General features: G+C 46.1%; 3 protein-coding genes, 1 long non-coding RNA gene and 1 pseudogene across 6 annotated transcripts in view; 2 read left to right on the top strand and 3 right to left on the bottom strand.

The window, feature by feature from the left end:
• Positions 1–6,617, top strand: part of IL1A (interleukin 1 alpha) — an 11,121-nt gene extending 4,504 nt beyond the window's left edge. The window contains exons 5-7 of one of the 2 annotated variants that reach the window (XM_027129064.1): positions 1,599–1,772; positions 3,807–3,928; positions 6,214–6,617. In XM_027129064.1, the coding sequence (XP_026984865.1) occupies positions 1,599–1,772; positions 3,807–3,928; positions 6,214–6,396 (479 nt within the window). In that variant the 3' untranslated portion in view covers positions 6,397–6,617. Of the gene's footprint in view, positions 1–1,598; positions 1,773–3,806; positions 3,929–5,885; positions 6,063–6,213 lie in introns of those variants that run through there. The other variant, XM_027129065.1, reaches the window with a different exon arrangement.
• Positions 6,618–12,664: 6,047 nt separating this feature from the next.
• CKAP2L (cytoskeleton associated protein 2L) lies at positions 12,665–43,362 on the top strand. 2 transcript variants are annotated; one of them, XM_027129061.1, is made up of 9 exons: positions 12,665–12,733; positions 14,615–14,681; positions 16,147–16,198; positions 22,759–24,005; positions 27,859–28,066; positions 33,330–33,485; positions 38,771–38,834; positions 40,560–40,749; positions 42,175–43,362. In XM_027129061.1, exons 1-9 carry the CDS (start codon positions 12,703–12,705, stop codon positions 42,398–42,400), a joined length of 2,241 nt encoding a protein of 746 aa, XP_026984862.1. In that variant the 5' UTR covers positions 12,665–12,702; the 3' UTR covers positions 42,401–43,362. The 2 variants fall into 2 exon arrangements, with proteins under 2 accessions (XP_026984862.1, XP_026984863.1); XM_027129062.1 differs by lacking the exon at positions 16,147–16,198 and having other exon boundaries at positions 12,693–12,733.
• Positions 43,363–43,476: 114 nt separating this feature from the next.
• Positions 43,477–46,496, bottom strand: LOC113632127 (uncharacterized). Its single transcript, XR_003437698.1, has 3 exons — positions 45,736–46,496; positions 45,445–45,651; positions 43,477–44,907 (listed from the first exon to the last, which is right to left on the bottom strand). It is a non-coding gene; the product is annotated as an uncharacterized LOC113632127 (long non-coding RNA).
• A 1,031-nt stretch (positions 46,497–47,527) lies between these two features.
• On the bottom strand, positions 47,528–62,092 carry NT5DC4 (5'-nucleotidase domain containing 4). The gene is given in 19 exon segments (XM_027128633.1): positions 47,528–47,593; positions 48,061–48,232; positions 49,624–49,701; positions 52,194–52,254; positions 52,619–52,670; positions 53,316–53,486; positions 53,608–53,674; positions 53,921–54,049; positions 54,804–54,836; positions 55,136–55,216; positions 55,466–55,537; positions 55,666–55,709; positions 55,712–55,746; positions 56,078–56,135; positions 56,246–56,337; positions 56,543–56,639; positions 56,721–56,840; positions 56,922–57,009; positions 62,003–62,092. Coding segments are annotated over 18 exon segments (1,425 nt in total). The 3' UTR covers positions 47,528–47,593; positions 48,061–48,175.
• A 263-nt stretch (positions 62,093–62,355) lies between these two features.
• On the bottom strand, positions 62,356–67,995 carry LOC113631950 (60S ribosomal protein L10-like; annotated as a pseudogene).
• Between the last annotated feature and the right edge of the window lie 2,515 nt (positions 67,996–70,510).

The raw sequence follows: 70,510 nt of genomic DNA, 5'->3' as shown, positions 1-70,510 counted from the left end.
ACTAAATATTAACACATGTTCACCTAGAAAATTGGAAAATACAAGAATGAAAATTAAAACCACGCATACGCATACTACCCCTCAGGGCTTACCACTGCCAGCACTATGTTACCTTCCTTAAAGTCTTTCCTATGTGCCTGCACACACAGGAATATACATGTTAAACATTATTAGGTCAATTACATACAATTTAATATCCAACTTTTTTCATTTGTCAATAAATAAAAGACATTTTAGAGCTCCAGTTTCTTACCATTATAAGTAATGTGACAATGAAGAGCCATATCAATAAATCTTCATTTCTATCATTTATTTACTTAGAATAAAATATTCCTGGAAGTAGAATTATTCAGAGCCATGAGGATTTGTGAAGCTATTGACATATACCCCTGTTCAGAAAGGTAGTAGATAGAAAAAACAAAATAAAAAAAATTTTTTTCAAAAAATAAAAAGAAAGGTGGCACACTATGAAGAACAGTATGGAGGTTTCTTAAAAAACTAAAAATAGAACTACCATATGACCCAGCAATCCCACTACTGGGCATATACCCTGAGAAAACCATAATTCAAAAAGAGTCACGTACCACAATGTTCATTGCAGCTCTATTTATAATAGCCAGGACATGGAAGCAACCTAAGTGTCCATCAACAGATGAATGGATAAAGAAGATGTGGCACATACATACAATGGAATATTACTCAGCCATAAAAAGAAACGAAATTGAGTTATTTGTAGTGAGGTGGATGGACCTAGAGTCTGTCATACAGAGTGAAGTAAGTCAGAAAGAGAAAGACAAATACTGTATGCTAACACATATATGTGGAATCTAAAAAAAAAAAAAAAAGGTTCTGAAGAACCTGGGGCAAGACAGGAATAAAGACGCAGACGTAGAGAATGGACTTGAGGACACAGGGAGGGGGAAAGGTAAGATGGGACGAAGAGAGAGAGAGGCATGGACATATATACACTACCAAATGTGAAATAGATAGCTAGTGGGAAGCAGCCGCATAGCACAGGGAGATCAGCTCGGTGCTTTGTGACCACCTAGAGGGCTGAGATAGGGAGAGTGGGAGGGAGATGCAAGAGAGAGGAGATATGGGGATAAATGTATATGTATAGCTGATTCACTTTGTTATAAAGCAGAAACTGACACACCGTTGTACAGCAATTATACTCCAATAAAGATTTAAAAAAAAAAAAAGGTGGCAGACATTTAGACCTGCACCTCAGTGACATATAAAATTCCTAGTGGATTCATTTTTTTCTCAGAGTGCATTGATTTGAAAATATAGGTGGAGAATATACAAGGAGTCTTCCTGGTTACTTACAAACCTCCAAACAACCAAAAAAGTTGTACAGGTAATCTTTAAAAAAAAAAAACTATTGCCTGAAGAATCTAAGTTTAAAAAGAAACAAATTAGTAACCACAGGGATAATCCTAGAACCAATTCTGCTGACAGGGTGATTTCACTTCTCTCTCAGTTTCCTCACCTAGACTGGGATATTCTTCATGTCCCTTCAATAGCTTGTATTAGAGCATGTATATCATCTATGTTTGTACTTGAACATTAATCTGAGCTCGTGATAACGGTTTTAGAAATCATCAAGCCCAGATCAGCACATTACAGCTTCCAGAGCAACATGAAATACAACTTTATCAAGCTCATCCAACAGCAATACATCCTGAATGACGCCCTCCATCAAAGTATAGTTCTACATCCGTCAGGTCAATACCTCATGGCTGCTGCATTAAATAATCTGGATGAGGCAGGTAAATGGACAACTCTGTCATCTTCCCCCACCCTTTTTGTTTCTGTATTTCTTTTAAGCTTTCTGCTTTTAAAGAATAAACCTCTCTAGATTCCTGGCTTTGCATGATTTATCTAGAATAGGATGAAGCACATCACCCCTCGTAAAAATTCTGGGCAAGGACAGGAACTTCAGCCAAATCTGGAAGCTTTAACAAGAGAGAAGTGTCTTAGCTATGAAAGCTCTAAGCGCAGTTTAAAGCTTTCTGAGATACTGTCTCCTTTGGTTCTCTGAGATAGTCTTATCCTTGATTTTAAAGGTAAGTAAACAGAGCCTCAGAAATATTCAGTGACTTATGCAAATTTACTCAGAAGCCAATGAGGAGCCTGCTGATCAAACTTCCAAATAACACCAAACTAGGAAGAATCTTTTTTTATATATATATAAATTTATTTGTTTATTTTTTCGCTGTGTTGGGACTTCGTTGCTGCACACGGGCTTTCTCTAGCTGCGACGAGCAGGGGACTTCTTTTCCTTGTGGTGCTCGGGCTTCTCATTGTTGCGGCTTCTCTTGTTGTGGATCACGGGCTCTAGGCGTGAGGGCTTCAGTAGTTGCAGCACGTGAGCTCAGTAGTTGTGGTGCACAGGCTTAGTTGTTTCGCGGCATGTGGGATCTTCCTGGACAAGGGCTCGAACCCGTGTCCCCTGCACTGGCAGGTGGATTCTTAACCATTGCGCTACCAGGGGAGCCCAAGAATCATTATCTCTGATAACATAATTGTGAGGCAAAGTAGCCAATAAGCTGCAAATATGTTTTGAAGAATGAAATTTAGGATGCAAGAAATTTTGTCACAATGATCCAATTTCCATGGTGTACATATTTTAGCTTAAGGACATGTCATCAGTAAACAAAATTATCTTCAGAGGTCCAAAGAGGCTACTTTGTGATAAACAAGCAGGGCTCTTTCTGATTGGATATATTTCAGCTAACATGCTTTCCACTCTAAGACATTTACAAATTATTTTGTGTTCTACTTTCCTACTTAATATTATTTCACACAATTTCCCCACATATTGACAGAGTATATGTATTTGCCATTTTTAATGGCACTAGAATATTCAATCATGTTGCTATGCTGGTGCCTTGGGTTTGCTCTAAATAATTCAGTTGCAAATGTCTTTGTTTAAATTATTTCTTTCTCTATGAGCTTATTTCTTGGAACGTATCCCAGATGCTGGATTTCTAGGCATAAATAATTTTACAGCTCTTATTGAGCATTGTTCTCTAAGGAAAACTGAACTACTTTTCACTATCCTTAGCAACATATGAGTGTATCAGCTTCTAAACCCCTCCATTTTACTCATGACTTCACAAATTCCAGGGTCTTATCCCACTAATATAATTATAAGAGATTCAATAAATATGCAGCCCCCAAGCATTCATTCAACATAGAAAATTCTAAAGCCATTAACCAAGTATTTACCTGCCTAGTGAATAAGGCAGACATTGTGAAGGATACAAAGATGTATAAATTCCATTCCTGACGTTCGGGTACTTACACCATAGTTGGGGACATAACTGCACACACACAGAGAGCATCTTTTATATATATATATATATATTTATTTATTTCTTATTTATTTATTTTTGGCTGCATTGGGTCTTCGTTGCTATGTGCGGGCTTTCTCTATTTGCGGTGAATGGGGGCTACTCTTCGTTGCAGTGCACGGGCTTCTCATTGCGGTGGCTTCTCTTGCTGCAGAGCACGGGCTCTAGGCATGTGGGCTTCAGTAGTTGCAGCACGTGAGCTCAGTAGTTGTGGCTCGTGGGCTCTAGAGCACAGGCTCAGTAGTTGTGACGCACAGACTGAATTGCTCTGTGGCATGTGGGCTCCTCCTGGACCAGGGCTCGAACCCGTGCCCCCTGCATTGGTAGACGGATTCCCAGCCACTGTGCCACCAGGGAAGCCCACACACAGCATCTTCATAAACACTTGATTTTACACAAATACAGTGGATTTACTTTTTTTTTTTTTTTGGCTTTTCTCTTTGCCAGTGGAATTTGACATAGCTGCTTATACATCAGGAGATGATACTCAACTTCCTGTGACTCTAAGAATCTCAAAAACTCAACTGTTTGTTTGTGCTCAAAACGAAGGCGAACCCGTATTGCTAAAGGTCAGTTGTTCTCAGTCTCCAATTTACCTTCATTTACAACCCATGCATTTGTAGATGATCCCAAGAGGCAGACACCCCTAGCAGGATGGCACAGTCCTCTTTTCTTCTTCTTTCTTTTTTTTTTTTTTTTTGCGGTACACGGGCTTCTCACTGTTGTGGCCCCTCCCGTTGCGGAGCACAGGCTCCAGACGCGCAGGCTCAGCGGCCATGGCTCACGGGCCCAGCCGCTCCGCGGCATGTGGGATCTTCCCGGACCGGGGCACGAACCCGTGTCCCCTGCATCGGCAGGCGGACTCTCAACCACTGCGCCACCAGGGAAGCCCCCGTCCTACTTCTTACCCACTATATTCAGAGGCAGTTCTAGGCAGGATCTGTGGAGGTGGAGGTGGCAAAATGACATAAAAGGCAAACTGCCTTCTTCTTCTTTCTCTTTTCCCTGCCTGGTCCTATTCACCTCCCATCCCTGGGCATCTGTTTATTCCATCCCTCTTTGAGCTCTACTGACATCTACTATCTGACCTACATGACAGTAGGCTTTAGTACCAGGGGGCCTGCCTCCAAGAGTGTCAAATAAGCCACTGAGATCACAGAGGAGTAATCACCCGCCAGTGGGTACAAAGCAAAAGCTGGGGGCCAAGGCTCAAACCCTGGCCTTCTGACTGCAGTGCCTCTCTCTCTTCATTGGTGCCAGTTTTCTCTCTCAGCCCAGCCTCATCTCTACTACCACATTCCCCTCCAAACATACAGACACACACACATGCCCACTAGAGCCAAATGTTTTCTCCACTGATTAGTGGGTGACTCTTATTCAGTAAATGTGTAAAGTCCAACCCCTGCTCCCACCCTAACTAGGATTTCCGTGGATGCATGTGTCTCTCTTCCTGGATCAAGTCAGATGAAAGTGATGTCTATAGAGTAGGGCAGTAGCTTCATTTGTGAATTCATTCAACAAACGTTGTTTATTGAGAGCCTTCTATTTTTCAAGCAGTGTCAACATCTCAGTAGACAGTGGTGAGCCAAAGCCTTATAGAACTCACTCTTCTGAAGGGCACAGACAATAGACGAGCCAAACAACCAGCAAAAAGTGCAAGATGCTGTAAAGCCAATGAACAGGGCGCTGAGATAGAGAAAATGAGAGCATGCTTTTTACACAGAGCTCCCTAGAGATGAGAGCTGCTGCCAGGAGGGAGCATGCCATGGGGGGTGGGGGGCATTCCAAACAGAGGGATCTGAGTGCACCCAGCCCTAGAGCTTTACAAGGCCAGCTTCAAAGATCAGAAGGGACACCCAAGGAGCTGGGACACCCTGAAAAAAAGGAAAGATAAATAGAGGAAAGGACTTCAAACAGGGAAGTATCCTGACTTTACTTATATTTTCTAACTCAGAGAATAGATCAGAAAGGAGGCAATAGAGAAAATCTGATTAAGATGTGGTAGTAACAGTCGGGGTGGGTGGGGGCGGGAGTTGTGAGACAGGTGGAAAGAAGGAGACAGAATCTGGTTATATTTTGGAGATAGAACCAACAAGAGGAAGAGGGGGAAACTGGGAGAGAAATAGGTTTGAGAAATAAAATCCTTGTTGACATTGAAAAACCCAAGGAAACCTCAAAAGGATATTTAGTTCTTTTCTATTAAAAGAATAGAGAAGAAGCATCTTAAGTTTTTTTCATACTTGCAAGAGGAACAAGAGGAGTGTCGTCTAAAGGGATCACAATTTTCAAAAAATTGTATTGAAAGGATTCAGCTTCTAATATGTCTGGAAAGTTTTGTGTATGTGTGTGTGTGAGATTTGGGTTTCTTTAGTCTTCAGTTGTTGACTTAAATACAGAGATAAACATGTCTAAATTCTAAGTTATTTTCCCAAAGTATGTTTTGTACATTTAGAGGTCAAAAGGTTTCCAGGTCTTAGCGTCCTTAGTGCTCATATCTGATGCAAAATGTTCTATTCCCATGTTCAGGCAGGACAAGAAGAATGTTCCGCCCTACCTGTCAGGATATAGTGAGACACTAGTGTCTTTGGCGATCTTCATGATGACATTGGATTTCTCTCCAGTTAACTGAGGAAACCAATTATTATGAATAGATGGGGCCATACATCTAACAGGCATGTAATAAATGCTTTCTGAATGAAAAAATGAATGAAGAACCTATATCATCATGTTACCTACTCATAGTCCTAAAGTACTGTGTATCTCATGAAGACCAAACGCCAAGGAATTGAGCATCAGTTCTTTTTTTACCATCTTCCTCTTCTCTTTTAATAGATCTTTGTTTTCCTTATCCTAGGAGATGCCTGAGACACCCCAAACCATCAAAGATGAGACCGATCTCCTCTTCCTCTGGAGCAACCATGGCAGTATGCAACACTTCAAATCAGTTGCCCATCCCAAGCTGTATTTTGCCACAAAGGGAGAAAAACTGGTGCACCTGGCAAGGGGCCCGCCCTCTATCATTGACTTTCAGCTTTGACTGTGGAGTCTACTTACTTGTGAAGTGTTGACAATCTGTATGTACCATGTACATGAAGGAGTCAAATCCTGCACTCTTAGTCACTCTCTGAGCATGTGCTGAGACTTTGTAACTCTAAATGAATATTTACTCTCTTTCTAAGAGAGGGCACAAAGTCTAGTAGAACCAACACTAACATATAATGTTGCTTGTTATTTAAAGAACACCCCATGCTTTGCAAACTACCAATCATTTTAATTATTATTATGCATACAATCTTGGGAGGGCCAGGGCTACTGACCGTGGCTACCAAAAAGGCTCTACCCATATTACAGATGGGTTAACTAAGGCATAAGAATACTAAGAAATACCCACCATAGTATTTGGAATGAGAAGCCATGGACCCAGGATTTCATTCCAACTGCTTAGCTTCTGCTTTTAAGTTGCTGATGGACCCTTTATCAAACACTGTAAGTTTCTGGGACCTCAGTTTGATCATCTTCAAAATGGAGGGAATGATGGCTATGTCCTTCCTGCCTCAATGGTATTTTATGCCAATCCGTGAGCTCGTTTTAGTAAAATACTTCTTGAAGCTGAGCCTCAAGAAGAAGGCAAAGGATGCAATATTATTTTAAATTATTATTTATTACACTTATATATTTGTAAATATTATTTCTAAGATAATTGTAACATTATTATATTTATAGCAATTCTTTGCAGTCTCTGAGTATGCCCATGTATCTTCAACAATAGTAGACAGTGTTTTCCAGGCTGAATGAGTTTCAGGCACTAAGGCACTTTGATCCAAGTTGTGCTTTTTCCATTGCTGTGAAGCTCTGTATTCTAGTACCTGGGAGTTCTGTAATTACGATAATAAATTTGTATTAATTACCTTGTTCGTTTGAACTGATAACTGGCCAAACTCTTTCACTCCTCCGCCTTTGTCATTCTTGTGTCATTCAGTTTCACCTGCTCTCAAGTCCTACTAGCTAAAATGGGATGAACCTAACTTTGGCAACTGTTATCTCAACTTTCTTTTCTGGAACATGAGCAACGTTTCTTCTAGGTTCTAGAAGTTGTGATCCAATCGTAGTGTTACATTACCATCAACAATGTGAACTGATACATTATTATCAATCATAATTGAATATAATTTAGAAAAAAGTAAATCTGGCCCATAATTACATATTGTCTTAATCATTATTTTACAGCATGGTAATTAGGAACAGATAATAAAAGTAAATAACTATAAGTAGTGTTACAAAACCATACCAAGATTTTATGGGTTTTCTCTCCCCTTTGTTAGCTTGCCAGTATGCATAAAAGGCATAAGAATGATAATATTCCCAGGTTCATTTAAAGCTCATATTACACACAACACATGTGTTCTTATGTCCATACAAACTCACATATTCAGAGCCACATTAAGGACTAATGGATCCTTTTGGAAAGCATAGATACAAAGTATGTTGAGTTGGAAAAAGTTGAAATCAAGAGAACTTGGAATTAGATGTGGGAAGTAGTGGAGAAGGAGTAGTCCAAGATGACTCTCAGTTTCCTGCTACTGGAGAGAGGGTGAGCAGTGGTGTCTTAATCAGTATTTTTGGTGAAAATATGGAGTTCTAGGATGAAATATAATGAGTACCATTTTAGACACGTAACTTGAGCTACTGGCAGGACACCCAGATGCACATGTACAATGGGCAGATGATGATGTGTCTGGAACTCAAGAAAAGTTAGAACTAGATACAGACTTGGAAGACATCAGCAGGTTTTTAGTAGGTAAAATCCTAAAAATGACGTCAGAGAGAGAAGAGAAGAATATGATGAACACTGTCGGTTGTCCACCCAATCACCATCTCCCCATCTTCCTTACTGACAGAACCCTGACTTCATTCAGAAAGAAATATGTCTTGAATTGGCTTAGACCAACTGGACTCAAAGAATGAGTCCAATTGGTCTGAGCCAATCATGGTCATTCTGTCCTCCCATGACTAAGTCACGTTGAGTTAGTCCTGCCTAATGAGATGTCTGCTGGGGGCAATTTCTGGGAAAGATTTTCTACTCTGATAAAAGAGCCATGTAGAAGAAAGTCTTTTTTTTCTTCCTTCCTTCCTGCATGAGACATGTTCTATGAGGATGTAGAGCTTGGAACTGTGCTAACCAACTTGCACTTGGGAAGACACAGCCACACGCTGAGGATGGCAGAATGGAAGGAGAAATAGAGTCAGCATTTCTGATGACATTGTTGCACTAAGAATCTACTTACTGCCAGACTTTAAGACCGCAAGAAGCATTATTGCGATTTTATTCTTTTTATATTTGGCCGCGTCGGGTCTTCGTTGCTGTGCACGGGCTTTCTCTAGTTGTGGCGAGTGGGGGCTACTCTTCGTTATGGTGCGCGGGCTTCTCATTGCAGTGGCTTCTCTTGTTGCAGAGCACAGGCTCTAGGCATGCGGGCTTCAGTAGTTGTGGAGCACAGGCTTAGTTGTTCCAGGGCATGTGGGATCTTCCCAGACCAGGGCTCGAACCCATGTCCCCTGCACTGGCAGGCGGATTCTTGACCACTGCACCACCAGGGAAGTCCCATTATTGTGATTTTAAATCATTTACATTTGGTTTGCTATTACTTACAGCCGAACTCAGCCTAATTGAGCACCACAGAGTACAGACACAGATACAGAGCACTGCAGAAAAACAGAGAGAAAAGGAAAAAACCTGTTCTCTTGTTTGTTTCACACTGTTCTTTCTAGTTGCCATTACTTTCCTAGGTTTTCTATACCCCGAGTCTGGCTAGAGTAAGACTAGGTATCAATATTTTAAGAAATAGAGAAATACAAAACACTGAGCAAGCAATACCAATTCAAGAAATCTTAAAAAGCATAATAGCTGCTCAGTCTTCAACAGTGAAATATTGAATCATTCTAGAAATGGCCTCAAGTATTATTCTAACAGGATCAGCTATGCATATCCCCTACTCCCTACTCCCCAGCTGCATAAACAGTGAGAAGGTCACCATGATGAGCTTCAACAATCCTAGCACTGAACTTGTTGGAGTCTATTTCTTTAATATGGTCTTATACATCAGTCTCCAAATTGATGAGTATAGAGCCATATCACCTGTAAGTCCAAGGTATGGAAGGAAAAGGGAAAGGATATTTCCCTAACCCTCCCCCCAATTAAATCATCCCTCTGATGCTTACATATACCTACACTTGAACTTTTGGGGGATGATGGAAATAGTTGGGATAACAGTAAGTACTGTGTTGGATGTAAAATATCCTTGTGTATCTATACCTTTTCCTTGATTGTGTGGTGGTTTCATGACCATATACATTTGTCAAAATTGTCCTCTTGAGTCTTGGCCAATGTTGGCTTGTCAATATCTCTCATAAAACTTGTTACCCAGAAATTAGTATACTATTCAGGATATGGCCAGCCCAGCACAGCTTAGAGTGGGACCTTGTCCTTCCAATTTTAGACACCATGCTGTTTTTAGAAAGTGACATTAGCTTTTTGAAAGCAAGTGACATTGTTGATTCATATAGGGTTTGTAGGCAACAAAGACCTATAGGTTCTCATCCTAAATTCAAAACTTTACATATATGCCTGTTCAATTTTAATCTTTATTTGGCCCCAGATCTTTCTAGATTGTTCCAGATTCTGATTTTTTTTTTAATACACTGACTCTTCCTCTTAGTTTTGTGACATCTGTAATTTGGTGAGCATGTTTTCATTTTGTACATAGTATATCATAGAGTATAAAAAATAGGTTACAAACATTTTTGCAAGGTGCCTGAACTACAGTGACCAAGGGGAGAGTGGTATGAGCTGAAGCTGTAAAAGTAGGCAAAGGCTAGGCCCTGCAGGAGTTGTAGGACTTTAGCCTCAGAGCAATGGGAAGCCATTCAAGCCACAAGATGGATACTTTGCTAGATGAGTTGAGAATTGTTAAACCTATTTAGCTTTTTTTCCATATTTTGTGTCCTACAAAATGGTTCTTCAAATATCCAAAGAATTTAGAAAAGGGTGCAGAGTCAGCCCATGTTGCTCCAGAGAACAAGGACCAATGAGCAAGAGGCTTATTTGAACTCTTCTTTTTCTTTAATTTTCATAATAATCAGCAGTTGTCTAAAAACAGGACAGGTGAAGCAGCTCCCTGACCCAAGCAGTATTCCTGCAAAGATGCAATGCACACATGGGATCTGTAGAATACTCTAGCACTGGGTGGTGGACAAGATGACTTCTCAATCTGCAACCCATTCGATCACTAAGATTCTATAAAGACCAAGAGAACTCCTTTCACTTTTCTGAAACTGTACATGAGCCACTTTCTTACTCATTAACCAAAAATGTTCTGCCCAGCTGCTAGATTTAACCATTAGGCGAGGATTCATGGCACTAGACACAGAGTCCAAGTTTTTCACTTAAATAATTATCAGTTGTCCTATTTTACTACTAGTGTGTCAAAATATATCAATCCAGAAACCCCAGCATGGCTCCCTCCTGAACACCCTGTTTGGAAACAAAGAGGAGAGCTGCCCCAATGGCTTCATGCCCAACTGAGCACCCAAATGGTGAAGCAAACCTGGCAAAAATGGGCCCACACACAGCTCCACCTCTCTATCCACCACCTCTCTGGCACCTAGGGAAGTGGAACCCTAACACATAGAGTGCCAAAAGCATTTCCCAAACCTCTTCATTGAAACTGTGGATTAGCCAAACTGGGGAAATTTTTGAAAGAAAAGTTTTAGGACAGAAATAAAAGGAATGAGGTGTGTCTAGGGACTCAGGAGGTCTGGACCTGCCCCCATTGTCCCTTCCTTGGTTAGGCATACACCCAGCTGTTAAGGTCTAATCAAAAATATACATCAAAAAGGGGCCATCCCGAAAACAGCATGGCAGTTCCTCAAAAGATTAAAAATAGAGTTACTGCATAATCCAGTAATACCACTTCAAGTTATATACCCAAAGAATTGAAAGCAGAGGCTCAAACAGATAATTGTACACTCATGTTCAAAGCAACATTATTCACCATAGCCAAAAGGTAGAAGTAACCCAAATGTCCATGACAGATGAATGCATGAACAAAATGTAGTATATACATACAATGGAATATTATTCAGCCTTAGAAAGGAAGGAAATTCTGTCATACGCTACAACATGGATGAACCTTGAGGACTTAATGCTAAGTGAAGTAAGTCAGTCACAAAAAGGCAAATACTGTATGATTCCTCTTAAATGAGGTTCCCAGAGTAGTCAAAATCATAGACAGAAAGTAGAATGGTGGTTGCCAGGGCCTGGGGGGAGAAGGCAACAGGGAGTTAGTGTTTAATGGGTATAGAGTTTCTGTTTAGGAGGATGCGAAAGCTCAGGAGACAGATGATGGTGTTGACCTGAAACAGACTGCCAGATAGTTTCCCAGCAGAGATGGGTTTATTCAGGGTCAGCAGAGAATTGCAATTTGGGATCTGCAACCATGACGAGCCACACTGAAGTCGAGGGAAGGAAAATGCTTTTCCAGAGGGGGAAACGGAAGTTGGGTGAGCTGTAATAAACAAAGAGTCCCTGGCTTTTCATTGGCGAGTCCTTGCCAGGAAGCAGGAGTCTTTCTTCTTATGACTGGGCTCCCTGTGGTCGCAGAATATGAGAACTCCCCCTTCTGATCTCCCTACTCTATTTGATGTACCTGTTTGATTTTTTACAGTGGTGATGATTGTACAGCATTGTAAATGTACATAATGACACTGAACTGTACACTTAAAAATGGCTTAAATGGTAAACTTTGTTTTGTATATCTTAGCACACTGAAAAACATAAAAGGAGACACGCTGCAGTACTAAAAACTAAGATCCTTTAGCTTCAGAGACCCATAACAAGTGGAGATGTACACTCATGTGGAGTCGCCAAATTCATCATTTTGGTTTTATCTTATTTTTATGTGAACCTTAGCATCTAAGGGGGCTGGGGAGGCGTTGCCTAGGGGGCCCAGGGGCTCCCCCAACGCCCATCCCCGCCGCCTTCAGCGTAAGTGACAGCACAACGGCCCGGAAACCGCATCCTTAAAAGGGGGGCTTCTCCCACCCAACAAGCCGCCCTCAGTGCCAACTGCCCGTTCAACTGTACGTTCTTCCAATCAAAGGGCCCCCTGGGTGATTTGACTGGCAGAGCCAACCACAACGCGTCTATTTCCTTTTGTCCCGCCCTCCCCCGCTTCCGACTGGCGGGTTTCAAACCAACGGGAGCCAATGAGAGTGGGCGCACGCCCGACGCGCCGGCCTTGACTGCAGGCGCGGCCTTTTGAAGAAGAACTGTAGCTGGGGAGTCATGGTGCTGCCGGGGCGCTCCGCCGCCGCGGGTGAGTATGACTTCGAGCCGCTGTGTCTTACGGGCGGGGACGAAGGGAGGCCCCCGAGTGAGTCCTTTAGGCGGAAGTGGCCGGTCCGCTCGCCTGCCTGCCTCTGCCTCCCCGTCGGCGTTTCCGGTCTAGGGGGCGCTGACCCGAGCCCAGGCCCTAGGCCCCGGTGAGAAGTCGGGGCCGGGGGTCGGGGAGGGTGTGCGCGGGGCCATGTGCCTCCCAGGCATCTTCCCAGTGACTCCCGCAGAAGCTCTGCAAGAAGCTGTCATTGTCACCTCGTTTGGGTAAAGAACCTGAGACCCCTTGCCCGGGGTGGCACAGTCAGTAGGAAGCTAGGCGCTCCTGCGGCCCATATTTGGCTCCAGGCGGAGCCCGGGTGTGGCCCTCGGGGCAGCGCCGGCCGCCCGAGTAGTGACAGCTGTCAAGGAGGGTCTCACCCCGACGCGGAGCTCATCTCCTCTCAAGCCTGCGCGCCCTGGTGGAAGCTGATGGGTTAAACGTGCGCGGAGGCTGAAGGGCTCCCCGACCTCTTAGATGTGCCTGGAGCCCTTTGCTGACTTTCAGGGTACTCCTGCTCAGGTGCCTGCCACCTGCTCCAAAATGCGTATAGTGTTTTGTTGGTTTCGGTAATAATGCATGTTGACTGTTTAGGCACTTTACACAACAGCCTTTCAAGATGGGCATTTCTGCCCCATTTTAAAGGCTCAGCAGCAGCAAGGTTTGGTAACTTGCTAGAAGTCACAGAGCTGGGATTCCAGCCCCGTCTCTCAGTCTCCAACAGTCCTCTTGACACAGCTGTCTCCTAGGGATGCATCAGAGCCAGATATCAAAATACAGGGCATAAATACACTACCACGTGGAAAATAGATAACTCCTGCTCTGTGATGGCCTAGTTGGGTGGGATGGGGGGGGCTGCCCAAGAGGGAGGGGATGTGTGTATGCGAATGGCTGATTCACTTGGCTCTGCAGCAGAAGCTAACACAACATTGTAAGGCAATTATACTCCAAAAATGAAAAAAAAAAAAAAACCCAAAAAACACAGGGCAACTCAGTTTAAATGAGGTTGAGTTGTTTTGCACCCCTATAGCTTTTTTTTTTTTTTAAACCATTACTGAATTTTAGCCTTTTCCAACCACCCAGTCCCCTCACTGAGTCTTTGCCTCTGGACTCCCATAGTTCTTTCTTTGACCCTATTTTATGGCATTTAGATTTTGCCTTATATTGTAATTATTATTGTGTTTATTTTATCTCCACTACTAGATTGAAACTTCTTGAAGATGGAAATACTGACTTTTCATTCCCTCACAGATGCCTTGCTTAGAAAGTCACCATATGGATAGATGTTTGCCATGAACCCCCTAACCTGGCCTATTTTGTCCTTAGTACCAAAGGAAACCGTGTAAAGGTTTGGGGTCAAAAGTCATCATCCCTGTTAGAAGGGATTAATAAAACAAGGCCCGGGCTTGCCAGCTTAGGTGGGCCAGTAACAGAATCTCTTCAAGCAAAGCTTGATGTGTTGGAGCTGAGAACAGTGGCTGTGAGCAAGGGCTTTGGGTTTGGATAAACCTGGTTTCAAATCCTGGCTTAGCCACATGTTATCTGGGTAACTTTGGGCATATCATTTATCCTCTTTAAATTTCGGACTGTAAAATACTTCATAGGATTGTAGTGCAGATGAAAGGAAGTGTGTGTGACGGGCTTTGTACGTGGCATATAAATGATATTGTTGATGTTAGTGTTAACCTGGAGGCACATTTGTAGGGCTGGGGACTTTACAGCTTTATGGTCCGAAGCCAGAATCATTACAGAGAGGTGTCGTCTTTTAGAATATAAATGAACTGGTTAGAATCTCACGCGTTTGTTTGCTCGCCTGTTTTGCAGAAGAGCGGCAGAGAAAGCTCCAGGAGTACCTAGCAGCCAAGGGAAAACTGAAGTGCCAAAACACCAAGTGAGTTTGTCTCCCGCGGTTATGCACGTTTGCCCTGGTTGCTAATAGCAGCTTAAAGCCTTTTCAAAACATAGCCCTTTTGTTTGCAGTCTGCTCAGACTTGCCTTGGGATCCTATGATTATTCGAAAAGGGCATTTCCAGGCAAGCCATGACAAAGATGTTGGCAAAGATTTAAGCATTACTATTGTGACAGTCTCCAAAGGCGGGAGAGGAGGGTCTACAATATCACCTGCAATGCTGCAAGCGTTTCCTGGGAGAGTGATTCTTGTGAAGGCAATGTTTGGCCGAGGAGTTGAGTGACCCTGGTTCTGGTGCTTCTCTCTAAAGCAGGAGAGCCGGTTCAGTCCATCCTCCATAAGCTGCACACCCACATCCTCCAGCCTGACAGTGCTCTTTGGTCTCCCTCTTAGCACTTACTCTTGAGGTAAACGGAATATGACTGCTTCACTTTGATCTTTTGTCAACATCTTGTCATCTAAATGGTGTTATCTCACTTGCCTTAGCATTGATATGTTTTTCTACCCAACATGTTGCTAAATTTTTATTTGAAAACCAATTTTTACAAAGTTAGCTTTCACCCTTTGTTCTAGTTTCTTTTTACTTTGGGTTTTTACTCGACTCTATTTCCTTGATTAAATAAACCTAATTCATGTAGTCAACATATATTTATTTAATACCTATAATGTATCAGTCACTCTTGCTTCTGAAGGTATGCGCCCCCTGCCTTCCCAGGACTTACATACATCCAAGATGGGAGAAACAAGCATCAAGTCGTGATCAAAGTCCCTGTTAGTCTTGTCAGTTTATGATCTGTGAAGACTGAGTCTAAATTCTCTGTTTTTCTCTTTTTTTTTGCATTTTATCTCTCACTAGCTAGATTTCATATGTGCCTCAGTATTTTTTATTTATATCACTTTCCCCACCTGAAAATTCACTATGTGAAGATACTTAAAAAACAAGCAAGTTTTTTTCTTACTTATAGTTGATTTAATATAAATGAATTTATTTACAAAACAGAAACAGATTCATAGTCATAGAAAAGAAGCTTTTTAAAGAAGCATTTAATTATCTTATTTGGCATTGAATCTCTAGTGCCTGGCACATTGCAGTGTTCCCGGAATGATGTTCCACTGAGTAAGACTATGCAGATATGAAGAAAACACATATTTTATTAATACTGTTAGAATGTTATGTTTATGCATAGGACATCTATGAAAGGATCACAGAAAAAAACGGGCAACAGTGGTTGTGGTCGCTGAGGAGTAGAATAATAGGACTGAGGAAGGGATGATGAGACTTTCTATCAATCATAATTTTTGAATTTTTTTTTACCATATATGGAAATTCTAATGCTTTAAAATTCTAACCGTAAAAATTTTTAATCACTGTACTGTTAATCACTGTACTTCCCAAGCCTTGCTGATTCTTCTGTACCAAGAATTAATCTTATTTCATCTTTTATAGGCCTTATCTAAAAGCCAAGAATAATTGCCCGAATCCACCACCTTCTAAATCTGTAAGTAGAAATTAGTCTTTTAAAAAATATCTGTTTTGGATGATTAGCAATAAAAATAACAAACATGTTAACAACCTAAAGAACATGTTTTTCAAAGGTATTTACATAAATATAAGAACAGTTTGGTTTAGTAAGCAATACTATCATTTTTTGAAAAGTACAACATACTATAGTTCAGTTTATTAGCCAAAAAAAATCTTTAAGTGCACTTTTGTCCTCTTAACATTTATTGAATACTTACTATGTGTCTGGAACTTTTCTGACTTGCATTAACTCCTTGAGTCCTTACAACCTTATGAGGTAGGACTATTAGTAGCCCATTTTACAGATGAGGGAACTGAGTCACAGAAGGGTTAAGTTCCCAAGGTCACATAGTTATTAATCTCTTAATAGGTTGATAGGCTGAGAGCCCATGGTCTTAACTACTTTGGTATGCTGCCATGAAGTTAAATAGCTCAGTAGTCATTAAAAGAGAACATCTGTGTTGGATCTTCCAAGGTACTTAACAAACCTGTGCTTCCCAATCAGTTCGGTTCAGCTAGACTGTGGATGGAATGATAAAAAGATCCTAACATACTTAAGGTTTTAAAATGGGAGAAATTATCCTCCTGAAAATGGCACAAATTGTTCATCTGCAATAAAATAATCAATAAAAATCCCAACTTTAATTTTTAAAACCATAGTTTTATCTAAGTTCAAGTGTAATTGAAATAATGTTGCCCAATGTGTGACACTGGTGCCAGTTTTCATAAGTTTTAATGATTCGTTCATTAAATGTACACACACACACACACACACATATACATATATACCTATATGCATAGGCATGTATATATCATATATAGATTATATATGTTATGTGTACACGTGACATCATTAGACACTGTGGAGGATAGAAAATGCATAGAAAGCAAAAGTGGTGCATGATGATGTGAACAGTTGAGAATTACTGGGCTAGACTTTTTTTTTTATATTTATTTTTTATTTATTTATTTTTGGCTGTGTTGGGCCTTCATTGCTGCACAGGCTTTCTCTAGTTGCGGAGAATGGGGGTTACTCTTCATTGTAGTGCATGGACTTCTCATTGAGGTAGCTTCTCTTGTTGCAGATCACGGGCTCTAGGCGCACAGGCTTCAGTAGTTGTGTCATGTGGGCTCAGTAGTTGTAGCTCATGGACTCTAGAGCACAGGCTCAGTAGTTGTGGCGCACGGACTTAGTTGCTCTGCGGCATGTGGGATCTTCCCGGACCAGGGAATGAACCCGTGTCCCGTGCATTGGCAGGTGAATTCTTCACCACTGTGCCACCAGGGAAGCCCCTGGGTTAGACTTCTGCTTTAGGAAGATTTAACTGGTATAGTATGCAAGGCTTAAAAACTCTGTTGGAAGGGGCCCTCATTAAGAGCTCCCAGAAGGTTTGCTCGAAGCTGACAATACTGATTTCAGTAAATCATCTCTTAAATGAGGTGATACCTACCCTTTTCGGTAGATATCACAGTAGTGAAGATAAAAATGAAGTGGGGAAGGCAATTATGGAACTTGGGAGAAACTCAACGTACTAGGCAAATAACTCATCATTACAATTGTATAAGGCTTCACAATTTATAAAACATTTTTTATATATAACCATAAGAGTTAACATTTGAGTACTTATTATTATGCAGATACTGGATGAGACACCTTACATACAATATCTCAATTAATATTCAAAACAGCGCTATAAGCAGGGTGGTCATATGATTTAATGTCCAGAGACCTTTGAGAGTAAAAGGAAGTGCTATTAATATGTTGGGCCAACAGGCATAAATCAAAACTATCTTGCAAAAGCCAGGACTTTATAGCACCTTCCCTAGATTATAGATATTATTATTCCCATTTTACGGATGGGAGGACTGAGGCTCAAGGAGATTGGCCACATTTATACAGCCAATAAGGACCTGAACAAAGCTTTTCTGGCATACTCTTAGTGTACTGTTACCATGCCTCACTTTTTGAAATTAACAGCCTCACCATAACTGTTTCAGGTTTCATTCTGGCACACAAAGGAACACACAAAAGAAGTTTTTCATTTTCTGTTCCTATCAGGAGTTTTAACATATTTGAAAAGATTCCTTGGAGCCATCCTCTTGGATTTGTTGAGAAACAGTAGTGTATAATAGTTAAGAAACTGCCTTGGTCCAAATCCTGACTCCTTTGTTTTCTAGCTCAGGGACCTTGGGCAAGTTATTTAACTTCATCTGTGAGATGGGAATAATAGGAGGTTTCTCACAGAGTTGTTTGAAAGGATTGAGTTAATGCAGATTGAAGTACATTTAGAAGTGTCTGCATATTGGGATATGTGTTCCTCTGGAGGTGCATAAAGCATCTCCAGCAGGTACACATTTTAACAGAACCAATTTCCACATCTTCAGCTTCCATAGGTGCTTTTGCCCAAAATTGATTTGTCATCGAATGTGCTTCAGTTTCTCCTTTCCCACCTCCCTTGACACTCCCTTGTCATCCTTCTTCCACTTTTCAGTTCTTTCTCTGCTTGTTTTGCCCAGGGATGGAAATATGTACCTCCAAAGTACAAAATCAAGGGACACTTTGAAATAATGGTGGTGATGTTCAGAAAGCCTTTTGCAGTTCAAGCAGCTTCCAGTTCTTTGCATTCAACATTGTCATGTGGAAGAACATTAAAAATAATTTTTTGCTGAGAGATCACTGCATGACTTTTAGCATATGCCTCTGGATGAGTTCAAAGAATTGACTGTAATTGCTGTAACAAAACATCTTCTATTCCCATCTACTTGATAATGTGCACAAATTTTCTGTGTTTTTATTTAAAAAGCCAAAGGAATAAAACTGATGAAGACCTCTGTCTCATTCTAGCAATAAATAATATAATGTCTTCCAGTGAATACATGAACTAATTGTGGGGGGAAACCTCCAGCCAACTCACTAAGAGATATTTCCATTTCTTTATGAAAAAGTATTTTACTCTTTATACTTAATAATTATTGATCAAAATTGGTAACATTTATCTTCTTTGGCTGAATTATTTATAGTTATGGTAAATACAGATTAAGGTAAATTTATAGACATATATTTGTTGAGAAGTATGATAGGGTAATGGATTATAAACTTCCAAGCACAAATATCTAGTATAAAAATTTTGTGGTGAACTGGAATGAGAACAGACCAGGAGAAAAAAGAAAGGTATTATCTTTTCAGTTGTTAAAGAAGAGTGTGTTTCTATAGTTTTTAAATGGATTATAGTGGGTATCAAATTTCATTTCATCTTGAAATGTCAATATTGACAGTGTGCCTGAAATTACATATTTGCAGCTATTTAAACTAATGATGAAAAATGTTAGCTATTAACTTTTAAAAGTATAGGAAGGCACAGAGTTTGTCAAAATTATTTTGGGAGTGTATGAACAAAAATGCTTGAAAACCACCAATCAGATGAGCTTTACAATCCCTCCCAGCCCTATTACAGCCCTCATGTCTTCGTATCGTAATTTTCTGTTAGCACTCCTCAGGGGCATGTGTCATCTTGTCATCTTTGTATCCCCTTGCAGTCTAGCACAGTGCCTAGTACAGATGCAGTAAATCTCTCCTGATTTAAATCCTAGTCATATCCTTTGTGAATTTTCTCCCTTCTCTGGCTTCATATGTACAGAATGAAGTGACCAAATTCAATTTGTGTCACTTGTTCCTTCTTGTACATTCTTTGTTTTTTTTTTAATCAGATCTATCTGACGTGAGTTGTCTGAGGCCAGGAGTCAGAGACTGAAGTTCTATCCCCAACCCTGCCTCTTAACACCCTGCCTGACCTTGGGCAGCTCACGTTCCCTCTCAGATGAAGGGGCTCAATTTAATGATCTCCAAAATCCCTTCCAGCTCGAATGGTGTGTATTTGCCTATTGATTGCAGGCTATTCTGCTAGCCTAATGACTCTTCTAAGCCTAGTTTTTCTCTCAATGAAGTACTTGAAACTAACTGCATGACCAGTTCTACCACTTACAGTAAGTTAGCAAGGCCAGGTTGATCTAAAATAAAGATATAAAAACTGTACAAGAGAGAAAATATTTGCAAATCTTATATATGATAAAGATCTAGGACCCAGGATAAATAAAGCACTCTTACAACTCAACAATAAAAAGACAGCCCAATTTCTAAATGGACAAAGGATCTGAATAGAAATTTCTCCAAAGAAAGTATACAAATGGGAAATAAGGACATGAAAAGATGCTCAACATTAGGGAAATGCAAATAAAAATCACAGTGAGATACCACTTCACACCCACTAGGATGGTTATAATCAAAAAGACAGATAATATGTGTTGGGGAGGATGTGGAGAAATTAGAACCCCTATGCATTACTGGTGGGAATGTAAAATGGTGCAGTACCTTTGGAAAATAGTTTGACAGTTCCTCAGAAGTTAATCATAGAGCTACCATATGACCCAGCAATTCCACTCCTAGATATATACCCAAGAGAGTTGAAAACAGAGATACACACACACACACAAACACACAAAACTTATAGCAAATATTCATAGCAACATTATTCATAATAGCCAGAAGGTGGAAATGACCCAGATGTCCATCAATTGAATAGATAACCAAAATGTGATCTAGCCATAAAATGGAATATTTATTCAGCCATAAAAAGAAGTGATGTGCCTGTGTGGGGGCAAGGAATATAGGGGAAGTCTCTGTACTTCCACTCAATTTTGCTTTGAACTAAAACTGCTCTAAAAATGAAGTGGGTTTTTTTGTGTTTTTTTGGTTTTTTTGGTTTTTGGGGGTTTTTTTGTTTGTTTTTTTTTAGGTACGCAGGCCTCTCACTGTTGTGGCCTCTCCCGTTGCAGAGCACAGGCTCCGGACGCGCAGGCTCAGCGGCCATGGCTCACGGGCCCAGCCGCTCCACAGCACGTGGGATCCTCCCAGACCGGGGCACGAACCCGTGTCCCCTGCATCGGCAGGCGGACTCTCAACCACTGCGCCACCAGGGAAGCCCTAAAGTTTATTATTTAAAAAATAGAGTAATGAAGTGCTGATACATGCCACAACACGGGTGAATCTCAAAAACATTATGCTAAGTGGAAGAAGCCAGATTCGAAAGGCCACATATTATATGATTCCATTTATATGAAATGTCCAGAATAGGCAAATTTATAGAGACAGAAAATAGATTACTGGTTGTCCAGATCCGTGGGGAGGAGGAAATGGGGAGTGACTTCTAATAAATGTGGGATTTCTTTCTGCAGTGATGAAAATGTTCTGGAATTAGTGGCGATGGTTGTACAGTCTTTTGAATATACTAAAACCCACTGAATTGTATGCTTTAAAATGGTGAATGGGGTACAAATTATATGTCGATTTTTTTTTAATATACAAAAAAGAACGAGTAAGGAATAGCACATAATTGGAAAGTTTATACCAACATCCCTGCCTCTTCAGTAAGCAGTAATGAGCAATAATGGGGAGAGCCGAGGTTGATGTAAACGTTGGGGCTCAAGGAGTAACCCAGCTGTGGCCGCGTGAGCACACCGTCTGTCTCTCTGCCTCCCGCCCCCTGCGCTCCCCTAGAGTACCCATGAGCAACAGTGCACATGCCCCGGCCATCCTAGGGTGGCCATCTCTTCGCCCTTAAGGACAAGTGGTTCTAGTTACAGACGTCCTTTACACGTTCACAAAGCTTACATAGTAATTACTCATCATATTATCAAACCAAAAATAGAGGACAGTAACTCTAGCACTGCCATATCTTTCCCTGGATAGTCTACAAATCTCTGCCAAATTCTCCTTTCTGAGTAACTGCGTTCAATGCAGATGCTCCAGAATCCACAGTGGCCTGTCCCTGTTATTTACCATATTCATTCTAAACACCCCTCCCTAGTTTTAAAAGTTCTCTGCAACCTAGTCCTACCTTTCTTATCCAAAATTAAATCACATGACTGAAATATTTACTTGTTAATAATGTACAATCTAACCTTAGAACCCTTTCCTGACTTCACAAATATGACTGACTTTCTGCTGAGATGTTAGGTACTTATTCAGAACTGTTCCAGAGTATCTCAGGACTCCCAGCATATCCATACCACTGATCTCCAGGATGAGACAAAGTTTCTTGAGTGACACTCTGACCTTTACAAAGGCAGTGTTGTTTTAAGAAAATTAGTGTAGCAATGCAAAGTACTAGGAGGAACTTGGGAGGTACCCTAACATAAGTCTGTTATGTATGTATCTTTCCAGAGTCCCTAGAATGACACTTCACTTGGATATAATGGGCATTCAGCAAGTACTTGTTTGATGGAGCCAAATTTATTTTTTTAAACAGCAATTTTTATGTGTTCACTGCATCTCTGCTGAATTCTATCAAGCTAAAAGATTCTAATGTATTTCTAATAGGAGCTCCAGTTATAAAAATCATCTATTAGTGAGTCTTTTATTTTCTCAGGATTCAATTCTCTTAAATGAAATTATAAACAAAATAACTAGTTTTTTTATTTTAAAAACAGTGGACTGTTGTTATGAGTTTACTTTTTTTATATCTTTCTCTGTCTTTTTAGACTATTAGACCTAAAAAGGATGTTACCAACCATGTTGCTTTGCCTGTCAAAGCTACAAGACCCATCAGCATTAAACATCAGTCCAGACCTGCCAGTATCACAGGGTCCCAGAGGCCAAAGTTGGAGCCACCAAAACTTCTGGGCAGAAAAAGGCTCACTTCAGAATGTGTTTCTTCTAACCCAAACCGTAAGCCTTCCGGAAGTAGTCAACAACACCATGAATTTGGATCATCCACTACTGGAGAACTGTCAAGAAAAACCATGGGGTCACTTAATATACAGGAATTGAAAACTAAAAAGCAGCAGGTAACACAACAAGGAACTGCTAAGTGTACAGACTCTGTGGACAACACCCATGTTGAAAATGAATCCCTGGGTAGCTGTGTAAAAGAGATGAACAAAGAGAACTTGCCCCAAATCTTACCAGACTCTGGGAGGAAGCCAAATCCTGAATTAGGCACCGTCAGTAAGCCAAAAACTAATCAAACCAAGAGCAGTGTGGCTCCTACTGAAGAAGTCTTGGGCAAAAGGTCAGTGCACGGTGCTGTGCTGAGAGACAGAGCCAGCAGACAATTCCTCGGAGACACACAGATCAGGATTCCACCAGAGGAGGCTCAGCAGCTCTCTAGAGGAATAGATCTTGCAAGACCAGGGGGAAAACCCCCAAAAATAGTTTCCTCTCACTTTGTCCAGACACTTAACAGGACTCGAGCATCAAAGAAAACAGTGGTTAAGGACATAAAGAATATAAAGGTTAATAGGGGTAAGTATGAAAGACCAAATGAAACTAAGTTACAGTCATGCACTGTTACTGAACAGAAAGTAAAACATAGCAAACCCAGCACATACCCCAAAGTGCTTCAAAGAGGATGTAACAACAGACATCCAAACACAAAGCAAGATCATAAACCCACGCAAGCTTGTTGTAGACGTCGGACGTCATATGTACTGCAAAAATCAAAAGCCATAAGCCAAAGGCCTAATTTGACAGTTGGCAGCTTTAACTCAGTCATTCCAAGCACCCCTAGCATAAGAGCAAATGGAGCCAAAGGGAATAAATGCAACAACAGCTGTCAACAAAAAGCACGGACTTTGGACTCCAAGTTGAAAAGGGCTCTTCCCCAGAACTGTTTTCTAAACAAGACAGGTCCCAGAACTCAAGCTGGTGGCACAACCGTAAATGGAAGAGGACTCCCAAATGGGACCCAAACTAATCCAAGTAAGAAGACCACAGCAGAGGATCGAAGGTACTTTATTTTAATTCCAAAATTTTGCAAAGTAAGATGACTGGGCAAATTGACCATCAGGAGTGCTAAAGTCAGGAGATGGGTCATAAATAATGGCTCCTGAGTAATTTTTAGCTGTAACTCTGAAAAACAGACAAAGCAAATATGAAGACTTGATAGAGCTGGGTGGTACATACATGTGTTCAAATTGTTCTCTGTAATTTTCTGTATGCTTGAAATAATTTATTTTTTAAAAAAGAAATTGAAACAGAACAGTTGGATAAGAAGTAGAGGTTGCAGAGGTAGACCATTCATGCAAGAAGTGCCCTGCAGGGACTGAACAGCAACAGAAGAGGCAGGGTAGGAGGAGCCAGAGTAGTGAACTTACACCGCTAGGAAGTGCGGACATGGTAGCCCCTTGTCAAGCCAACTAATGTGAAATCCGAAAAGTTATCAGAGAAGAAGGAGCAGGAAACTTCTATGAGTCTGAGCAGGCCAAGTTTTGGAAAGTACGCTAAGGCAGAGAGAAGTAATCAGTTCACATACAGAGTTCAGATGTTAGAAGTCAGGATCTCAGGCTGCTGGGAGTTAACATTAACATGTGTGATGCTTGAAACTGAGCCAAAGGATTTCATACACTTTCTGAACAGGACCAGACATATTCTGATGTTGTGGTGAACCTCCCAGGAGAAGCACCTCTGTACACTGGATTGGAGTAGAAAATAAGGAGATTCCTGGCAAGGGCAAAAGGAACACGTAAAATTAGATGGTAGCTAAAAGGTATAGCAGAGTGAAGTGAGGGCAGGATTTATTCTCTGAATACAGCCCTGAACACCACTGACAAGCTCTCTGCCCTCCTGAAGAGACAGAAAATAACTTAATTCAGGGTGATGCGATTGAGAGAGGGAGGCTGGGATGACTTTAGATAGATAGATAAAGGTCAGGGGAGGTACTTTGAACAGTGACATCTGGACTGGGAAAAAGACAGTGACAGAGGGCTTCCCTGGTGGTGCAGTGGTTGAAAGTCCGCCTGCCGATGCAGGGGACACAGGTTCATGCCCCGGACCAGGAAGATCCCACATGCCACAGAGCGGCTGGGCCTGTGAGCCATGGCCACTGAGCCTGCACGTCCGGAGCCTGTGCTCTGCAGTGGGAGAGGCCACAACAGTGAGAGGCCTGCGTACCACAAAAAAAAAAAAAGGACAGTGACAGGAAGAAGGATGAGTCTTCTGAGCAAAAAGAAAACTGAATGCAAAGGCCTTGAGCTGATGAATGAGGAGGTTAGGGTCCCTACCCTGGAGCTTTGCAGTGTAGACCAGATAACAGACGATGGATCCTAAGATAGATTACAGTTGGGCCAAGTTGATGACAAAAAATAGGAGGAGTCTGTGGAGAAGGATAGATCACTCTCTCATTCCTCGAGTGTTCCTTTAGCACCTACACTGGGAGATACAGTGATCAGCACACAGTCATAGTCTACTATTAGGGAACATTTTTTCTGGTGTATATATGGAAAGTACTAGAATAATAAAGCCAGGTCCTAGGAATATGTTAGCTTTAGAAAAAGCAAGTTCCCTCTTCATTTATGATTAGAAGCAAGGCTAAGGAGATAAGAAGAATGCTGGGAACATAGGGGAAACACATGCCAGATGACTTAGCTTCTGTCATGAAGCCGGTGAAGGTAAAGGGGAAGCAGTTAGGGCTGATATAAGCACTGTGTGGACTGTGCTGAGAAAGCAAGGGAGAAACAAGAGAGTCAATAGTTACTGATTTTCTCGGGGGCTTCCCTGGTGGTGCAATGGTTAAGAATCCGCCTGCCAGTGCAGGGGACACGGGTTCAAGTCCTGGTCTGGGAAGATCCCACATGCCACGGAGCCGCTAAGCCCGTGCGCCACAACTACTGAGCCTGCACTCTAGAGCCCATGAGCCACAACTACTGAGTCCACGTGCCATGACTACTGAAGCCCGCACGCCTAGAGCCCCTGCTCTGCAACAATAGAAGCCACCGCAGTGAGAAGCATGCGCACCGCAACGAAAAGTAGCCCCCGCTCGATGCAACTAGAGAAAGCCTGTGTGCAGCAGCGAAGACTCAATGCAGCCAAAAATAAATAAATAAATAAAATTTTTTTTTTTGATAGTTACTGATTTTCTGGAAAAAGCAAAGCTATTAGGACAGCAAAGCGATCAGTGACTGCTGGGGGCTGGCATGGGTGGCAAGGTTGACCACCGAGGAACACAGGCATTTTTGAGGGTGTTATATCTTGATTGTAGTCACAGTCACATGATTTCATGCATTTGTCAAAACTCACAGAACTGTGTACCAAAAAAGGTGAATTTTACTGTAATTAAACACGTGTTCTAAACACTATGCTAGGCACTGGGACATCCAAGGTTTCTGTCTTCATAGACCTTGGATTCTAGTGGAAAAGATAGAAAATCAACATGTTGATTAAGACAGCATAATTACAGAAAATTACCTCTTCAAGGAGTTATCATTTGAGCAGAGGACTGAAGACAGACAACACAGGACCCTGAGGGAGGAATGAGCTTGGGTTAAGTAACGGAAAAAATGCCAGAGCTCCTGGAAGGCAGTGAGTGAGGGGGACAGTGGTGTAACATGAGGTTGTAGGCAGGAACCAACCTGCACTGTACCTCCAGCCACAGAGAACATTTTGAATTTTATTCCAAGAGCCATGGAAAGTACCTGGCCATGACTGGTTTACTTTATAAAGATCACTAGCTGCTGTGCACAGGATGCATTTGAGAAGGGTTAGAGTGGAAGAAAGGAGATGAGTTAGGAGGCTGCTGCAGCATTTCAGGCAGAAGGTGACAGTGATCTGGACAAGAATGGTGGTAGTGGAGATAGAATCAATACTGATTATATGATGATGTATTGGACGTGGGGAAAAGAAAGGACTACTCAAGACAACTCCTCGTTTTAGGCCCTAGCAACTGGGTAGATTGGGGCACTGTTTACCAATGTAGGGAAGGCTGTTTGGGAAAAGATTTGGAGATGAAAATCGAGAGCTTCGTTTTGAACAATATTAAATTTTAAATGCCTGCCAGACATCAAATAGAAGTTATCGGTTAGGCACTGGAGTTTACAAAGTTTGGGACCCTAGAGAGTGATCTGGGCTGAAATGTACGTTTGTGAGTCATAAACATGTAGTTGTGATTTAAAGAAACTGAAGAGCCTACATTCAGATGCTTGGGCCTACATGTCTTGGTGACTCCTTCAACAGTAGTCTGTGGACTGCCTAGGAGCAGGAGTGGAGAGTGAACAGTGTGGGGAGAGCGAGGATTAGGACGTGGCACCATCAGAGACTAGCTACTTAAGAAAAGAGCCCTGCAATTATTGATCTCATTGGGGAAGAGGGGGTCATGTGTGGTAGGAGAGGGCTAAGGAACTGGGCAAAGTGGGTCACTCTGAGTGGCCACGACCCTGCTGAGGGCAGAATACAGGTTTGGTGAGTCTGGTTGAGTGGCAGATACAAAGCTCATGATAAGAGAAATGGAGTGCTGAGTTAATGATCTCAGAGATAGAGGGATGTCTTAGGACAGCAATTGTCAGGAGTAGCATACAGGTAAAAATTTTCAGAGAAAAATATTGAAAAATAAACAGGAAATTAAGGAGTTTGAAGATTGAAATGCTATAACCACCTGTTGTAATCCAACTAATCCATCTGGCATCTGCCTTCTGAAGGGTGGGGGCAACCAGTGCTTCCAATACCAATTGGTAAATTATTTTTAAAACATTCTCCTGACTTTCTAGTTGAAGGTGTTCAGTGATAATCTATGCATGTCATACTTTAGAAGCTTAACCGTGTACCAAAAAAGACCCCTAAAACCATCCCCCTTTTTAATTGTATAACAGGAAACAGTTGGAAGAATGGCAGAAATCTAAGGGGAGGATCTATAAACGGCCTCCTATGGAACTTAAAACAAAAAGAAAAATAATAGAGGAAATGAATATTTCATTCTGGAAGAGTATGGAAAAAGAAGAGGAAGAAAAGAAAGCACAACTTGAACTATCCAGTAAAATTAACAACACTCTGACAGAATGTCTGCAGCTCATTGAAGGGGTGAGTGAGAACAATAAGCTCCCAAAGCTTTGCTGAATCTTAGAGTTTTTTAAACATTTTTGTTAAATATAGTGTAGGGGAGATAACCTCTGTCTAAGCAGAAATTTAGCTCCTCCTTTTAATAGAGAGGAAGGATAGTAATAATAAAAAACCTGTACTTAAATAATGACTCTTGTATGCCAGGTACTGTTCTAAGCACTTTACTTATATTATTTCATACAATTACATAATGACTATTACGATATTCACTTTACAAATGAAGCTGAGGCACAGAGAAGTTGGGAAATTAACCCAAGTAGCCTGGCTCCAGAGGGATTCAAAAGGAACTCTGCCTTCTTCAGGTATTGAGGTCCAAAGAGTAAACATTTGACATTTAGATATGAAGCTAAAGTCAAAAGGCAAGGCCGCATGTAGAATTAGATTATCCTAAGGTCTCTAGGTAGCTATGAATGGCATCTAAATTGTATCTTGGATTTTGCAGATAAGGATAAAGTAAATGGTAAGCAAAGGGTATGATCCTTAGGATATTCCTTGAAGGAAAAATATATTAATAAAAAATAACTGGATAGACTTCTATACTAAGGTCCTTGCCTGAAGCAAACTCAGTTCTGTCGTTTGACTGGTAGTATTGTATATCAGCAAAAAAAAGGAAACCTTCAAATTAGCTCTACTCTGGGCAGTTTTTTCATTAGATTCAGTTAAACATTAACTACTTCTCTTTTGTGGAATTAAACTTCAGTTCTTTTTTTGTTCTTTCTCTTGTTTTCATTGCATTAAAAAAATACCTGAATACATTTTTATTATTAAAAGCATTTCAGATAATACAGGTAAATTACTCCCAGCACTTGCGCAGGTGCACGCACACACACAAGGTACGCACCCCAGGCTTCTCCCTGGAGGTGACCACTACTGCCCATTATCCTTCCAGACAGTTTTTATGCATTTGCTTAACAGTATAGGTATGTAGAGAAATGAAGCATATGGTTTTGTGAGTTGCAGTTATTTCAGATTTTTATGTGTGTTCTTTGGTTGTCTTTTCTTGTGTTTTCCTAGTATCAGTATTATGCTGGCTTTGTCAAATGAGTTGGGTATTTTCCTTTTTTCCTATACCCTGAAAATACTTTATTTGCAATTGAGATTCATTAGAATTATTTTGTTCTTTGAAGGTTTGGTAAGAACTTACCTCTAAAATCATCTGGACTTTGGGGGATAATTTTCTGTTTTTTCAATTTTTTCCATGGTCATTGGTCTATTTAGGTTTTGTATTTCTTGAACCAATTTTAGTAATTCTGTGCCTTTTATTTAAATCAGACTTGCTAAAGATTTCTCTATTCATCTTTTTAAAAGGCCATCTTTTGGGTTTTATTTTTTTCTCTTGCATCAGTGTCTGCATCTATTTTTATGTTTATTTTTCTTTTCTAGCTTTTTTAGTTGAAAGCTTAGAGCATTTATGTCAGTCTTTCTTATTTTATTAAAAATATTTTTTAGGGCTTCCCTGGTGGCGCAGTGGTTGGGAGTCCGCCTGCCAATGCAGGGGACGCGGGTTCACGCCCCGGTCCGGGAAGATCCCACATGCCGCGGAGCGGCTGGGCCCGTGAGCCATGGCCGCTGAGCCTGCGCGTCCGGAGCCTGTGCTCCACAATGGGAGAGGCCACAACAGTGAGAGGCCCGCGTAACGCAAAAAAAAAAAAAAAAAAAAAATATTTTTTAGTGCTGTCAGTTTGCCTCTGAATTTAGCTTTGGTCATATCCTTCATGTTCGACTAGGTAGTGTTTTGTATCAGAGTCAAGTCAGAAAAACAGAAACACAAGGTATCTCAATAGAAAGAATGGAATATGAAAGCTGGTTTCACAGTGTCTTAGGTGAGTGTCCTTGAAGCAGACCCTTCAAGGAAGAAAGGGGAACAAAGAGAGGTTGGGGATATCAGAACCTAGCAGCTAGGAGAGACAAACCCTGGAGGAAGTGGGACTCCAACTCTAAGGAGGGCATACTACTAGCAACGCTGGTGCCACCGGAGCTGGAGGAGGGGCCCTGCAGGGCTGGGATTCAGACCTTGAGAAAACGATGCTAGCTAGCCGGTTGGTGCTTTTGCCTCTGAAGGAGCACAGTGAGGCGGAGTCTGTGAATGCCAGGGTAAAAAGGTAGAGGCTGCAACCAACTGCTGTTGCCACAGTGAAGGACCATTGCTGGGGTGATGAAAGCAAATGGGAAAGAGGCAGTCCCCTCTCTTCTCCAGCCCTGCAACCTCCCTCTAGTGCCCCATACTGGCCGAGCCCATCAGAGAACTGCTGTCAAAGCAGAAAGTGATTTATAGAATTCCAGCACATTTACAGAATTCTGCACAACAAAGCAGAGGATAAAAGGTGGGTTTAGAGCTAAGAGATCATAGCCTAATAACTGACATGTTCTCATTTTCATTTCTAGTTTGAGATTTCCATTTTGAGTTCTTCTTTAATCCAAAATTATCTTAGAAGAGTATCTTTTAACTCCCAGATATGTAGTTGGTTTTGTTGGTGTTGGGTTTTGGGGGCTTCTTTTTTTGTTTTTTCTGGGTGTCAATTTTTAATTATACTGCATTGTGGTTGGTGAATGTTGAAATTTTCTTTCTGGTCTTAATGTCTGATCAGTCTTGGTGAATGTTCCAAAAGTGTTTGAAAAGGATACGTATTCTCTGTTGAACAGAAAATTCTACATGGGTATCCATTGCTCTCTGAAAGAAATATGCCAGAGTCTGTCACTGGCACTGTGATTTGTCATTGATAATTTCATTTTGTATTTCTGTCAACATTTACTTTCTACTTTTCAAAGTTACGTTGTTAGGTACTAAAGATTCATGACTTGCTTTGATTTTTCTTTTGTCTGATATTAATCTTGCCACACCTGCTTTGTTGTTCTTACAATTTGTCTAGTAAATTTTTTTCTATTCCTTTATTTTTAAAGGTATGTCTCATGAATACATACAATTTAATTTCTCTAACCAAATCTGGAACTCCCTGCTTTTAAAAAAGTGCATTTAACCCATATACATCTGTTGTAATAATTACGCATATGTTTAACTTTATCTCTGCCGTTTTATTTTGTAATTCAACTTACATGAATTATTTTTTGGTTTATTTTCCCTCATCTCTTTATCCAGTTTTCTTTATTTCATAACGAAAGCATATAAATTGAAATCACAAAAGAAAGTGGTAAGTGTGAGTTCAAACATGGTATGCAGGTTATATATTCTTCTCGTGGTTACTTTTGTTTCAAGTCTTCCACTTGAATTCTAAAGTTTGTTCACTAGTAACTTTATGTTTTTGAATGGTAAACTTTCTGAGTTGTTATGCTTGTAAAAATGTCATTATTTCACCCTCCTGCTGGATTCATAGTTTGGCTGGGGGAAATTTCTAAATTCACATGATCTTCCCTGGAAAATTTGAAGTTACTCTTTCATTTTCTTTCTTACATCTGGAATTGTTGATTTATTAAAGTCTCATGTCAATCTAATTCTCATTCCTGTATAGGTAATCCTTTTTTTCCCTTCTGGAAGGATTTAAGATTTTCCTTTATCCCTTTTTTTTTTGGTAACTGGCCATACCATGCAGCTTGCAGGCCCTTAGTTCCCCGACCAGGGATCGAACCCACGCCCCCTGCAGTGGAAGCATGGAGTCCTAACCACTGGACCACCAGGGAATCCCCTCCTTGGTTTTCTAAGTATGGGTCTTTTTTCATCCATCTTGCTTAGCTCTCTGAGGACCTTGCAGTCTGAACACTTGTTTCTTTGTTCAGTCCTTGGGAATTTTCTTCTACAACTGCTTTGAGTGTACGTTCTGCTTTGTTCTTTCTCTACTTTTTCTTCTAGAAATTCTATTACATGGATATTGGAGTTCTTGAGTAATAGATGTATCCTCCAGAACTCTTAACTTTTCTTTTATACTCTTCATTTCTTTGTTCTGTTGCACTGGGTTCTGGAAGAATTCCACAGCCAAATTTTCAGCGCACTGATTTATTCTTCAGCAGGGTCCATGCCACTGTTCTGCCTTTCTATTGATTCTTTTTCACAGCATTCGTTCTAGTTTTATGATGGCAGTATTCTCTTATCACTCTGAAGATATTGACTACAGGTTTGTTTGTTTTTTTAACATCTTTATTGGAGTATAATTGCTTTACAGTGGTGTGTTAGTTTCTGCTTTATAGCAAAGTGAATCAGCTATACATATACGTATATCCCCGTATCTCCTCGCTCTTGCATCTCCCTCCCACCCTCCCTATCCCACCCTCACCCTTAGGTAGTCACAAAGCACTGAGCTGATCTCCCTGTGCTATGCAGCTGCTTCCCACTAGCTATCTATTTTACACTTGGTAGTATATATAAGTCCATGCCACTCTCTCACTTTGTCCCAGCTTACCCTCCCCCTCCCCGTGTCCCCAAGTCCGTTCTCTACTTCTGCGTCTCTATTCCTGTCCTGACTACAGTACTCTTAAAATGTATTTCTCTTTGCTCCCTCAGCTGTTTGCTCCAGTGTTCATTCTTCTGGTTCTTGAGTTTTATGCCTCTTTCATGTAGTGTTGGTTTCCTCAAACATTAGTGATTCTTGACTGTGAGCTTACCCTTGTGTCTTTCCCGTCTCAGGAGAAGTAGGAGGTGCTGCCTGGCTGAGTGTGCCAGTGCCTGGCTTTCTGGGCATGTGGCTCTTCATATTCCTCCTGGTCCAGGTCACTGCGCTGCTCTTGGTACAAGGCAGAAGGGAACCAAGCCAGGGAAGCCATTTTAAAGTTCCTTTTTGTGGGATTTAACCCTCTTTATCTTTATATACACCTGTGTGGATCCCCAGCACACACACATATACACCCATGACCCTTGCATACCTTTGCCATCCTTCATTCTTCTGTTAGGGTCAAGCGGAAATTCTGGTCACCATTCAGTGTTCACATTATTATGAATGTGTAAGAAATACATGAATGGCTGATTACTCCAGGGTTTGGTTTGGTTTGGTTTTGGTTTTGCATAAAAATGGAGAACATATTTCTTACTTTCAACTATGATAAATATTTTTCTATTTGGTCTCTTAATTTAAAATTTAATGATCAGTGTCAAAATTCATCAAAACATGCTATTTAAACGGGTGCATTTTATATAAACTACTTCAATAAAATTCAATTTTTTTTTAATTCAAAAAAATATTGACCAGACTGATTTCTGCATACCTTCTATGATAAATATTAGGAGAGAATAACAGCAAGACAGTAATAATTACCTCCGTGTATTTCTCTTCTCCAGGGTGTACATTCTAATGAAATAGGCGCCATTTTGTCCAGTATTCCTGAGGCTGAAAAGTTTGCTCAGTTCTGGATCTGCAAAGCCAAGTTGTTGGCAAGTAAAGGCACCTTTGATGTCATTGGGCTATATGAAGAGGCCATTAGAAATGGGGCCAGAGTAAGTATCTACCTTGAGTGGGTGACTTCTTAAAACTTCTCTTTAATACGACTTCTCTGTTGTTTGCAAAATGGCGGCTATGTAATGTAATGTTGAAGCTTCTAATTCACTTCATTAAGTTATATGCAAAATATGACGTATGATATGTCCTTTATGAACATTTTAATTAAAATATTTATTTTGTAGAATATAGTGTTACATGTAAACCAATAGAATCACTTTCTTGTCAAGCGAATATGTCTCACTTTACACTCACTGTAGAAATAAGCACTTGTGAAAAGTAACAGCATAGGAAATTATAATGTAACGTCAATAGCCAATACTAAGAAAGTCATACCTCACCTAAAGAACCTAAAAATATATTAAACCCAACACATCAGTGTCCATAAATCAATAATTTAGGGCTATTTTATGAAATAACTTTTAATCCTAAAACCTAGTAAAACCACTGTCTATATATAATTTTTTTAAATAAATTTTTCTTTATTTTTGGCTGTGTTGGCTCTTCGTTGCTGCACGTGGGCTTTTCCCTAGTTGCGGCAAGCAGGGGCTACTCTTCGTTGCGGTGCATGGGCTTCTCATTGCAGTGGTTTCTCTTGTTGCGGAGCACGGGCTCTAGGCGCGCGGGCTTCAGTAGTTGTGGCTCGCAGGCTCTAGAGCACAGGCTCTAGAGCACAGGCTCAGCAGTTGTGGTGCACGGGCTTCGTTGCTCCGTGGCATGTGGGGTCTTCCCGGGCCAGGGATCGAACCCGTGTCCCCTGCATTGGCAGGCGGATTCTTAACCACTGCACCACCAGGGAAGCCCTATATATAATTTTTTTAACACAGACTGCATTAAATAGTTTCATAACTCTTTTCCCTATAATATCACTTTCCATGTCATTATATATTCTACCATACCTTTTCCATGATGGTTCAGAATCAGACTTGTCCATGGACATAGTTTAAATAAATAATTTGATAAGGTCTGTTCCATAAGGCCTGATTCCCTCCCCTCCCATTTCCCACTTCCCAGAGCAAACTGAGTATTTTGTCGCCTTGATAGTTTCAGATAGCACATGCTTATGTTACTATTTCTTGATTTTTCTCTCTTTAGACATGATTTGTAGACATCCAGCTACACAGGATGAGGATCTAACCTTCTTTCTCACACACACCCACACAGATCCCCAACACACACACATAGACACCCCTATCACCCCTGCAGACTTTTACTGTCCTCCATATTTCCGTTAGAGTCATATGGAAATTCTGGTCACTATTCAGTGTTCACATTGTTATTGACTATGTGAGAAATATGCATTGAGCCATGTGGTATATGCTGTGATTACTTTGCCTTTCAAGTATGGTTTCATGGTTTTCCTGAAATTATTTTCTTGTTTTCCCTTTGCTTAGTTTTCTGAGTATTTATTATATAATTAATTCCCATACTCTTCTATAATTATCTAAATTTCTCCATACTTTCAAAACATTCGATATTCTGTTGATTTCTTTTTCTCAGAGACTTTTCTCCCAGACCCTTCTTAATCTGTTCCAGGCTCAACAGGTTGTTCTTTACCCCTGTCTTTATTGTCTGTCCTTCTGGGATCTCCTTTCACCAAAACCCTCAGATTCCCGTTTCTTCCTGCATTGCCTGATTCTTCTCCAATACTTTTCTTCTCTCACCATTTTTTTTTGGTGGGTAGGGGGTTGTTCTCTATTGTTCATTAAATGCTTTACTCAGATGCCAGTGAAACTGGGCTGTTTCAATATAAGAGGTGGATTTTAAAAAGCTTGTTAAAAACTCTGGACACAGATGAGGCTTTACCGTAGGGTGATTTGGCTGAGTCAGTTGACTGAAGAACCCTCCATATCAGTGTCTTCAGGTCTTCCTCCTAAGACTGGTTATATTCTCTGAAGAAGCCTCATCCAGTCTTCTTCCCAGGAACTAGAAGCCAGGCTACAGGTGTTATGGGGGAGGAGAGAGCTGGGTGTCTCAACCTTCAGCGTGGAAACTTTCATTTATCCCTTTTATCAGTAGGCACTCCCACCCTCAATCTTGCATGATATCCCCCAGAGACTTGGAGGATACATGCCCAGTGTCCTGTTTGGATGAAGGTGGGAGGGGCACAGTCACCGGGCTGCATGGAGTTTAGGGATGCAGGGTGGATTTGGAGGTCTGACCGTATTTATTTATTTACTTGCTTACTTCCCAAGCCACGCAGCTTGCGGGATCTTTGTTCCCCAGCCAGGGATTGAACCAGGGCCATGGCCCTGAAAGCCGAGTCCTAACCACTGGACCGCCAGGGAATTCCCAGGTCTGACTGCTTTTTGACAGATGCTCAAGAGCCCTCCTGATTTTGACCCCTCCATCCATTCCTCAGCCTTTCAGGGGCTCTGGGGTTGAATCAGGTTCTTTCTTAGCCACACTGCCAGCTTAGAATTTGGCTCTTTCAAGTTGGTCAAACTGCTTACCTCTTCCTTCCACATTTGAGCTTCCAAAGTCTTGTTGCTGTTTCTTCTATTCCCTGTGGTTACTGCCTCCTTTTTAATCCCTTTAGTATAATTTCAGTAGAGTTTCAAGAGTGATTAGAAATAAATGTGTAAAAAATAAAAAGAAATGTGTACTCAATGCATCGTCTTTAGCTAGAAGCCTGTGAAAATGTAAAATACACTTGATGAGTGTTTTATATAATTAAGACCTTTTGCAGTATATTCTGTACATTTATTCCCATTTCTTAAGTTTACAGCCTTTTAGATTTTGTAAAAATGTATAGATAGCTTTGCTTTTATGCTCTGTTGTCAGTTTGTATCTGTTATTTACTTGATACAGAGTCCCAGGTCAGGAAGACCAGGCTCCAAATATCATGTTCCTATGAGAATGTACAACTCATTTACGATGTTCTGCTTCATGCTGGTTAACATGCTTTAAAAAGGATGGCTATCTCAGATAATTTTATCAGAAAATTACTATTCTATAATAGTTTTTTTTATTGTTTTTTACGTTATTTTACCAAATACAAGAAGAAAGGGAAGGCTGGGGGGAAATTGCCCAGAATGCCAACTAAAGGTTATATTTAGATGATGGGATTATGGGTGGTTTTCCTTTTCAAATTTGACCTATTGTTCAGTTTTCTGTAATAAGATATATGACTTTTGGGCTTCCCTGGTGGCGCAGTGGTTAAGAATCCGCCTGCCAATGCAGGGGACACGGTTCGAGCCGTGGTCCGGGAAGATCCCACATGCTGTGGAGCAACGAAGCCCGTGCGCCACAATTGCTGAGCCTGCGCTCTAGAGCCTGCGAGCCACAACTACTGAAGCCCGTGCACCTAGAGCCCGTGCTCCGCAACAAGAGAAGCCACCGCAATGAGAAGCCCACACACCGCCATGAAGAGTAGCCCCCGCTTGCCACAAGTAGAGAAAGCCCACGCACAGCAACAAAGACCCAATGCAGCCAAAAATAAATAAATAAAATAAAAAAGATATATGACTTTTATAATAAAAACAAAAATTCAGTTAAGACAACACTAAAAACATATGCCAAATTTTCTGTATGGCTCGCTTTACATCTTTGGATCAGAATCTTTATGTGGGAACACATCTTCAGTGGGATTATATAAGTCAGTAAGAAAATTGATTTAGAGAAATTTTATTATAGACAACTTTCCATAAATACATCTCTTCATTAAAGTCAAGCATGCCAAAAACAAGATGGCGGCGGCCACATGAGCAAACCCCCCACCCAGGTCTCCGCTGTCGTGGTCACTGCCACCACCCACGCCGCCAGCCCCTCCCGGCATTCCTCGCGCTCGCATATAGCGCGCCAGCTTCGCACCAACCAAAAAGTGTCACCTCGGAGCACAGGACCCACCACCCCGGAGAAGCCCAAGCCTACGTGTCGGAAGCCGGCACTCCCCCCAGTCGCACACCTCGCTCTCGCCCTGCGTGGCACACGTCAGTGGGGCGAGGAGCAGTCGCTCCGCAAGATGCACGCTGCTTACCTGGCAATTAAGTAAAAAGGCCAAAGAGGCAGCTACCGCCAAGAAGCCGAGAGACTGGGAAGACTCCTGATAAAGCCCTCCTGAAGCCAGTTTCTCGAATTCCCCACCAGCAGACCGTCTGAGGTGCCTTCTGCAGAAGAGGATGCTTCAGTCTACAGGAGTAAATCCCAATCCAACAGAACGATTATTTGCTGTCGCTCAGAGTTGCTGAACCCTTGATCCCCAGAAAGGACTTCCACAATACATCAATGCACTTACCCAAAGCAAAGAGTGTCTGAGCCCACTCCCCATGGTTGGTTCTCGTTCAGCCTTCTGAGTGTGTGAGCTACCTTTCCAATGAATGGATTTGACAGACTTTTCGTTTCTGAACTCGCCAGCAAGAAAGAATGGGGGCTTCCCTGGTGGTGCAGTGGTTGAGAGTCCGCCTGCCGATGCAGGGGACGGGTTCGTGCCCCGGTCCGGGAGGATCCCGCGTGCCACGGAGCGGCTGGGCCCGTGAGCCGTGGCCGCTGAGACTGCATGTCCAGAGCCTGTGCTCCGCAACGGGAGGGGCCACAGCAGTGAGAGGCCCGCGTACCGCAAAAAAAAAAAAAAGAAGAAATGGGTTAGTTTGCCCTCAGAGACTCTAAATATGTCATCCATAGAATGGACTTGTCCAGTCTGCTAAGGGTCAGCACCCCAAACACAGACTAGATTTAACTTTTGGACTACAGTATAGTATGCATCCACAAAATGGACTTGTCCGGCTTTTGCCATATCCAGACTTCTATGCCCAGGGTGGACGTGAAGAGATTTCACATTGTCCACATACGTACTAGTCTTAGCCCTCTGAGAACGTGAGCCCCCATGCAAAAATAAGAGGTACCTATTTACCTCTCAAAGTGTCGGAGGTCTGATCATATTTCACATTCATGACACATCGTCATGGTTGTTCTATGCGAAGCCTCTCATTTTATTTATTCTTTTATTCCTGTAGCCAACTATCATTCTCTTCCTCCCACAGTTAACTTTATTGAGTTTAATGTGTATCTCTTGGTGTGATTTCATATAAAATCTGCAATTTTGTGTAAAAAAAAAAAAAGTCAAGCATGCCAGCATTTAACCAACATTTTCTTTGTTCCTTTATTTTTCCCATAAAGCTAAAACTGAAACCTTTTAAATGTTATTTATAGTTAGACAAGAGATAAAAAGGGAAATGTTTCTGTTATAAAAAGTCTATTTGATGTTGAACAACAGCGTAAGTTCCTTAGATCACTTTTTTCCATGAATATTTTTACTACTGTTCATGTATTTTCTTCCTTCCAGCCAATACAAGAGTTGCGGAAAGTTGTCCTTAATATTTTGCAAGACCCAGACAGAACCACAGAAGGTACTACTATTTTGTATTTAAATTCATTCCCTCCAGCCACTCAAGTAGAAGTCATTGAGGAACACATAGCGGGTAAAAAAAGAATTGTAAGTCCCCTGAAATGCCTCTTGCTTCTTGGTTTCCATGGCCTGCCCTTTTGGCCTTCATCATCAGCTGATTCATTTCTATTCTATTATTACAAGTAAATATACTGCTCAACACCAAACAAAGGTTTCCACCAGAGCAGCCTAGACTAGGGTGTATTGCTTCCCTGGAGAGAAGGTGAGAGGAGAAGGCAAGTGACTCTTTTTTTTTTTTTTTTTTTGCGGTACGCGGACCTCTCACTGTTGTGACCTTTCCCGTTGCGGAGCGCAGGCTCAGCAGCCATGGCTCACGGTCCCAGCCGCTCCGCGGCATGTGGGATCTTCCCGGACCGGGGCATGAACCCGCGTCCCCCGTATCGACAGGCGGACTCTCAACCACTGTGCCACCAGGGAAGCCCAGCAAGTGACTCTTTACCAGAAGAGACTGAGGCAAATGGGAGAGGTGCTTTGGTTTAAGTTACATGTTTCATCATAACAAGCCCACCAACACGTATACATCCAAATTCATGTTATACCTTTAAATCATACCCATCTCAGGAATCATTTCACTTAATTCACCATTACTGTCATTGGCCAGAACCTTTAGAGAACTCTTCTATGAAAAATGTGCCAAATACAGTGAGTGACACGTTAATTATAATATTTGTTATATGAATGGGGGGAAAAAAGCTACCTTGAGAAAATAAAATGGATTATTTTTATAATCTTAGAAGGTGACAAATCTTTTTCAACTGTAGGTTTAGGGAATTGCCTGGCGGTCCAGTGGGTAAGACTCTGCGCTCTCACTGCCAAGGGCCTGGGTTCAATCCCTGGTCGGAGAACTAAGATCCCATGCGTGCCACGCAGCCAAAAAAAAACAAAGGGGTAGATTGACCTTTGGGGAACAATCACGTCATGAGGAATTACAGCCAACTAACCCATTACTTTTGGGAATAAGGTTGTAGAGTACCTATACTCAGTGGTCCTCTTGCTGAGAATGATGCTACAATTCAGGTATTTGTTTATAATGTGTGGCAGTGTTCTTCAAAGGGATAAAAAGAGGAGACAGGAATCCATGCCTTTCCCACCTCTTGGCCCCTGTTGGCCTCTCTTGGGGTCTCAGCCTCCAGCCACAGTATCTGTCTGTCTCAGCCTGATTTCCTTCCCTTAATTTTGGTTGTTATGGTTGGGCTATCATGCAAATTGTGTCAACACAAGACATTTTTTCACCTACTGTCCAAGGTGATAGCCATATGGTCACACCTGGGTAGGGAGGGATCAGAAGGTCAAGTGAATTAACTTGAGTCAGGAAAATTGAACCAAGGTGTGATGTAAGGGTAAGAAGAGGTCAATGATTAGTCACTAAGGGAGCTCCCTCGAGAGTGAGTAAGAGATTGGGGATGTGTTCACAATGTTGAAAGGGTAGCCGGGATCCATTCTCACAGGCCCCAAGGCTGCCTGGAGGGCTGGTTAGGAGGATGGCCTGATGTAGCAGGAAAAACTAGTTGTAGGTCCCACTCCAAATCAATTACTCTTTATTGAGTATATGGAATCCGTAAGGATCACTGAGAAATCATCGTAGATAACTGCTGTTTCATTTTATTGATTTTTTAGCTTCAGTATTAAATTGCTAAATCTTTTCTTTTTGACCTTGTATACACAGGAATTACCTCTGACTCTTTAGCTGCTGAAACTAATATAACATCAATAGAAATGCTGGCCAAGAAGATGGAGTCTGGGACGTCTTGTCTTTCTCCAAAAGAGAGGGAACAGGTTTCAGCAACACCCCAAATCACCAAGTCAGAACAGGATAATCATCCTGGTATCAAATTACAGATCGCCCCGATCCCTAGGTAAGCAGACTCTAAAGCAGGCTTGTGTTCACAGGTTTAATTCAAGTCCAATTCTCAGTTTCTCCTCCCCAGATCCAGGATACCATCAGATTAGTGATACCTTCTGCCTCATACGAGGACCAGGTGGTCTAATCCATCTTTGGTGTTAAGGGAAGGAGCTGAGGGTGATGGGGGGGGTTGGAACCAGTGCCAGGAAGATCTGTGTCCTTTCTCAGTACACACACCATCCCCCCTCACACCACCCCCAAGGAGACCTGACCTGCAATGAGGAAGGAGCTGCCAGAGTCAGGAGGGCTGCTGGAGTGGAGTCACCCCTCCCTCCTGGCATTGGTCCTCCCTCTTCACCCTCATTTGTGCTGCACTTGCAGATCCCACCCACCTTTCCAGCCAGTCCTGGGGAGCAGGAGCAAACTGCCAAGCAGGCAGCCTCTGGAGCTGTGGGAAGGAGGGAGCTGTGAATAGCCCTGTGAGAACAGGGAGGCGGCAGGCACGTGCTAGTTAGAGACCGCGCACAGTATCAGAAGCGTTTGGTTTTGAGACAAGTGTAAGGTTAAGAATCCATGGTAATTTAAGGAACTGTGTCAGGGTATCGATGTCATTTTCTAAAACATTAGTGTCACATCAGTCTCTGTTCGTGCTCTTGAAAGGAAAATTCCAAACAAAAACACCAAGACCACAGTTCTGTATCTTCGTTCTCTGGAAAGCACAGCTGGGCCTCTTCCAGTCTAAACTCCTGTCTCAGACCTGTCATTTCCCCACTGTAGTCAGCTCCTGGGTGGATGAAAGCAGGCAGCTGACGTGAAGACCACCTCTTACTGTCTCCGGAATTGGTGATGGGCGTTTTCAGCAGACTGGCCACGAGTTTTGTGAGGCTAATGTAATCAGTGGTTTTGTGATGTGTGACCAGGATTCACTGCCTGGAAAGGTCTCTGCAACGTACCCTCCAGGCTGCCTGTGATTGGAATGCATTCAGGTTTACCAGGAAGATGCCTGATTTGTTCCAGTTTCAATTTGTGGTTTGGTCCACCATCTTAAAAGATGTTTTTTGAATAATTTACTGTCAAAGCTAGAAAGAATCTTAGAATTCATTAGTCCAGCCTCATTTGGTGTTAGGCCCAATTTCATCAAAACGTGTCAGCTCTTTGAAAGTTTATGGAATAAACAAACACCAACTGCCAAGTAGCTGACTTCAAATAAAAGCACACTTAACAATTCACTCAATTAAATCCCTGTGCTGACACCATGTGAGAGCAGATGGACACCACCCAGTTCATTCTGACAATGAGGGCAAGTCCACCTTAGGACGAGAGCTGCTATAGACATTTCTCTTGTGTTTTATTAGGGAATAAGAAAAAAATAAAGACTAACAAGTAGAATTTTGAAAGAAGTTAGAAGGTTTTGAATGCATCTCTTGCTGTCTCTCAGAATAAACGGAATGCCGGAAGTGCAAGACATGAAGCTTATCACTCCTGTACGGCGTTCAGCCAGGATCGAGCGAGCAGTGTCCCGCTACCCGGAAATGCTGCAGGAACATGACCTAGTGGTGGCTTCTCTCAACGAACTGTTAGAAGTGGAAGAGACAGAGTGTTTTATATTCCGCAAAAATGAGGCTTTGCCGGTAACATTAGGGTTTCAAGTCCTTGAATCGTAATTTCTTGATTTTTTTTTTTAAAAAAGACATTTCAGAGCCTCCACAAGACAAGAAATGCACTTACCTGGGTGGCCTGGGAGAAACTGTAATAGAGGGGCATCGTGGGTGCAGACTGTGGGCCCAGGGCCTGGGAAGTAACTCCCTGGGCTTCCTCTCCGATTTTACACCCCCAGGGGAGCGTCTGGTTACTTAAGACTGTAGTTTGCCCCAGCTTTACAGCACACAGAAATCTCAAACTTTGAAAATTAACTTACCCCACAAGTATGGTAACAATTTGAATTTTATTGACCTGCCTTAATCCCAACATAGTTATTTTTTATATCAGGAGGTCAATTCCACAATATGATAGACTTTCCTTCCTGCATCCACCTTAGCAGAGAGGGCAAATCCTTCCAGCATGGAAGATCTGAGTGTAGAAACTAGCCTTCCCCGCTAGGTGGGACGTGACAGACCATCTGGTCAGATCCTCTCATTCTGCAGCTGAGTTTATGCTGGCTGTGCCTTTCGCTCAGAGATCACAGATGACTTTTATGTGTGATCTTTGACTTCCGTCACAGATCCTTGGAGATGAGAGGTAATTCACATCCTTTCTGGGCCTGGCCTCCTTAATGATACACAATCCTGCACTGGAGTGGTCATCTAGCTTTTTATATTCAAACCTAATTTTGCATTTGTTATTGAGAAATGCTTCAAATAAAAACAAAAGGGAGCAGCAGACAGGGGCGGGGAGAGGACCCTTGCCTCTTCAGTTCTTTGCTCTGCTAGGGGACACCTGGCCTGAGAAGACATCTGAGCCCCAGAGACTATCATAGGTCGCCTTTCCTTCCTCCTGGGCAGCTGCCTGTGGAAAGGTAAAATCAGAATCGTTGTGTAAATATAATGTATAGGAAAACCTAGTCGATGTATTTGAGATTTTAGTTTTCTTAATACTTATGTATCATCTAAAAAACAATTGACTTTTATTCATTCCTGCGTATTCATTTATCATATTTATTACAGAAAACAGTGCTGGTGGCTTGGCCTAGAGAATTAGGGGTTTGTCTGGGGAACGCCAATAGGCTATCCCAAGCGCCTCACAGGGAACACCCACTACCCTGGAGAGCTCACCTTCATGTGGATTTTTCCATTGTGAGGGAAGCAGATCCATCTCTCCAAGTCTGATTTACAAAAACGAGGTTCGTAAAGCTGAGGTATAAACCCGTAATGCTCATAGACTAACTTTGGATGAGAAATAGATTGTCACCACAACCAAAACGCAGGAATCCACACAGCTAGGCGTTCCCTTCCCTTTAGACAGACTCACTTTACCTCTAAAGCCAAATCATGCCCGAGGGGTTGCTTAGAAGTCCTGGCAGCTGAAAATGGGACTTGGGGAAATCAAATATTCAAAATCACGAGACAGAAAGAGCCTGAAGCACGCCCCTCCTTGTTAGGAACGCCCTTGCCTCAGACCTCAGGCCCTCCAGCTCACGTCCGTGGACCAGTCCTCTGATTGGGCCTGCACTGCTGTCCTTTGTGCATTACCTGTTCTTTGGCTTCAGACGGTTCATCCTTGCCACCTAATGCCCATCCCCCCACCCAGACTGGGAATCAGCTGTCTATGGTGATGTTACGTCTCTCTCTCCTCAGAACATCGTCTCAGTATTACGGCTCAGTTCTCAAAAGAACACCTTCGCTATTGCCAGTTCCCAGCAGGACTTCTCACAGTACCACCTGGGTACTAACAATGTCGGCTGAACCACTGGCACTGAATAACGTGTAGATTTCAAACTGACAAATTGGAGGTTTTAAACAGCCTGATTGGACTAGGTAGCATCTTCAGGATATAAAAGGATGTGGGAGTGATGGGGATGGTATAGCAACTACAGGAAACTGCACCGTGATTCTGGAGCTCTTTGTAGATTCTTAGTAACCCTCTTGTTTAGTAAATAGCGGTTCCTAGATACCTGGAGCAGGAGGGAGGGAGAGAGGGAAGGTAAGAAGCAGGCCCTTAATCACTTGGGAGGAAGATTCATAGGGAACTGCAGGGGAGATATGGGCCTCGGCAGAAATTAAGTCTAACGTCCAACTTCTTAGAAGGGGGGAGTGTAAAGGGAGTGAGTGTTAAAGGAAGATAAATAAGGATGGTTATATACTGGCATCCTGGTGCAGAATGACCATGACCCAGAAGACGAGGAGAGGAGGAGGCATGACAGTTCACATTTATTACTGTTTACTAGGTACAGGTACTCATGCTATAAAAGACATCTGTTGTGCCTGCTTGGCGTGTAGTCCTTCTTCTAATAAGAGTGCCCTAATTTCCTTAGGACCACCTCTTTCCCACTCACAATCTGTCGCTTAACAGGAACGGACTCCACCCACATTAGCATGTGACCCAGGCTAGGCCAACCAGAGCCCAGTATCGTGGCCAGCGGCATTGATTGGACGATGGGGTTATTTCTCACTCAAAACCAGTGAGACTCGTTTCCCAGACTTTTGTTGGAGAGACTCTTTCCCTGGTAGAGTTGCTGCAAAGAGGATGGAAACCTGTAAACCTTCTTATAACCATGGAGAAAAAAACCTCCTAGAGAATGGCACCAACACAATAAGCCTGAGAGCTAGAGAGAGTAAGCTTACATCCAGTGACATCATTTGATCCCTGGCTAAAGCCTGGAGCTGGCCAAGCCCTGTACTTTTCAGTGATGTGAGACAATTGATTCCCTTATTCTTAAGCCAGTTTCATTTAGGTTTCTGTCAGGTGCTAGGGAAAAATCCTGACTAGTACACATATATACAGTAGTAGAGGAAACTCCTATTTCATGTTTGCTCTGGCCGCCTTCCAGGCATATTGTCTCACTACATTCTCACAGTAGCCCTATGGCATAGGTATGGAAACAAAGTGAGACAGTAAATGACAGGCAGGACTGAAGTTTCAAACTCAGAGCTGCCTGGCTCCAAGTGCAGAGCTTTTAACTCCTGTCTCTAAAGTATGGAAATGAGAACTAGGACGGTGACAAGGAAAGAGCAAATCTGAGAAAGACATTCTTGAACGGTTCCCAACTTACCAAATAAGAATCACTGTGATAGCCAGAGTGCTGTCATTTATCCTCCAGATGAGGTGATCGATCACATCTTTACCACAAGAGCACCGCCCCAGGCATGGTGCTTCTCATCATTTCTGCCTGCTCGGGACTGGGTGCCGGAATTCAGACCCCGATTCAGCCGGTGTGACTAGTCACAACTAGAAATGCGTCTCTCTCCCATCAGCAACCCTGGTGAAACAGCCAATGCTCAGCTGTGCCAGGCCCACAGCACATCGGTCTCGGGGCTCTGCCATCCCCAGGGTGCAGCCTCACCCATGTGGACAAGCGTGGCTCCCAAGCAGTTTCACATGGCAGCCAGTGGGAACGGGGAAGAGAGGGGGCGGAAGGCACACCCTCTCCTTTTAAGGTCACGACCTGGAAGCTGGATGCATTATTTCTGCTTAGGGTGAGAGGGACCACAGCTTGCTCACGTGTCCCCACTCATCTTCAAAGAAGGCTGGGAAATGTCTTGTGGGTGGCCACATGCCCAACTAAAACTTCTTCCAGAAACGGGATATGACTATCAGTGTCTACCACAGTCTTAGGAGTAATGGAGTACATCTCTAAGGTGCAGATAAATGAGGACAGAGGTGACACAGGATTAAAAATATATATACTGCATCAAATGAACAACCCCGAGCTAGAAATATCTCCCACCCTACCCTGCCTCAGATGAGTTCCTAAGAATTGAGGAGGGTTCTAATCCAAAGTTGTATAGCCCTTCCCCACTTCCTCTCGTCCGTCTCATGATAGGTCTTTAGCCCCACCCTTTCCCCTGCAGTTCTACAAGCTGACCCAGAGTAATAATAAATCAGGTTACACGGTTCACTCAATAAAACATACAGGACACTGGAAGCCAGAGATACAATGATGACCCAAACGACCTGTCACTAAGGAGCCTTAAGTCCGGTGGGGACACATGTTAAAGAATCACAAGTGTCAAAGTGTGATGATCCTGGGCTTCCCTGGTGGCGCAGTGGTTGAGGGTCCGCCTGCCGATGCAGGGGACACGGGTTCGTGCCCCGGTCCGGGAGGATGCCACATGCCGCGGAGCGGCTGGGCCCGTGAGCCATGGCCGCTGAGCCTGCGCGTCCTGAGCCTGTGCTCCGCAAGGGGAGGGGCCACAGCAGTGAGAGGCCCGTGTACCGCAAAAAAAAAAAAAGTGTGATGATTCTGAGAAAGAGGTCCCTGGGGGAGGGACTAAGAGAAGGAACTGATCCAGTCAGGGAGGTGGGGAGGCCCCCCGAGATGTGAGGTGGGGGGCAGAGATGGGGGTGCTTCAGGCAGAAGGAAAAACACGGGAAGGGCCCTTTGGCCACCTCTTCCTTTTGCAGGTCTCTCTCCCCTCCCTGTCCCTTCCCCCCTTCCCCTCTCCCTCTCCCTCACTCTCTTCCTCACACCCCTTAGGGGTCTGCTGCCAGGCCGATTACCCCCAGGCCCTTCTGCATTCTCTCCACCCTGGGAGGGAATTCTAAGGGTTCAGTTTTGTAGCATTACAAAATACTTTTTGTAATACTACTGTATTTCAGCACCTTTCCAGAAAAGCATGGACCCTAGGGTCTGAGCAGTTTTCCTGGTAAAATACTATCATCTACCTCTTGAATAAAAATCTAGTGTTTAAAGACAAAAGGCCAGGGATACCCAGTTCTTGCCTGGAGAACCTACCCCTGCAGGACTCTGAGGCCCAAAAGTCAACCCAGGAAGAAGAGTGAAAGGCCTGGGAACTTCTGAAATAAACAGAGATTTTAAAAAATGACTGTGAACTCTCAGCATGCAGCCTGTTGTCCCTTATTTATCCTCAGATATTCCAAATGTTTCCCTTGTTTATCCACAGAAAATAAAACTAGTGAACTGTGCCACAGACCAATTTCTTCAAGAGTTTGTTTTGTCATTTCAAACATGTAAATATATTCCTTCTGAGCCTCCAATATTAATGCCAGACGATACACTAACACGAAAAGTGAACTCAAATTAATGACAGAACAAGAAGGGCCAGGGCTTAACACCACGGAGGAGCTCCGACTAAAATAAAGAATCAAGTTTTTAAATCATGAGTAGGACTTACAGTTTTTAATGCATGTATACATCAAGTTCAAAGATGTCTGGGCATCTCGCTGTCTTGCATAGTGACCTGGAAAGAACATTAATGAGGTCATCTATAGCCCATTAGGTATTATTGTTACTAGTGACGGAATCAAAAGTGCACAGAAATATTATTTTTATTTATTTTTTGATGTGGACCTTTTTTTTTTAAGTCTTTATTGAATTTGTTACACTATTGCTACTATTTTATGTTTTGGTTTTTTGGCCGCAAGGCATGTGGGATCATAGCTCCCCGACCAGGGATCGAACCCACACCCCCTGCATTGGAAGTGCGGAGTCTTAACCACTGGACCGCCAAGGAAGTCCCGGAAATACTATTTTTAAAAAGAAATGGATAGAAATAAAATTGGATGTGAAATGATACACTCAGGGGAACTGGGCAAAATAATTCCACTTGTTACACACAAATGGCCCAGAGGCCAGGGAGGGTTGCCTTCCAGGATGAGAGCAAGACACCTTCCTCCTACCTAAAAGAAGTGCTCTTGGGCTCCAAACCTGTTACATTTAGGAGACTTCAATATGGTTGCTTTTTCTCTCTTCCATATTTTTCCCGTTATCTGAAAAATATTTCAAGTGGAAGACGACCGTGATGCCGGCCTGTGTCCTGGGTTCAGTCTGCCTCCGTGCAGCCCTCCTGGTCCTTGCCTCTCTCTTTGCCCTCAGCCTTCTAAGAAACAAAGAAAGCTGGTCATGGAGCCTTCCCAGGTTCACACAGTGACTCTCAACCAGGGGTAGAAAATGTGTCAAAATGCCCTAGCCTGGGCTGGGATGGAGATGAAGGGGTAGAGAAACCAACACATCCCTAGAGAACATGCAGTTGCAGATGGGAGTGGGTCCAGCCCTCTGGTGGGCTGGGAGGGAAAAATAGTTGCAAAGCACTGATTAAAGTATTGATGTGCTTGAATTTTGAGCTTCTCCTGGGCGGGAGTAAAGTGGCTTACAATTCCGTTTCTACCTTGTCGGGCATGCTGGAGGTGCTTGGTAAAAAAACCGGTGGGAAGAATGCTCACTGAGCCCGAAGCCACCAATCTAAAGGGAACCGACGAGACAGGCATTTTGAAAATCAAGGCCCAGGAACGCCAGGGTAGAAACAGGAACCCTCCTGCAGGGCCTGGGGCTGCAGAACCAGGCTAGGAGCTGAGCCTGCCCCTCAGGAAAACTGGAGTTTGCACTCAAAGGGCAGTCAGGCAGCACAAAGGAGCAGAAGGGTCAAAGCAGAAGCCCCTACACATTGTGTCCATAAAAGCTGCCTGGAGAGGAAGCCTGGCCAGGGAGAGCCTGTGCTCTGCAACCTCTCCCAGGGCGGAGACGGAGCTGTCAGAGAAATGAGCCAGAACTGGTGTGAAGAGGTGCAGGGCCCCAGTGCAGTCAGCTGACCCCGCTGAGCAGAACCTGTGAGTTTGGGCTGACAGCCAGTGGTTCTGGGCCCCCTCGGACCCAATGCCTCATTTTTTTTTTTTTTTTTTTTTTCCGGTACGCGGGCCTCTCACTGTTGTGGCCCCTCCACTTGCGGAGCACAGGCTCCAGACGCGCAGGCTCAGCGGCCATGGCTCACGGGCCCAGCCGCTCCGCGGCATGTGGGATCTTCCCGGACCGGGGCACGAACCCGTGTCCCCTGCATTTGCAGGCGGACTCTGAACCACTGCGCCACCAAGGAAGCCCCAATGCCTCATTTTAAATCCAAATATTTTCTAACACAACATTGTAAATCAACTATTTCAATTAAAAAAATATGTAAAACAAGTATTTTCATTTCTTCTATCCTGAATTGAAATTCATAGATAATATAATGATTGTATCTATAATCTTAAAAATCAATATAATACCATAACTATAACATAGGAGAAATGAAAAGCAATGTATAATATAATATGTATTTCTATGTAAATACTCGGGAATGATTGCACTTGGAAGGCAAAAGAGCTCCTGCAAATCTCCCAAATGCCTGCTCGGGTTGATACTGCTCCATTGGGACCCCTGCTCTAGCCCCGGGGTAGCCCCTAAGTCGCTGAGCTCCTGGGCCAGCCAGGTGGCTCCTTCCACTTCCCAGCAACTCACCCTCTGGCTGCAGGAGAGGAGGTGGGCGGCAGGACCCAGACTGGCCCATTCTGGCTCTGCTGCTGACTCATGGGGCATCTGTAGGGACCAATGCAGCAAGAGGTGGAGAAGCTCCGTCAGTGGTGAGGCCTTCCCGGAGTCCCCAGTTATGCATAGACACCGCCCCACCCCCCCCCACCCCCCGCCAGCTCCATCCTCTGCCCCCAGCTGCCAGCTTCCTGCCCAGTGATGCCACAGAAAAGGGAGCCCAGGAGGGTCAGCTGGAGAAGGAAAGCTCTGGCAGACGGACTTCACTTCCTCAAAAATCCCAGGCAGCACAGCGGGGTAAAGGTCAGGTTTCTTTAACTGTTTCACCTGGGTGCTCCGGATCCTTTTTCTTCACCTGTCTGGTCTCTACTTTAGCAACAATGTCTAACAGCACTCTAACTGTGCCTCGGACCCCCAGCTTTGGCAACAGGAAATCTCCAGCCCTGCTCATCTAAAAGCCCAGAGAAGGGATGAAGCTGCATGGGGAGAGCTCAGTTCCCCCAGCATGTGGCAGTGTGATGCAGGGGGCAGAGCGTGTCCCCTGAGTTCAGCAGCCCTGGGTTCAGATGCTGACTCTGCAGTCTGTCTACCAGTGTGACAGCAAGTTACTTAGGTTCTCTGCACTTAAAATTCACCAGTGGTAAAATGAGAAGAAAACCTACTTTGCTGGGTTAAGCATTCAGCAGGATCGATTTTAAAAAAAAAAACACCCAGCCCAGAAACAAAACAGTTTTTCCTCCTCTCAAATATCAGGAAGGGAGCTGAGAGTGACAAGAAAAGCGGGGCTCAGGGAGCCCCAGAGAACTAGTTTCAAGTCCAGATCCTTGAGTGCAGGTGGCACACCATGTACGATGGAAATAATGACCGCCTGTTGGGAGAGGGACGGGTGTCCTCTGGGGAGCTCTGCCCTGGTCAATCCCACGGCCCCCATGAACTCCGTGGCGTCTTCGCCGCCTCCACTTCCCTGCTTTTGCCCCAGAAGCATCTCCAGGGCTTCCAGAGGAAAGCCAGCTGGAGCGTTTACTGTATGGACTGCTGTTTGGTCCACTTCCTCTGCGATCACTGTGTACTGAGGGTAGGGAGACCATAGCCTTCCTCCTTCAAACCAGTATCATATGTACTAGGGAGATAATGTGGTCTCAGTTTAAAGCAGGAGGGCAGGAGGAAAACTTCCCAGCAGAGGCATCGTATCTATACAACCACAACCCCTCTAGAGCTTTTGTTTTTTTTTTTAACCGTGTGGACAGTTATCTGCAAGGGTTTGACCCGCTTGTGCCTAGAGGGGGAGCGTGGGTCTGGTGACCTCAAAAGCCCTTGGCAGGGCTGGGGACCAGTGGATCCTTCTGGGACGGAGGGTCAGGGATGCCGGGGGGGGGGGGGGGGGGGTTCTGCAGGGACCCACCAGCTCCGGGGCCACCCGGTACAGAGAGCTGAGCGGTGGTACAGGAAGTTGAGGCAGGTGGCCGCGTAGAGGTCGGCGTAGCGCATCATATGGTTGGAGAAGAGCGTCTGGCGGAAGCCGCAGCGGAACAGGCTGCCCATCGCGCTGTAGCACCGGTCCAGCTCCTGGGAGACTCGCGGGCAGAGATCCCATCCCCGCCCACCCCACCCCCTCACCCCCACCCCTGCAGCCCACGACGGGGAAGGGGCTGCCGTGTTGCCCGCAGCCGGGGTCTTTGGGAAGTGGGGCAGCTCGCCGCTTTGCCACGGACCCCACTTCCCGCTTCACAGTTAGTTTCCTGCCTGGCCCTGGAGAGTGACCACCCTGCACTAAATTCTCAGCATCACTTACCTTCTGATGCCTCCTCAGAGGGCTTTGCAGGAGGCCCACACGCCCAGTCCCCACTCCGGCCCCCCCAACAGGCCCCCCCGCATCACAGGCCCTTCTTTTAGAGTCTAGAAAACTGGTCCAGATGTTACTCCCAGAGTGACTGAGCAGCACATGTGCCTCAGTTTCCCCGTGAGTAAAATAAGGATGACGATCCCCGCCCAGCCCACCTCGCGGGGCTGTGGGAGGATCAAATACCCTACAAGAGGCTCAGCAAAGATCCTTCACTATTGGTCCCAGCTGGGCCTGGGAAGGCCAAGTGGCCTGACTCCCCTTGATGTGGCCTGTGGGACTCTCCCAGCTTTGGTGACTGGTCAAGTAATACCACAGGGAACGTGTCCTTTCCACCGGCCCTAGATCCCGTCTTCTCAGGCCCCTTGTCTGGCTGACCCCAGACGCTAGCCGGGTGGTCGGTCACATGAGGACCCAACCCAGGAGGCCGGCACTTCTCAAGGTTAACGTTGGAGATTGAGGAACTGGCTAAGCCCCACCCATCACCCCGCAGGCCCTTTTAAGAGCATACTGCTGTCATTCGTAATATGGCCAGCAGGGGGCGCTGGCTGACAAGGCCAGGTGGCCCTCCTGACGACTGGGGGAGTCGTAATTGGGCTCTGGGGTCTGGGACGGAGCGGATCCAGTCAGGCCGCCCGGAGGCACACGCCCTACCTTCAGCCCCCTGGGCCCATCCCCTCCTCCCTCGGCACCCCGCTCTTACCCGAATCTCCCTCTTGGTGGAGCTGATGAGTGGCAGCCCGGAACTGCTGCCATCCATGTGCCTGGTGCAAAAATGGCCACATGACCCAGGAAGAGAGGAACGGCCCCCCAGGCTCCAGGCACAACCTCCCCAGATCGAGTTGGGGACACCAGTGGGGGGTACTGGGCTGGGTGTGTGCCCGTGAGATGGTAAGCGTCCTCAGTCCAGGCTGGTGGGTCAGCAGGAAGGGCCTAGAGGTCACAGTGTGAGTGTCCCAAGGGGGTCAGAGGGGTCCCAAAGTCCAGTTTACTAGGGAAGCCCACCCTGAAACAGATCGTGATTTCCCGACCACTCTGGCGAGGACCCCGCTGCCAGGCCTGGACACGGACCATTACCCTCCATCCTGCTCCCCTCCCCGGGCAGGGGTCACAGGTCAGGGCTCTCACTGGTACAGGTCCGCCAGTTGCATGTCCAGCCTCTTCAGCTCCTCCATTCGCTCTGAAAAGTGGACAGGGGACAGGGGGCTTGACAACCCTGCCCACCTTTGTCCCAGGCCTAGCTCAGCTAGTTGAGGTGAGGGTGGAAAGGCCACTGGGGTCTAGGCTCCCCCTACTGTGTGTATAACATCCTTCACCCTTTCCTTACATCGAGGGAGACTCTGCCCAAGGCAGAGCAGGGACGGTTGAGGAAGCTGACAGGGAGTCAGGTGACCCGCCCAAGGTCACAAGGCAATGACTCAAACCCAGCCCTTAGGACAAGCCCGGATTGTTTGGGTTCATAGCAACTCCTGACCCCGAGGATACAAGTCATTCCCGGCTGGGAGAGTGGACCTTCCACTCACTAAGATTCCTCAGGGTGGGTAAGGAGGGTGGGTTCAGTGAGGAAGGAAACCTCGGACTACAGAAACACCACAGGACTCTGGAATCAGGAGACAGGATTTGAGTCTCAACTTTAGCCCTTCTGGCTGTGTGACTTTGGGCAAGCCGCTTAACCTCTCTGGGTCTCTTGTTTCCTCGTGTATAAAATAGATCTGCTCTCACAAACCACAGAGAGGATGGTATTATCACGGTCACTACCAAGCCCCCCGCAGGAGAGAGGGGAAGATGTGACCATGGTGCCCCCTGCTGGCCCCCCACGTCTCACCCTCCTCTCAGGCCCAGATGTCCAGCTCCTGGGACAGCTCAGGAACCACCAGGCAAGTCCGCCAGCCCTGCCGCTCCTTGGACTTGAGGATGTCCCCAAAGATGTGGTCCCCGACGTCCAGGATGTCCTTCCCCCGCACCCCGAGCAGCTTGCACACTGCGTCTGACGACCCTGCCCGACCGTGGGAGGACAGGCCCACTCACAGCCCTTCCTGTCCTGGTGGGCAGCCTGGGGACATGGGCTCCTAGCTGAGAGGTGGCGCCTGTGGAGGGACAGGGCGGGGAGCTGGTACCTCCAGAGTAGACGGCACAGTGCTGATGGGGCCCCGTGCTGGTGCCCACGCGGAGCTTACCCATGTCCTAGAGCAGGCAGAAGGGGTGCCCTGGCCAGAGAGGGCAGGGGGCTGGGATTGGCAGGGGTGACCGTGGGGTGTGGGAAGAAGGAGGCGGCAGAGGGCCCTGAAGGGGTCCCCTGCTTCCTTGCTTCCAGGGACAGACAGACAGCAGAGCAGCAGCTGCTAAGGGCAGATCAAGCCTGAGAGGCGGGTTCCCTCCCCACAGCGTGGGCCACGGGTCATGGGGGACGGGCCTCGGCCCCTGCATTACCGTCCTGAGCTGTCTCAGCACCGTTCCCTCCGCAAAGAAGCAGGGCTTCTGCGTGTCCACCACGATCAGGTCGAAGTAGGACCTCCAGGGCCTGCAGGGGGTGGGCAGGTGCAGACACAAGTGCTCAGCCTGGGAATCTGACCCGCCGCGGTTCACAGGTCCTCAGCCAGGTCCCTGCCAGCCCCTGCCCCGCCATACCCGGCCGGATGCCCGCCCAGGCTCCGCCACGCTCTGGACCGGTGAAAGCTTGCCAGCCCTCGCATCTCATGCCCGCCCACGTGCCCTGGCCCTGGCCCTCAGCAGGACTGAGACGTCCCTGGGGCAGGACCCCGGCAGTCTGGCCACGCAGCCATGCTGGCATGGGAGGCTCACAAGCTATAGCAGCGGAGGCCAGCGCTGGATGTCGCGTGCACCGCGTCAGCCTCCAGAGCCCCTCACAGCAGAGTCAGAGACGCAGGGGCACGGGACAAGAGCACAGTCCCCCGAGCTGCAGACCCGCTCACCGGCTTGCCTGCCGGGTCCCCGCGGGGTGTGTCATGCCCCCTCCCCCAGGCCTGCTACAGCCTCTTCTCACCCCCTTCCCCACCCACTTCCGCCCCAACCAGCCCCTCCCCAAATACCTGATGGCCTCTTCACTGCCTTCTCCAAGGCCGTGAGTGGCCTTCCCCACCCCTCCAGGCTGCTCCTGTGGACCGGCTGAAGTCACTGGTCTCCCACCCACGGGGGAAGTTCCAACAGACCCACCCACGTGAAACGACCCACACACACACTTGCCTCTTCGTCCAGCGGGGGGCTGGCCATGGGAAGGGCCCCAGCAAGGTGGCCCAGCCCGGCCCTGCCTGCCCTTGACACAGCCTCCCCCAGCCAGGCGCGTGGCCCTCACCTCACCAGCGCCAAACAGGTAGCTCCGGATGGCCTGGCGGGGACAGGGCAGGGGTCAGGGCACCCAGCTGAGATGGGCCAGGGGCCACTACCTGCCATTGCCCTCACCCCACAGGCCATGCTGGGGACCGCAGGAGCGAGATGGTGGGAAAATTGCTTCTTCCACTGAGATCTAAAAAGGCCAAGAAATGGAACCCAAGATGCCAACCAGGCAGTGGGCGGAGCAGGGTATTGGCTGCTGTTTCCTGCAGTGCCTCAGTTTCCCCAGGGCCAAGAAGGAAGCAGTTCTCTGGCCCAGAGGCTGAGGGCCTCCCCCGTCACAGGCACATGCACGTCGGTGTAGTTGTAGCTGCCGGTAGCCAGGAACACCTTCCCTACCTCCTTCCTCTTGCCCCGCAGGATGGGGATTCCCGCCTGGGTCAGAGAGAAGAGCAGCCTCCAGGGCTGGGGTCTCCCCAAGCTGCCCCGGGAGCCCCTTCCCAGGTCTCAGCCCCATGGGCAGGGGGCCTCAGGCCAGGCAGGAGGGCGGGGCGCAAGGCCAGGGTGCACAGCTCTGTCCAGATCTCGAGGGGAGGCCAGGGGAGGGGGAGCAGCCCCAGTGCCCTGGGGAGGAGGGGGACAAAGGGACAGGCTTGGTCACGACCCTGGTCTATAGCCACTCGCATCCTTCTCCATGTATTTCTCCAAGTCTTCTGGGGTCCTCTCCTTGAGACAGCCCCGCGGGAGGGAGCAGAGCTGTGAACGTGTGTGCGTGCGTGCGCGTGCCTACACATGCCTGCATCCAAGATGAGGGAGCCCAGACCACCAGCCTCCACGGGAAGAAGAGTGAAACCTTATGGGGTCTGGGGGCCTGGGCCACTCACCGAATGGTGGACGTTATCCATGGCATCCGTCACATCCTGGAAGACATGAAGAGGTTCCCATGCTGATAACCGGTGTCACAGCTGGGTCAGGCCAAGAGCGAGGCTGATAAGGGGCCCTGATGTGACCACCAACCCTGGAGCCCTACCAGGGGGACCCCTCCATCCACAGTGGGCCCGACACTGGGCTCATGTCCCAACCCTCCTGGCACGGGTGTCACCCCGTGGGGGCATCAGTTACAAGGTTGGGGGCCCCTACATCCAAGGCCTTCCCTCTGAGCTCCTAGAGCCCCTCAAACCCCTCAGGAGGAGCCTCTGCCCTCTGGCGGGGCCCCCATTTCCGGGCTTGGCCCCTAAGCCGTGCAGTGTCCTGCTGGTCACCCAGGGCTGCAGCGGGGAGGGGCATGGAACTCACTGGATGTAGCGGGAGCGGCCAGAGAAGAAGCCCACCAGGCAGATGTAGAGACAGGTTTCTAGGGCAGAGGGAGGCTGGTCGGTCGCCGGCCCGAGGATCCAGGCAGCAGCCCGCCAGGCCGGAGCCAGGAGCAAAGGCTCACCTCCCCCCACCCCCATCAGCCCTCACCAGGCAGGTTGAAGAGCGTGATGAGGGCGTGGGACCGCTGCAGCTCATCCCTCTGAATGAACTTACTGGGGTAGAAACTCCAGATCTCGGCCCTAGGGAAGGGGTGGGCTGGGTGCCGTGATGCCCCTCCCCAGTGCCTCCCAGAGGCCAGGACAGGCCCCGCCACTCTTTCCCGCCTCTACCCATCCTTCTCTCCCTCCTTATCCAGCTGGCATTGCCGAGCCCCTGCGGTGTGCCTGAGTCACCCCCCGCCACTGTCTTTCCTCCAGCATCCTCGCCCCCCACCCCGTTCCTTACTCCGGGAGGAAGGAGAAGCCGTGGGTGTCCAGCAGCCCATTCCCGAGGGCGTCCACCTTCAGCAGGTTTCCACAGGGCGCGTCAAACACCAGCCCCCCGGGAGAGGAAACAGAGGTTGTGGATGAGGCACCAGGGCCAGTGAGTGGGCCCAGCCTCCCGCCCCGCGGGCTCCCGCACCTGGTGGGGAAGGCAGGGTCGTAGGTGCAGCGCAGGATCTCGTGTGGGTACCCGACGCACACCAGGCGCTCCAGCAGCAACTCGAAGGCCAGCGTCTCATAGGCCGGGGACTTGTAGGCTGTGGGCCAAGCAGACCCAGGCCGGTTGGTGCCCGCCCCCTGCTCCCAGCCCCCAATTCCCCTCACTCCCCTCCCCCTCCCAGCCAGAGTGCAGTCCATGTCGAAGCCAAGGCAACAAATCTTCCCCAGCTCCAGGCCGCGGTTGACAAAAATCCTGGAAGGGGAAAGACACTGAGATCAGCCCCCCAGACTCCAAGACCCAGGGCCTCGCGTGTGTCTGGGCACATGCGTGTGAGCACGTGTGCGAGCGTGTGCAGGGCTCCGTCTCAACGTGGGAGTGTGCTGGGGGCATCCCCGTGCGCGAGGATGCGCTGTTGTCTCTTTCCTGAGCGGGGTCACTGTGTCCAAGTTCAGAGAGGGTGCGTTTGTCACAGGTGGGCAGCACATGTCCCCACGTCGGCGTGCGTGGGGGGAGAGCAGCTCCCTCCATGCCAAGTGTACACTGTCAGGTTTCTCTCTGACGGGCCACTGCCCACCTAAAGAAAGATGTCCCCTTGTGAGTGCAGGGGCTGGTCTGTGTTCTGAGTGTCACCATCCCTGTGTATGGGCTGCTGTGTTGTGTGGGATATGTCAGGAAATGGGGTGTTTGTAAGATCCCCCTGACCTCCATCCCAAATGCCCATCTCACCGCTGGTGCCAATCCTACCCCAGGGCCTGTGTCTCCCCTCTGGGCCCCCCAGGCTCTCCCCCGTCCACACAGGCCATCGCTGCCAGGAGTGAGGAGACAGCGGCCCCCTCCCCAGCCACCTGCCCGCTAGCAGTGAGGCCCAGCAGCTCCCGTCTCCCTCAAACACTTCAGACACCACTGACCCCGTGGGCGCCACCCTGGGCCCCCATCTCCTCCTTTGAGGGAGAAGAAAGCCAGGACAGTCTCTGGCATCCCCTCTCTTCTCTAAGAGAGAAAATAGTAATGATCAAGGAAGAAGAATTCATCTGTATTATGCCACCTCCACTTCTAGGGCTTGTGCCCCCAAAGACCTCAACCACCTAGCATGTAGCAGAGAACACAGAGTGAAGCAAACATGGTGTTTACGAAAGCAGAAGACTCGTGTGCTTTAAAAATAAGAGTGTCGGGACTTCCCTTGTGGTCCAGTGGCTAGCCCTCCGCGCTTCCAATGCAGCGGGCCTGGGTTCGATCCCTGGTCAGGGAACTAGATCCCACATGATTCATCTAAAGATCCTGCATGCCGCAGTTGAAGATCCCACATGCGGCAACGAGGATCCTGCGTGCCGCAACTAAGACCGGCACGGCCAAATAAATAAATAAATACTTAAGAAAGAAAAAAAAATATGTCCACTCAAAATGGATCTTAAAGGACACAACAGTACATTGGTAGCTGTTAAGAGCAGGGCTAGCTCTGTCTATATAAGTAGACAAATGGGCCCAGCCACTGAAGTTCAAACTATCTGGTTATCTCATGTATTAACACAAACTGGGTCTCAGTTCCAGTTGTATTTAATGTTTTATGATCTCCTAGACTTTCCAGTCCAGGCACTTTTTGACAAAACTTTGTCCTCATTTGAGGGGCTTTTGTTGTCGGGTTTTTGTGTTTGTTTTTGTGGGTATTTGCCTCATTCCATCCCTGAGCTTTGCAGCTAGACAGATGTGATTCAAAACTATGTTCTGAGGTGTTTCCTGTAGTGGAGTCATTGGTTTGCAATAGTCAGTCATGCTTTTCCACTAAAAGGGGACGGAGGGGTGGTAAGCCACGAGATAAGCTAAAGTTAAATTGTTAGAAGAATTTCTTGATAGGAAACTATAGCTTTGCGTTTTGTTGCTCTATTTCCTGAAAATAACTTGGAGATGCCCCTGATTTGTCCATCTACTGCTTTGATTCCTTGGATAACACTCATTCTTTCACGTTAAGCAAAACCAAGTAATTGTTGCAGAGGTCTCTGTATTTTGCAGCTGCCCTTTTGTAAGACGCACTTTTCCCAAATAAAACAATTTTAAAAACCCATAAAAAAAAATGTCCACTCAAAAACCTGTACTTGAATGTTTAAAACAATAAAATAAGAATGTCTAGGGACTTCCCTGGTGGCACAGTGGTTAAGAATCTGCCTGCCAAGGCAGAGGACACGTGTTCAAGCCCTGGTCCGGAAAGATCCCACATGCCATGGAGCAACTAAGCCTGAGCGCCACAACTCCTGAAGCCCCCACGCCCTAGAGCCCGCATGCCGCAACTACTGAGGCCGCGTGCCACAACTACTGAAGCCCGTGCGCCTAGAGCCCGTGCTCCGCAACAAGAGAAGCGACCACAATGAGAAGCCCACGCACCGCAACAAAGAGTAGCCCCTGCTCGCTGCAATGAGAGAAAGCCCGTGCGCAGCAACAAAGACCCAACGCGACCAAAACATAAATAAAATTAATTAATTAATTAAAAAATAAAACTAATAAAGAAAGAAAGAACTTAAGATTCTTGCTTCACACACAATTCTAACACACTTGGCTATCAATCTTCCCAGCCCAAGGCCATTTAAAGAAGTAATTGCTAGAAGCATACCAGGAGCTATAAGAAGTGGCAGATGACTAGAATCTCAGAATCAGGAAAAAAAAAAGTACAAAAGTGAGTATCAAAAAGCAGAGCAGGGCTTCCCTGGTGGCGCAGTGGTTGAGAGTCCGCCTGCCGATGCAGGGGACACGGGTTCGTGCCCCGGTCCGGGAAGATCCCACATGCCGCGGAGCGGCTGGGCCCGTGAGCCATGACCGCTGAGCCTGCGCGTCCGGAGCCTGTGCTCCGCAATGGGAGAGGCCACAACAGTGAGAGGCCCGAGTACCGCAAAAAAAAAAAAAAAAAAAAAGCAGAGCAATTGGGACCATTTAGTGTAGAGCTGGAAATAGTCCCTAAGGGTCCACAATTGCTGGTTTTGCAACAAAGCACAACGACTTCCATTCAGAGTTTTGACCTGATCATCCAGAAAGACTTACAGGATGTGGCATGTCCTCTTTGAAAAAGGAAGGACAGTTTATGATACATTTTCGAAAATTTTCTCTACAAAATGGCCAAACTTAATGAAGTTAGGCCCTTTTGAAGGGATAACAATTATCTGGGGGAAAAAAATGTATTTCAGTGAAATAGTTCCTTCCTTGGTAATTCCAGATGAGCAACTGTTAGGATGGTGAGGCAAGAGTATGGAGGCTGCAGGAGGTACATTACCTCATCGGATGGATGGATGGATGGATGGATGGATGGATGGATTCGTGGATAGATGGATGGATGGATGGATGGATGGTTGGATGGATGGATGGATGGATTCGTGGATAGACGGATGGATGGATGGATGGATGGATGGATGGATGGATGGATGGATGGATGGATGGATTCGTGGATAGACGGATGGATGGATGGATGGAAGGACAGTTGGATGCACAGACCTATGGACTATATATGGTAGCCTTTATTAAGGGTATCAGAGGAGAATCAAGCTTCAGAAATCAGCAGGATTTCCCGAGTCCTTTCACCCATTCTGTGCTCTCTGCTCATCTCAGGGAGACCTTTTTAAAGGTGCATAGTTCCTCTCTGGGTCAGAAACAGAAGGAGAAATACCCAGTTATGGGAAGTCACCAGAAATTTCCTCAGCCCTCCCACTGGGTGTTAACATGGTGAGTGTGCAAAAATGTATCCTGCTTTTCCCATAGCTGAACTCGGGAGTCTGTCCCAAGATTCCCTTCCACCTGAGGATAAGGAAGTCACCCAGTGACATTCACATACACTCCGTCACATCAGTGGTTTCTCAGGCCACCTCTCCAGGTACACTCCCAGCGCTCTCCTGGGCTTGACTGAACAGCGTGGGGGTTATACTCAGCCACGCTGGGAGCTGGGAGCTGGGAGCTGCCCATCACTTCTTGGTGGGGCCTCATGTGACGTGCACTGGCACAGCTGGGGAACCAGCACATCCCCACACTGCTGTGTGCTCAGGTGACCACATCCCCAATGGATCTTCAGCTGGCCAGTCTGTTGTGCCGTTCCAGGATGTGGCCACCTGTCCAGACCCCAGTGCCCCTTAGCTGACGGCAGGTCCAGCTGGGGAGGACCACAGGCTGTCACAGGGCCCTCTTGGCCTGGCCCCCGTGCCACTGGCACCCTTGTGGGACTTGGTACATTTCAGAACCCCTTCCAGAAGAGGAGATTTGTTACGGTAACAACAAGTGAATCCTTGCATTGCTCTGACTGTGTGCCAGGCCTCGTTAACAGCCCTACGGGGTAGGCCTTCCATTACTCTGAATTTACAGATGGCAAAACCGAGGCACCAAAGTCCTAAGCCTCTCGCCCACCATTACAAAGCAAGATGGCAGAGCGGACCTGAGCCCAGAGCCCAGGCGCCAACATCCGTGCTGTCAAGCCCTGGGTGAAACCGCCTCTGCCCAGGAGCCCTCACAAAACCCCTGGACTTTTCAACAGCATGAAAGACAAAGAAAGGCCGAGGGAATGTTCCAGATTAATGGAGGAGGCTAAAGAGACATGACAACTGAAGGCAGTATCTGCTCTCAGATATTGAATCAGGGAAGAGGACATCATTAGGTCAACAAATAAGACTAGACAATCAACAGCTGCTAAAAGTACTGGCTCAATGTCAATCTGTGAAGTTGATACCGTAAGAAAAATCTCTATTCTTGGAAAATACTGAAGTATTTAGGGTAAAAGGGTAACTTACCTTCAAATGCTCCAGGGAAAAAATTATGCATATAGAGACATCCGTGGTGTGTGTGTGTGTGTGTGTGTGTGTGTGTGTGTGTGTGTGTGTGTACATGCTTGGGGAGACAAATGGTAAAGCAAATGGAGTAAAACGTTAACAATCGGTAAATCTTGGCAAAAGGTATAAACTATGAACTATGTCTTTGTTTGAAGACATATGTTTGAACTATGTCTTTGAACTATGTCTTATGTTTACAACTTTTCATAAACTTGGAATTATTTCCAAATTTAAAAAATATCTTTTTTAAATAAGGAGTCCCAAGGCCCCCGTGTTACCACCAGGAACAGTCACTTTGGCTCCCACTTTCTTCTGAGCTCCCAGCTGGATGCCTCCCATCCCCTCAGGGGCAGAGTGGAAACAGGACCACTCAGCCCTCATACCTGTTGATTCTCACACCCAGGCTGTGCCTGTTTAGAAAGTGTCCAGGCCCAGCACGTGATGGCTTTGTTCCCCGTGGCTGCCTGACACTCAGAGAGGTGGCCAGATCGTAGGTGCCCGGGGTGTTGGGTGCACCTGTCGCCCCGCACACTTCACCTCCACCTTCAGTCGGAGGCATTATTCCAGCTCACCCAGCTGGTGCACAGCTGGTCCACAGCATCGAGGGCATGGAGGGGCCTTTCATTCCCCTGAGCTTGGAGAAACTCTCTCGAGACCACCAGAAACTTCCCGCAGATGGGGCTTCCTCACACAGGGGTGGCTGTACAGGGAGACTGAGGCGGGGACCAGAGCAATACATCAGGAAGGCTTTTTGGATTTTTTTGGACAGGAAAGTAGGATTTATCGGTGGGTGTGAGTAAGGAGGGGACAGCGCCAAGGCTCTCAGGAGTGCAGGGCCCGCCATGCATCCAGGGGCCACGACTAGGGGTGTATTTGATCCCACAGGCATCTGGGATGAGCCACTTTTCTGCCACCATGTTTTCAAATTCATCCGCATTAAACTTAGTAAATCCCCACTTCTTGGGGATGTGGATTTTCTGGCGGCCAGGGAACTTGAACTTGGCCCTGCGCAGGGCATCAATCACGTGCTCCTTGTTCTGCAGCTTGGTGTGGATGGACATTATGACCTGGCCAGTGTGGACCCTGGCCACCGTGCCCTGGGGCTTTCCAAGGGCACCGTGCATACCTGTCCGGAGCCTATCAGCTCCAGCCCAGGGCAACATCTTGTTGACACGGATGATGTGGAAGGCGTGGGGCTGCACTCGGATGTGAAAACTATCTTTGCCACAGCTTTTCATGACGTACGCGTTGGCACAAATACGGGCCGCCTCTGGGGCTTCGGAGGAGAGCTGCTCATACTTATGTGACACCACGTGGCCACAGAGTGGGAGCTCAACCACTTTCGCCTTCTTCCAGCCCAGGTCAAAGATGCAGATCTTGGGCTTCCCTGGTGGCGCAGTGGTTGAGGGTCCACCTGCCGATGCAGGGGACGCGGGTTCGTGCCCCGGTCCGGGAGGATCCCACATGCCGCGGAGAGGCTGGGCCCGTGAGCCACAACTACTGAGTCTGCGCATCTGGAGCCTGTGCTCCGCAACGGGAGAGGCCACAGCAGTGAGAGGCCCGCGTACCACAAAAAAAAAGAAAGATGCAGCTCTTAGCATCAGGGACACCTCAGCAGAAGCCAGACTTTGGGTACAGTCTGTTCTCACCATACCGGTAACACCGGGAGGGGTGGCGGCCCACAGCAACACCAGGATCTTCAGGGGCGCGCCAAAGGAAGGCTTTTTAACAGAGGGGCATCCTGGATGAGGTCTTCAGGAAATGTAGGATTTGTGTTAGTTTAGAGGAGAAAGGGATTTCACGTAGCCGGCAGCGCGCCCAGCGCTGAGGGGCTGGAAGGAAACTGACCCACAGGAACAGCAGAGGCTGGGAGCTGCCTCCAGGGCAGTGGCCGTTGGAGAGTTCCTCCCCTCCGATGTGGCCACACAGCCGAAGGGCACGTCCCCGGGTGAATGGGGAGGGACGGTGACTGGAGGGTGGACTCCACTTGCTGGAAGGGGCTGGGGCTGACATAAGGCCCACATACAATTCTGCCCCAATCCTGCCCCACCCAGGGCAAAGGCCGGCCCCCTGAATGGGTGGGGCAGCGTGGAAGGAGAGATCTGGGGTGAGACGTTAGGAAACTTCCAAGAACTTATCTCTCCTGCCATTAAAATAAAGGAAGTCGCTGGGAGGCTGTGGTGTGTGAGTGCATATGTGAGCGTGAGTGAGTGTGGGTGTGAGTGTGTGTGCGCTGACTGCCCACACGGCCGACCTGACCATCCTGAAAGAGCACAGGATGGGGGCAGGGAGGCCGGGGCCAAGGCTCCCCCGTGGGACATCAATGCAACACTTTGGGGCTCCACTTTTAGGTAAAATTGGCCCCTGAGGGAGTGAGGTGAGGTCTTATTTACACCTAAACTGGGAAACCAGGGGCCCCCCTAGCTCAGCAGCTGTGCAGCCCTGCAGACCTTGGGTCCCCAGGGAATCTGAGGACGGCAGGAGGCAGAGGAAGCCCGAAGCACGGGAGACAGTGCCATCCTGTCCCTGAACTGTGTAGCTCAGTGGAGAAGGTGCACGATGGCCCCGAGCCAGGTTTGGGACAGGATGGAAGGGCATCCGAGACCCGCCAGACCTGCCTGAGGCCTGGCCAGGGGCCTTAACAGCCACTGCCAGGGACAGGTCCCTCCCCCTGCCCCCGACAGAGACCCACACCTGCCCTTGCTGCGACCTGGAGAATCCGGAGGGGGCTAGGCAGGATGAGCACAGGCCAGAGCAGAGGGTCCCGGGGCAAAGGGAACCTGCGCGGGAGTCAGAATGGGGCATATTTCAGTATTATGTGCAGTATTTTCCTGCACATCAATCGATCTAGTCAGACACCACGCATTCCTTAGGTATGCGCCTCATGCCAAACTTATGCTAGAAGCTGGGTTTAAAACTATGAGGAGGTGTTACCTGCCCTTAAGTAGCTGACAGTCCAAGAAAGGAGACAGACAACAGGCATTAGTGGGAAACAGTGAAATGAGAAAGCTGTGCCCTTAGAACCCGGGGAGGTCAGGGAAGGCTTCCTGGAGGAGGAATCAGCCATGCAAGGGCTGCCCCCGACGGTGCTGAGCGGCCGCCTGGCGAGCCTGTGGGTGTCACAGACATGCTTGGTTGCGGTGGAGAGTTGGGGGTGTCAGCTGGGGTGCACTGTGGCCGGCCTTCCAGGCCACACTGACAGGCGGGGACTTTCTCTTGGAGGTGATGAGAGTGAAGGAATGTAAGAGAAGAGTGACCCGGTCCCATGTGCCCAGGGGTGGATCTCCGTGGCTCAGGGTGGAGGAGGACACGTGAGAGGGCTTGGCCGGGCGGCAGAGGCCAGTCCGGCGCCTGGTGCAGTGGTGGGGCAAGAGATGCTAAGCGCCTGAACCCGCCCTCCACGGGAGGCTGGCGAAGAGGAGGTGGGGGAAATACTAGGAAATAAACAAGGTCAGGGCTTCCCTGGTGGCGCAGTGGTTGAGAGTCCGCCTGCCGATGCGGGGGACGCGGGTTCGTGCCCCGGTCCAGGAAGATCCCACATGCCGCGGAGCGGCTGGGCCCGTGAGCCATGGCCGCTGAGCCTGCGCGTCCGGAGCCTGTGCTCCGCAACGGGAGAGGCCACGGCAGTGAGAGGCCCGCGTACCGCAAAAAATAAAGAAATAAATATTTTTTTAAAAACTCATGTACTTTATTATATGTACATTAGAACTCAAGGAAAAAAATTAAGGGTGATGGATTTGAAGATTTCAGATGGGGAGCAGTCTGGAGAGGACGAGGCCCTGTGGTGCAGGGTAGAAGCAGGTCCCAGGGAGGTTGATGGAGTCTGGGAGGGGGGGGAACCCGTTCCCCATGGACAGGAAGGTCATTCAGTTGTGAATGATTGTGAAACAGTTAAGAAAAACTACTTTGGAAAGTGGATCGTGCTGTGCTAGTTTATCCGCAGGCCCTATTCCATGAGGGTGCCGGTCCCAGCCGCCCTTTCCCTGTCTGTCCCCAGGCCTGGTCCCCAAATCCACTGTAGCATCTGCTGGGCAACACTGTGGACACCCACCTGCCCACACAGCGCACACGCTTACAAGGGCCAAACCTGGAAAAAGGCTTAGTGACACCACAGGAACGGAGTGGCCCTGGCTGGCCCACTGACACTTGAGGCCCTGGTGAGGGTCATCCTGGTCATACGGGTCTCCTTTTCCTTGGGATTGAGCTCTTCCCTAGGAGACTTCTGGCTCTCACACATGAGATATCCCCCATCCGCTCACTAGCCTCTCCAGGGCCTCCATGCATGTGACACGGGACAGACCTGGAAGGCCGCAGGGGACAGTGAACGACGGCTGCCGGGCACAGCGGCTGTCCTCACCAGGATTACAACCAACCCAAAACGGGTAGAATGCTTACTTCATGAGTCTTCGTTTTCTCTTCAATAAAACTGCTAGGTCTCAATTCATTTTTAGGGGAGAGAGGCATCAGGGTGACAGTTCCTACATTTCTCAAATTCAGACTGAGCTAAAGGCAGACAGCAGTCCGGCGCCTGCCTGTGAGGCTCCCAGCTCAGACAGGGTACGTCCCAGGGGTTCGGGGCAACACAAGCTAAGCCCTGTGCAAAGATTCTAGGTCGGCAGGAGAGTGACCTAATTAAACACACAGGCTTATTCTTAGCCAAGGAGCCCCAATTAAGGCCCCTGGGCAGCCACAGCGCAAAGGCACAGCTCTAGAAGTAACCAGAATAATTATTTTTAAACAGCAGTTACTTACTTCTGATTATTGAAGTAGCCCATATTCATCATAGCACGTTTGGAAAATACAGAAAGTACAGACAAGAAAATGCTACCCAGAGAGAACCACTGTTTTTGCTTATTTCCTCATGGTCTTTTTTTTGTACCTATTTACATGTTTGGCCTTCGGGGAAATGTTTATTCACATAACGTAAGTGAAAAAAGATACAAAATTATAAACAGCGTGATCCCAAATTTGTTAGGGTTGTCATAAGGATAGAGTTCTGTATCCTGTTTCTTTCACTCAGTATTAAAACACAAACATCTCCTCCACCTCATTAAATATTCAGCTGCCTGATTTTTAATAACTGCACAGTGTCCATCATATAGGATAACGTATACGCTCTCCCATAGTGATGGGGCATTAACGTTGTTTCCAGTTTTTTAACTAACTTTACAATGGACCTCCCTGTATAGCTCTGACTTTGTTTCCTGGGCTAGATTCCCAGAAGTAAAAATTATTTAGGGCTCTTATTATACATGACCAAACGGCTTTCTGAACATTGGAAGTGATTGGCACTGCTATGAGCAAAGGATGAGATATCATAGCGCCCATGGCATATCTTAATTCCTGTAATAACAAGCAGAACTCCTTTACCTGCTGGTGGTAGATCCAGGTCCAGCCCAGAGGCAGTGTTAGCAGATACCAGTTCCTCAGAGCCACCTGGACTTTAGAACAAAGCACAGCCCGGGTCTGAGTCAGCTTTCACTAGGCGAGGCTGCTGGAACAAACAACCTTCAACGAGGAAGCTTTCTCTCTCACCCACGTTACTCATAAGATGTGGATCAGCTGTGGCTTTACTCCAAATGCCTTCTTGTTCTGGGACCCAGGCTGAAGGAACAAGCCCTGTCTCCATTCTCATGGCCAAGGACAAAGAGACAGAGCAGAAGCCCACCCTGGCTTTTAAGGCTTTGATGTCGACGTGGCAGGCATCACTCGCACTCACTTCCGTTGGCCCAGGGAGGTGATGTGGCCAGTCCAGTGCCAGTGAGGGGAAGAAGTACATTCCTCCCACGGGGAGGCACCACTGGTCACACCCGGCTGTGCAGAACTCTCTACGGAGTGAACAGAAAATAACTGGGAACAAGAATACCACCGACCACAGCTCTGAGCCCTCAGAAACAGATCTCAGTGTTTGTTATCACATCCTGGGACTGAACGTGACATCAGGAATGTTTGGCAACAAGAATCCCTTTCATAATGGAAACTCCCGTGCCCCAGAAGGCTTCCCCGCTGACAGATGAAGGAGGTCACCTAGGTTTGCCTTTTGTGCAAATACAAGAAAATATTGATATATGTTTGTGTGTGTGTATTTATGTACATATATTTATAAGTAGCTTCATTTAAAATAGTAAAGATATATTGTTATATTTTCAAAAGTTAAAAGAAAAGCCTTATGTATAACAGGTTACTATTTCTTGTTAAAAGGGGGAGAATACTTACACATAATACATATAACTTATGCTTATATATGCATAAAACATTTCCCCAAAATCCATAAGAAGCTGGTAACAGTGGTTATTTCAGGAAAGTGAACTAAAGAACTGAGGGCAGAGAGGGGAGCTTTTTCACCGTACACGTTTTTTACAGTTTGAATGTTTTTCCTTGTGTTTATGTTGCTTCCCCGCCTCCAAATTCTTTTAACTAAAAATTTTTTAAATTGTCCTTTTTCAATCTGCTCTTACCCATGTTACACAGTCTCTCTGTCTGTTCTTCCTTCATTGCTGTCACACTGGGACATGCCCTGATTCCCATGCCTCACGCCTTAGAAAGCAGAGTTTCCAGAAAGCACTGGAAAACCCAGGAAGAGCAGGTAGCAGCAGACAACACACCCCCATATGGTTGTGCAGGCCGTGCTCTGTTATGGCCGGCAGGTAAGCCCCTCAGAGTAAGGTGAGACCGAAGGACAGAGAGAATTCTCTTGCAGGAGTTGGGAGTCTTGCCCCCGTGAGGAAGGTGGAGAGATGGAGAGAAAAGGAGACAAAAGGAAAGCAGTAACGTGTGCAAAGGAAGTTAGTGGTGCCCCCGAGACAGGACACTCTAAAGACAGGGCTGCCTGCTGTGCCACCGGCTGCCCAGATCCCGGCTCCATCCTCCTTATATCCCCACGTCTGCTCCAAATCTTCAGAAAAGCCTCCTAGGGCTTCTCTTGTGGCGCAGTGGTTAAGAATCTGCCTGCCAAGGCAGGGGACACGGGTTCGAGCCCTGGTCTGGGAAGATTCCACATGCCACAGAGCAACTAAGCCCGTGCGCCACAACTACTGAAGCCCGCGTGCCTAGAGCCCGTGCTCCGCAGCAAGAGAAGCCACCGCAGGGAGAAGCCCTCGCACTGCAACAAAGAGTAGCCCCCGCTCGCCACAACTAGAGAAAGCCCACGCGGCAACCAAGACCCAACACAGCCAAAAATAAAATAAATAAAATAAAAATAAATTTAAATAAAAAACACTGAGGAAAGAAATCAAAGATGACACAAACAGATGGAGAAATATACCTATACCATGTTCTTGGATTGGAAGAATCAATATTGTGAAAATGACTATGCTACCCAAAGCAATCTACAGGTTCAGTGCAATCCCTATCAAACTACCAGTGGCATTCTTCACAGAATTAGAACAAAAAAATCTTACAATTTGTATGGAAACACAAAAGACCCTGAATAGCCAAAGCAACCTTGAGAAAGAAAAATGGAGTTGGAGTAATCAGGCTCCCAGACTTCAAACTATACTACAAAGCTACAGGAATTGGGCTTCCCTGGTGGCACAGTGGTTGAGAATCTGCCTGCTAATGCAGGGGACACGGGTTTGAGCCCTGGTCTGGGAGGATCCCACATGCCACGGAAGAACTAGACCCGTGAGCCACAACTACTGAGCCTGCGCGTCTGGAGCCTGTGTTCTGCAACAAGAGAGGCCGCGACAGTGAGAGGCCCGCGCACAGCGATGACGGGTGGCCCCTGCTTGCCACAACTAGAGAAAGCCCTCGCACAGAAACGAAGACCCAACACAGCAAAAATAAATTAATTAATTAATAAACTCCTACCCCTAACATCTTCTTTAAAAAAAAAAAAAAAAGAAGCTACAGTAATCAAGACAGTATGGTGCTGGCACATAAACAGAAATATAGATCAATGGTACAGGATAGAATGCCCAGAGATAAACCCACACACATATGGGCACCTAATTCACAACAAAGGAGGCAAGAACATACAATGGAGAAAAGACAGCCTCTTCAATAAGTGGTGCTGGGATGGGACTTCCCTGGTGGCGCAGTGGTTGAGAGTCCGCCTGCCGATGCAGGGGACATGGGTTCATGCCCCAGTCCGGGAAGATCTCACATGCCGCGGAGCAGCTGGGCCCGTGAGCCATGGCTGCTGAGCCTGCACGTCCGGAGCCTGTGCTCCGCAATGGGAGAGGCCACAGCAGTGAGAGGCCCGCGTACAGCAAAAAATAAAAAAATAAAAAATAAGTGGTGCTGGGAAAACTGGACAGCTACATGTAAAAGAATGAAGTTAGAACACTACTTAACACCATACACAAAAATAAACTCCAAGTGGATTAAAGACTTAAATGTAAGACCAGACACTATAAAACTTTTAGAGGAAAACATAGGAAAAACACTGTTTGACATAAACCACAGCAAGATCTTTTTTGACCCACCTCCTAGAGTAACAGAAATAAAAAGAAAAAGAAACAAATGGGACTTAATTAAACTTAAAAGCTTTTGCACAGCAAAGGAAACAATAAACAAGACAAAGACAACCCTCAGAGTGGGAGAAAATATTTGCAAATGAAACAACAGACAAAGGATTAATCTCCAAAATAACCAAACAGCTCATGGAGCTCAATATCAAAAAAACAAACAACCCAGTTAAAAAATGGGCAGAAGACCTAAATAGACATTTCACCAAGGAAGACATATAGATGGCCAAGAGGCACATGAAAAGCTGCTCAACATCACTAATTACTAGAGAAGTGGAAATCAAAACTACAACGAGGGCTTCCCTGGTGGTGCAGTGGTTGAGAGTCCGCCTGCTGATGCAGGGGACATGGGTTCGTGCCCTGGTCCGGGAAGATCCCACATGCCGCGGAGCAGCTGGACCCGTGAGCCATGGCTGCTGAGCCTGCGCGCCCGGAGCCTGTGCTCCGCAACGGGAGAGGCCACAACAGTGAGAGGTCCGCGTACCGCAAGAAAAAAAAAAAAAAAAAAA

Source organism: Aethalodelphis obliquidens, unplaced genomic scaffold (genome assembly GCF_003676395.1).
Source record: "Aethalodelphis obliquidens isolate GAN/ISIS:26980383/991018 unplaced genomic scaffold, ASM367639v1 scaffold35, whole genome shotgun sequence".
Lineage (NCBI taxonomy): Eukaryota > Metazoa > Chordata > Mammalia > Artiodactyla > Delphinidae > Aethalodelphis > Aethalodelphis obliquidens.
The sequence above is the reverse complement of the archived record's forward strand: the minus strand, read 5'-3'. Positions and strand labels throughout refer to the sequence as shown.

What these genes read in the sequence shown, in the direction of transcription:
- CKAP2L (XM_027129061.1), top strand. Translation starts at nt 12,703, where the DNA reads ATGGTGCTGCCGGGGCGCTCCGCCGCCGCGG. An exon ending in ATCCACCACCTTCTAAATCT is followed by an intron (nt 16,199 to 22,758) that starts GTAAGTAGAAAT and finishes CTGTCTTTTTAG; the next exon opens with ACTATTAGACCTAAAAAGGA. An exon ending in ACCACAGCAGAGGATCGAAG is followed by an intron (nt 24,006 to 27,858) that starts GTACTTTATTTT and finishes ATTGTATAACAG; the next exon opens with GAAACAGTTGGAAGAATGGC.